Source organism: Balaenoptera musculus, chromosome 2, assembly GCF_009873245.2.
Source record: "Balaenoptera musculus isolate JJ_BM4_2016_0621 chromosome 2, mBalMus1.pri.v3, whole genome shotgun sequence".
In the NCBI taxonomy this organism is placed as follows: Eukaryota; Metazoa; Chordata; class Mammalia; order Artiodactyla; family Balaenopteridae; genus Balaenoptera; species Balaenoptera musculus.
In genome coordinates this window covers 133,462,551-133,534,639 of record NC_045786.1, presented here as the reverse complement: position 1 = coordinate 133,534,639, position 72,089 = coordinate 133,462,551, and the positions used below count along the sequence as shown (strand labels likewise).

Here is a 72,089-nt window from a genome sequence, read left to right as displayed (position 1 = left end):
TATATATATATATATATATATATATATATATATATATATAAAATATACAATGGACTACTACTCAGCCCTAAAAAAGAAAGAAATAATGCCATTTGCAGCAACATGGATGGACATAGAGATCATCATACTAAGTGAAGTAAGTCAGACAGAGAAAGACAAATACAGGATATGATATCACTCATATGTGGAATCTAAAATATGATACAAATGAACTTATTCACAAAACAGACTCACAGACATAGAAAACAAACTTATAGTTACCAAAAGGGAAAAGGGTGGGGGAGGGATAAATTAGGAGTTTGGGATTAGCAGATACAAGCTACTATATATAAAATAGATAAACAACAAGGTCTTCCTGTATAGCACAGAGAACTATATTCAATATCCTGTAATAAACCATAATGGAAAAGAATATGAAATATATATATATAGTATAATACATATATATGTGTGTATGTATAACTGAATCACTTTGCTGTACACCAGAAGCTCACACACATTGTAAATCAACTATACTTCAATAGAAATAAATAAGTAAATAAATAACATAGTTAATAAATCATCTTTAAATAATTAATGAAATCTTAAAGCAACACGTGTTTTTTATTTGGAGACCAGCAGAAGGAGTTGTTATTGTCTGAGAGATGAGCAGATCAATTTTATATTATACTTTAGGCCAAAGCAGACGACCAAAAATATCCCTAACTGAGTCAGTCAGAGACACAATGGCTGCCCCTGTCTGCTACCCATATTCAGGAACAAACCTTGGCATCTAGGTCTCATGAGAACATGGGCTGTCACTGTAACCAACACCAAACTTCTAATATTAGGAAAGAATATTCAACGGCACTGAAGTAACTTTACAATGTTTAGCAACAGCATATGTGATGGGAGATCTGGCATCCATGCAATTGCCTCCCTATTCAGAGGCAGAAAATGAGGAATAATAGGAAAATATTGGTTAAATAACTAAGGATAATAGAATCTTGGAATAAAATATCCAGTTGTCAGTAGGATATGATTACACCCATAAGTGAATTTCTTTGAGGTTACTTGCTCTTCCGAGATTAGACTGAAGCTATGTCAAAGTCTCATTTTTCATGGCTCACTCCCTGGACCCAACCCATCAGAAAGAAAATTAAAGTCAAATGGCTTTTTCACTGAACAATTTATCTCCTGTTTCTAGGTTGTTCATTTAATAAGAGTTCATTGAATGCTAACTATGGATGTAACACAATCAACACTAGGCACCTGGGGTAGCTTGTCTCCAAAGACGCCCCTCCAACCATGCCTCCTGGCATTTACTCCCCTATGTAGCTCCTCCCCTTCAAGCAGGGCTCTCACTTTTGAGGCTCTATGACTCCTTTGGATCAGCAGAATGTGGTTGAAGCAATGCTGCATGATTTCTAAGTCTACATCATAAGAAGCCTCGCAGCTTCCACCTTGATCTCTTTGCAGTATTTGCTCTGGGAGAAGCTAGCCAGACATCCAGCCCATCCTTCAGTCAAGCCTTCAGATGAGTCTAGTTTCTTCCATCTTCTGACTACAACTGCAAGAGACCTCAACCAAGAACAGCCCAGCTAACACAACACATCAAAAATACAATACATGAGTGACAGTAATAAATCGATGTTGTAAACCTCAGAGTTTTGGGGTGGTTTGTTACATAGAAATAGATAATCAAACCAATTCCAAAGAAATGTTTTGTATTTATTAAAAAGCAAAGGCCTTGCCTTTGGAGAACTTAGATTATAGATGAAGCAGCAACACACCCACAGAAAGCAACATATATACCCTACAATATAACTCATCCGCAAATATAAAACCAATCTCCTCCAACTAGGGAACAGCTTTAGGAGGCCTGGAAGTGGGTTTGCAAAGGAAGAAAGTGGCACCAGCCTTGCAAAGGAGAGTAGCCAAACTAACCCTGGCAATCAGTGAGGGGACAGCTGTCATATCTACAAAGAGAGTCAAGACAGAGCCCAGAAGCACTGAGGAAATGTAGAGCAGAAAAGTGAGCAGAGAAAAATGGCAAAACACATCGTAAAAAAATGTTCAAATGTTCACATTAAAAATATAACCAAAAGAAATACAAATTAAAGCAAGACACAGTTTTTCAACTATCAGATTGACAAAGATCTTTTTTAAATGATAATATTCAGGCTTTCAGAGTTCAGTGAAACCTATGTGCCCTTCTGGCAGGAGTATACCGTAAATGAATCTAATCTTTCTGCAGGGCAATAGGTAGAGAGGTCTTTAAAATAATCATATCGTTGCACTGTTATTGAATTTCTAGAAATTTAACCAGAGGAAATTATCAGCCATTTATTTAAAAAATATATATTGTGTAAGGTTTTTAAAAATAGATTTACTTATAATAGCATGAGTTAAATGCAACCTAAATGTCCAATGATAGGGAAAGTTAATTCTGTGATGGTATAACTATAGGTGGTATTCATAATATCTAATAACTGTTATGGCATAGGCACCAATCAATTATAATTATAACCAACACACCAACCAATCAAAACCAATAGACCAACCAATCATAACAGATTCACCAGCCACTTAGACTGAAGTTGTAAATAACCCTACCTCTAGCCACCATGTTACAGAACAGCTGGATATCAGCCTAGGGTCCCTCCATGTAACTGAAAACCATACATTGTTAAAAGTCATGTTTGTAAGTGATGTTTAATGATATCACAGTGGAAAGTTAGGTGGGAAAGAAAGAGAAAAGACCTTATATAATATATAATCTCTACACATTTACAAACATATGCATGGAAAAAAGGGAAGGAAATATATCAAAAAACAGTGGTTGTCTGGATTGGTGGAATTATCAGCGACTCATTCATTTTTCTTTCTTTGTACTTTTCTGTGTTTTCCAAATCTTCTATGATAAATATGCATTATTTTCATAAGTTATCAGAAAAAGTCACATCATATATAAGGAAGAAAATATAAGTAATCAGAGAGCTAGGGTCAGTTGAAGTGTATGAAGTTAGAGTTGGAGTGATAGCAGAGATGAAGGGAAGTTCTGTTTGGGGATGGAGTGTAGGAAACTATAGGAACGTGAAGATGAGAATGGATGAAAGAACAGGAGGAATTCTAAGTGCTTGAATAAGGACAGCACGAGAGGAAAACTGCTGGTTGAAGGTAATTCTAACTGCTAGGAGGAAACTGGTGGAGAGAGGAGAGAAGGGGTGAATAGAGAAAGGGCTTCTACAGTATTCCTGGCAGCTAAAACAACATGCACAAGCATGCACATCCATGATTTACGTTTCTTTCACCCTGTTAGCGTTTTGACTTTAGCAAAGTACATCTGCTCTTGTCATGCATCCTGAGTAATTCAACATCTATGTCATCACAAATGAGGCTTTGGCACCTTCTCCCAGTTAAGTGTCTGGGTAGAAAGAGGAAAACAGGAAAGAAGTAGCACACTAATATTTGTTCAAAGACACCAAAAAAGCAAGGTCAGAATTTTTATTTACCCCATGGCAAAAGAGTTTTGGATTAGACAAATTTTTGGATCAGACATTTAAAGGCATCCCTTCCTCTTTTTTGACTTTCTATTTGGAAATAATTTCAAACTTACAGAAAAATTGCAAGAATAAGAATAGGAAAAAGAACACTCCTATACCCTTTACCGAGATCCACCTACTATTAACATTTCACCCACTGACTTTTTTTTCCATTTACTTTTTTATCATTTGTTCTCTTTCTCTCTCTTTCCCTTACTCCCTCTCTCTTTCATATATATACATCATCTATACAATATATACATATAATTTTTAATCCCTTAAGAGTAAATTGTGTACATCATGTATATTTCCTAAAATTGTGATATTCTCTTATGTAATCACACCACTGTTGTCAACTTCAGCAATTTTAATTTTGATGCAATAATTTTGTCTAATCTATTGTTCATATTCCAATTTTGTCAGTTGACCTAATAATGTCCTTTGTAGCATTTTTCTCCTCTAATAAAGGATCAGCCTAGGATCAGGTATTACATTTAACTGTCATGTCTCTTTGGTCTCCTTTTATTTGGAACACAGAAAAAAAAAATCAAAAAAAGGCATCTATTTTAATTCAGACACCAGTTTCATTTAAATTATACATTTTCCAAATTAATTTTGCCAAGGAATCCCTGACAACCCATAGCCCCCAGATTTGCCCTCAATGGCACTCATCCTGTCTGATCCATTTTTCCAGGCAACACGATGTCTGCTTGAATGGTAGTTATAGTTATGTCCTCGCAAGGCATTTCTTTTTCTTAGCCCTAAAAGGACTCATGGCTGCAAATTTCATTCTAAACAAATATGAACTGGTAATCATTTCTTTTAAGAGATCATATGCTTCAATGCCTGACTGGTGAATGTAGAATAGACCCTTTTGTGGTGGTCAATTACCAAATCACTCCATTGTCTTAAATATTTTCTCAATCCCCTCCTCCACCTGTCTCCTTCTGAAGTACCATGACCTTTTGACAGCCAGCCTGACGGAGAGACCCCATTCCTCTTCAATTTCTCTGATAAATATAAGAGCAGAGATGGCTGTGGTTGATAGGCACAAGCTAAACAAAGGCTCCAGATGAGAACTTTTGATGGCTATAGTTTCCATCTGAGCCTAGTAGACAGGTATTAATCCATATAAATGCTGTAGTCAAACCATATGGGTGGGGGAAACTTGACTACTAGACTGAAATCACAGACACACTGCAAACTGAAAAGCTACACCTCTCCCGATGTCACAGTTTATTTGCATGCACTCCCAGCCAAATCAATATCGCCATCTTAATCAAGAGGGAATTACAGGCTTCAGCAGAGAGGTAACATTGTTAGTAATTACATCCGAGCCGTTTTCAGACACATTGCACGCTGAGCTGAAAGGTTTAAACAGAGATGCGAAGAAAAAGAAGAAAAAAATGAGAGAGCTGAGCACTGTTTGTGCCCAGAGTGGCGTCACTGTGTTCACGTCCAAACCTTAGAATAGAAGCGCCGGCCAGGAACCTAAGGGTCACGGAAAGAAAACACCGGTGGCGTTGTGGATGTGCACATCATGAGTGGAGGGGGTTTTAATCTATCCAGATTCTCCTTTTTCTGTTAATCAAATTTTCACCATCTCTTGCATCTTTTAGGGGAAAATTCCCCGTGCAGTTGCCACGTGAGACATAGTGGGTCTGCAGCTTGCCAGAGATACAGTTTGGGAAGAGGAGCGCTCTGGCTGGCTGTGAACGGGGTCGAGGAAGCCCAGGGCACTGCGCCCAGCTCAGGCCTTCCAGCAGCAAATAGAAATTAAGGGAAGTGGGGACCGAGAGAGAACACATCAAATGATATTCATTTGTGCTTAAATTTTGTAAATTCTTTTCATCCTTTTTTTTTTTTTTTTTCCTGCTTCCTAATTTGTATTCCAGTATTTGAGAAAGAGAATCTGCTTAAATTAAGAAAGTACGAAATGGTGTTCATGAATGAGGAAAAGTGATTTTCTTAATTTCAAGTTCAGGCAGCATCAAAGCAAGAAAGGTGTAGTGGAAGAGACATGGCTTTAGTTAAAGAAGAAAAATGACTTATAATTAACTCTGAGACAGCAGCTTGAGCCATGCTGGCCTCAGCCGGAAGGGGCTTTGTTTATGTGCAAATGATTTTTTCTAAAGCACTAGAAAACACTTCCTTTCCTGGAGGAAGTAAACATCTTCTTGATATTTTTGTCTGTTCTATTCACTGGCTTGTTGTTTTCCTCTTTTTTTTCCCTAATATTTCTAAAGAAAATGTCAACTTTAGCTCCTACTAGGAATAATCACAGATTCCAAATTAATCTATTTTCCCTGGTCAAATATTGCCCCACACGTATGGTTTTATCATCATAACACTTCTGCGGTGGTGCCTTATTAACGAACTCAGCCAGGGCATTGACAGGATGGCGATGCTGGGATCCTTAGAGCTGGCTTGGCTGGCAGCAGCAGTGAGGCAGAGGAGATTCCATCTCTGTCCCTGGTCCTGGACATGTCTGTGGGGACAGAGCCCGGCCCAGATGGTCACAGAGCCACCCTCAGGATGGTTGGTGCATCCTGGGCATGGTGAGGGTGTGCTCAGGGTCCCCTTGACAGAGGGTTATCTGGAAAAGGAGAGAATGCCCTCTGCCAATCACCCTCCACCCCACGAAATAGAGCCTTAGCCCACCTAGCCTAGAATGAGGAAGGTGAAATAAGGGGCTCTAATTTCTGAGGCACACCCATATGCATTTTGTATTATTTGTGTCATTATCAATTTCTGTCAGTGAAAGATGCTATTGGAATGTTGCCAACCAAACTCCCCTCCATAGGACAATTATTCTCCATCTGGCATTCATCGGCCTTTCCCTCTAGGGAACCCTCCACCACTACCTCAAATATCCAATCACCAAATACTGCCAATTTTACATCTTAAAGTTGTACATCTGCTTTGTCTGGTCCTCGCATTCCCAATATACTTGTTAATTACCTGCCCAGTCATCTGACTACTGAAAGAACTGCTTATCTGGACTTCTGGCCTCTGACCACTAACCTTCAGCACAACAGTCACGCTGCCCGGAGAGAGAGGGAAAGAGAGAGAGAGGGAGAGAAGGAGTCACACTACCCTGTGACCCAAAACCCTTCAGTGGTGTGTTAGTCCACTCGGGCAGCTATAACAAAGTACCACAGACTGGGTGGCTTAAACAACAGAAACTTATTTTCTCATAGTTCTGGAGGCTGGAAGCCCAAGATCAAGGTGTGGGCAGGTTTGGTTTCTTCTGAGGCCTCTCTCCTTGGCTTGCAGACGGCCACCTTCTTGTGTCCTCTCATGGTTGCCCCTCTGTCTATGTGTGCACATGTTTGATGTCCCTCTCTGTGTTCTAACCTCTTCTTCTTATAAGGACACTAGTCATATTGGAATAAGGCCCACCAAAATGACACAGTTTTCACTTAATTACCTCTTTAAAGACTCTGTCTCCAAATACACTTATTCTGAGGTACTAGGGATTAGGGCTTCAACATATGAATTTTGGGGGTAAGCAATTTGGTCCATAACACTGCTTGACCAATAGAATATGGTGGAAGTGATGCTGTGTCCATTTCTAGGCCCAAGCTTTAAGAAACTGGGAGCCTCCACTTCCTGTCTCAGTGACACTTGCCCTTGGAACCCAACAGTCATGCTGGGAAGAAGCCACACGGAGAGGCCATGTGTAGACGTTTGGCTGACCGCCCTGTTAAAGTCCCCTCAACACACCACATACGTGGGTGAGAAGCTTTCAAGATGACTCCAATCCCAGCCACCCTCAGGCTACAAGTGCACGAAAGACCCTGCCGGAGAACCTCTCACTGAGCACAGTCAATTCCCAGAAGAGTGCAAATTACTAAAATTATAGTTAAATTTTAAAACACTGAGCTCCCCTGGTGGCGCAGTGGTTAAGAATCCACCTGCCAATGCAGGGGACACGGGTTAGAGCCCTGGACCGGGAAGATCCCACATGCCGCAGAGCAGCTAAGCCCGTGCACCACAACTACTGAGCCTGAACTCTAGAGCCTGTGAGCCACAACTACTGAAGCCCACACGCCTAGAGCCCATGCTCCACAACAAGAGAAGCGACCACAATGAGAAGCCCACGCACAGCAATGAAGAGTAGCCCCCCGCTCGCCGCAACTAGAGAAAGCCCACGTGCAGCAACGAAGACCCAACGCAACCAAAAATAAATAAATAAATAAATCTATTTATTTTTAAAAATAAATAAATAAATAAATTTCTTTTTTAAATAAATAAATTTATTTTTAAAAATAAATAAAACACTAAGTTTGGGGACGATTTCTTACACAGTAATAGGCAAACAGAACAGGTATTTCTGTGTGAAATCCACCAACTATAGTACTGAAAATTAATATAAATTTAAACCACAAAACAAAACACTGTTTCAGCCAAATACTACACTTCTGTAGGCTGCTGGTTTGTAACATCTGTTTGCCCTAGCAATTCCCAAATACTTTGAATATCTCCTAACACCCTGCTTTTTCATATCTTCATGGCTTTGCAAATGCTGCCTCAATCCAAACATCCCAACTGCTTAGTTTTCCTCAGAGTAAGAGCTGGTTAACTTTTGTTGAATAAATGCCCAGGTGACCAGAAAATTGAGGACTAACTATACTGAAGTCACCACCTGTCTTCCTTGATTCTCCTTGGCATCCTAATCATAACCCTGCTTTCACTAGTAGGCAGATCTGGCTCTGACCTCGCCACTTGCAACACAGTGGGTGTTGACAAGTTATATACATTTTATTCTCCAGCTTCTCCCATTTGGAGGATTGGTAGTGACCTCTTTCCTGTTTCTCTAGATTGCCTTCTTATTCTCTTCTTTTATCTTTCCTCTGGCAATTCTGTTGTTTATCCATTCTTATCTTTAACGGCTTTCAATTATTCAAGGAAGCGTGTCAAGTACCAGAGTTGACCTGGCGCTGCACTCTGCAGTACAGAGGGTGCAGAGATGGACAAGCATACACTGTCCCTGAACAAACTGCCATGGCCTCCCAGCACCTTCCCAGCGCATGGGAACCTCTCGCATTTCGTACTAAAACCCACTTGCAATCCGAGATGATCTGTGGATATGCGGGTCTATCACGGTCCAGATCCAATCCTTTATTTTTTTACAAGTAGTCAATCAAAACGAAAACTTCATAGTGGTAAATTCTTGGCTACCTGACTTTTCCTTCATCCCAACTGCTCAGTGACATTTAACTTGTTTCTTTGTCCTTAGATTTAAAAAAGAAAAAAAAAATTTAATATTGTAACTAAAACTGTAACTAACTGTGTCCTAAATATTTTCCCTAGCTCTGGTCTCTCCACCACTGTGGTTCCTCCCACACAACAGTGAGAGATCAGTCTTTTTAAAATGCCATCTAAACGCAATCAGCAGAGGCTGCCCACACACCAGAAAAAGCTCCAAATGCCACAGCCTAGAACTCAAATGCATCTGAGGCCTGGCCCCAGCCTGATGTCCCAAGTCCTCTCCTGTAACACCCTATGTGAACCCTGGCTCCAGGCAAACCCACTGTCTCGTTGTCCTTCAGAATGCTGGAACGCCTCCCCCAGCTCTGGGTTTCTCCCACTCTCCTACCGCCACCTCACAACTTACCCATCCTAGGTCCTTCCCTTGCTTGAGAGGCCCCTCAATCCCTCCCTTTCGTGATGCCTTCTCTTAAGGCCCAGGGTCTCAGAAGCAGACCCTTCTCTGAACCCAGGTGACACAGCCTTCTACAGACTCAGATACACTCCCTCAGGTTGTTACGCCTCTGCAAGTAGGTTCCTCTTCTCCAGACAGACTGTGAGCCTTTCAAAGGCAGAAGTCACAAAGGCTTTGCACAACTTTATATCCCCAGGACCTAGCATGATGCTCAGCAAATGTCTGACAATCGCACTCGATTGTATGTGTATCAGTTGTTTGCTTTGGTTATTGATTAGACACAACCCAAGTGACAGTTAAACACCTCACTTTGGTTACTGACCTTGACCTTCCTTCTGACCCTGTGATAATGTGTAAAACTTAGCAGGATTTACTGGCCACTCACTAATTAAACAATTGACCAGGAGTTATACACAGTAAACACCACCTAAAGAGATGTGAAATTCTGTTTCTAAGACAAACCATGCTTACCTTTAAACCACGACACTCGATATCCCTGGGAAGTTACCGAAACAGTATCTGAGGAATGGGCTAAAGGCACCAAAAAAGGAAATCAAAATTATTTTGTTTCCTTTATCCCATAGCACCCTGGAATTAGCATCCACACTGAAACCATGTGAAAGTAGCAGATCAGCAAGTGTCTGGCTTTAAATATTCCAAAGCAAAATTAAAAAACAAGTCAATGGGTATAACTGAGAAAGCATTCATCTTGGGGGAGCTGAGCTCACGTCTCCCTTCTTCATTCTACGAATGACTGGATTCTAAAGATGCTCAGCTGAATGCCAGTGAAGGGAAAAGGGGTGTAAACTTTAAGCAAATAGAGCCAGGCTGTCAAATCTATATGCAATTAATGTAAGGATTAAGAGATAATAAGAGCCCTGGATTCTGGTTAGATACTAGGTGGTGCTTAACAAGACTATTAAGACAGAAAAACCTGACCAAGAATAGGCAAGTTGGGGCAAAGCTTTCCAAATCATTTTTAAAAAGCTAAATAGAGTGTTTTATAGTTGTTTGTGACCCAAAAAATACAGACAACACATTATGACTTTTACATAAATGTCACTGTTCAGACACATTTAATTGTTTCCATTGAAAACTCCCCATCTTACAGATGATTAAGAGTGAGGTCAGGAAGCATTAAGTGACTGACTCACAGTCATGCAGCCGTTCGAACCTAGAGGACAACAGCTTTCCATTGCACGCACTACCCCTAATTCACAATGGATAAAACCTCTGATGAGGAAGGGTCCAAAGATAAAGTGTCTGCATTAAGTGACTCTTAAATAGACAACACTAAAAGTATTTAACATACATTTATGGTTATGAAAAATTGGACTTCTTAAGTTGACCTCCTGGACCACGGATGGCACGCTGGATTCTCCTCATGAGCTAAACTGATCAATTATCTGGAGCCCCTTTTGGAGAAATGTTCCAAGGCTACCTCTGGGTTTGGTAGGAAAAAAGCAATGCAGTAGATTAGTGATGTCTGCCATGGGCAAGGAAAGGTGTGTGCTAGTAGCATGCATGTCACATATTTACCATTCCTGACTTAGACACTTAGATGTTGAGCTTACTGTGGATTTTCCCTGGCTCTGACTGGTACTTGGATTCAGTCCTCCCAATGCAAAAATAATTGCTTGGACAGGTCAGCTACCTCAGAGAGGACTGATAGGGGAGCTGTGAACACCTTGCTTCAGGTAGAACCATCCCATCAGAAAGCTGAATCAGTGTGTCCGAATTATTTGCTTTATAGCAAATATATCTCAGAGAAAATGCACAGAATATGAAGATTCCATTCTCCCTTGAAGAAAAGCACATTGTTCATCTTGTTGGTGACTGGCAACTTACAGTGAAAAGAGTGAGCATACTCTTTATAAATTGCCATATATGGGATAATATCATATTTTTAAATATTAACTGATTTTTTTCTCCCATTATTTATCCCTTTTCCTTTTTCTTTCTTTTTTTATTGGAGGGGTTGTGGGGTTTTTTGGTTTTTTTGGGGAGGAGGGCGGGTTTGGCCACACTATGCAGCTTGTGGGATCTTAGTTCCCTGACCAGGAATTGAACGCGTACCCTCGGCAGTGAAATCGCCGAGTCCTAACTACTGGACCACCAGGGAATTCCCCCTTTTCCTTTTTCTACCTCTCTCCCCCACTCCCACTTCAAACTGAAAATCTATTTTCAGTGGAGGGATTTGACAAGACAATGAAACTGAAGTCCCCTGTCACACACTTGGACATATTTTGTTTATCCATTTTGTTGAATATTTATGTTATTTCTACTTCCTATTACGAATAATGTCACTATGAACATTTGTGTACAAATTTTTGTGTAAGTATATGTTTTCATTTCTCTTAATGAAGCAACTCCTCTCTTGCTTCTGTTCTTTTTATCAGGGAATCCAAAGATTCACCAATATGCTTCCCCTTCATTTCATTGGTCAGAGTTTAGTATCATGGTCACCTCTGTCTGTGAGACTGGGAAAAAGAATGTTTCTGGTTTATTCTATCATGGGAGTTGAGAAAGGGAAGTGGGAGTTGAGAATGACTATTGGGTTATCCAACTAACCGTTCTTCCAATGGACCTGTGCCTGCTGAATATCTCCACTTGTGTCAAAGGCACCTCAAAATCATCACGTCCAGCTCTCAACCCAGCATCTCCTTCTTGCCACCAAACCTGGTCCTTCTCCACCACAGCCTGGCTTCCTGGTCTCCTTTCTTTCCCTCACCCCTGGAGCTAATCAATCTCCAAGTCCTATTTTACCTCCTAAGCACGTCTCAAATCTGTTCACTTCCTTCCATCTCCTCCACACTATTTCAGGAACCTTCATCTCCTCCCTGCACTGACACAATCGCCTCCACTCTCTCCTCCCTCCAACCCATTCTCTACACCTTGCCCAGAACCACAGCTTCCAAATGCAAATTAGTTCATGTTCCTGTGAAACTTAAAATCTTTTGAAGGCTCCTCATTGTAAAAGCGGTGATAAAGACTAACATCCATCAAGCCCCTTCATGACCTCTCCTGCTCCAGGCCTTTCCACAGGCTGCTCTTTCTGGCTTAAATGTTTCCCCCTGTTCCTTTGTCTAATTTTAATTCCTACTCATCTTTCAAAGTTCAGCTCAAACATCCTTCACTCTAAAAATCTTCCTTGATTCTTCAAACCAGGGTAAGTCCTCTGCTCTTATAACATGCATTTTGCCTTCACGCATTTAACACATCCAATTAACTCCATATGTGATTACGTGTTTAACATCTGTCTCTCCAGCATGAAAGTAAGCTCCATGGGTCAGGAAGCGTAGCCTTGCTCTCTGCTCCTTCTCCCATGCCTAGCACAATACGTCACACATGGGAGGTACTCGGATAGTTGTAGAACATAAACAAGAATAAATGAATTAGAAATAGATGGAAAGTATTCAGAGCCAATTACTACCACAAAGAAAGCCACTGAAGCAACTCTGTAGCTGGGGACCAAAGGGAGGAAGGGAAGTTTGAAGAGATTTGATTTCCTCCATGAAGTACAATATTGCTTTCCTTGTAGACAAAATCTTCAGGCAGTAGCAGCCTTTGGGTGCCTGACTACCAAAGCTTTCAATGGTATTTGCTCAGATATTATTTTCTGATCCTTTCTTGTCTCAAGTTCAAGTCTGTTGAAAGCTAGGATAGTTTCTGATAAAGTACCTGAAGAGTACTAGCATGACATTTGGTACAAGGCAGAGATATCCAATAAATACTTTGAGTTTAATTGAATCCTGATATCACTGAATTTTAGTGTCAGTGGCTTCTGGTCTCCAAAAACGTTGTAAGGGGAGAGAGAAAAGTTCTAAGTGCCTTGAGTGAGGGCAAGGACAGTATATTATTATATAATCATCCCCTTGCCTGACACATAGAGGACCTATAAATGCCCACTGCTTTTGTACCACGTATGGATCCCTCCACAGGTGCTGGCAATGAACAGCCTGTCTCACCAGCCCCACTCTCATTTTACCTCTTAAAACTCTCATGAAATCTCCACTTTACAGGAGAAAAAGTACCCCATACACTTGTCTGAGGGAGTGATCTGCTTTAGAAGAACCCTTGCTTAAAAGTCAGATACAACCTAGGGGCAGGACAGGAATAAACATGCAGACAAAGAGAATGGAATAGAGGACATGGGGAGGGGGAAGGGTAAGCTGGGACGAAGTGAGAGAGTGGCATGGACATATATACACTACCAAACGTAAAACAGATAGCTAGTGGGAAGCAGCCGCATAGCACAGGGAGATCAGCTCGGTCCTTTGTGACCACCTAGAGAGGTGGGATAGGGAGGGTGGGAGGGAGATGCAAGAGGGAGGGGATATGGGGATATATGTATATGTATAGCTGATTCACTTTGTTATAAAGCAGAAATGAACACACCATTGTAAAGCAATTATACTCCAATAAAGATGTTAAAAAAAAAAAAAGTCAGATACAGTGCCTCTAGGCCACCTCAAAAGAGATCACAACTTTCCTTCTCAATTTAAGGAAACAAAAGAAGGAGCTTTGGGGCTCAAGCCTACTCTCTTCAAAGTGACAAAAAAAGCGATTTTTCCCTCAGTTGTTCAGAGCTTACCTGGTGATTTCTTTTTCGCCAGCACAGTACGCAATTGCATAATTCAGCCCAGTTCCATTGTCGCTAAACCCTAATACTTTAGCTTTCTCTTAGAGCTAATGATCTCAGGGAAAAGAGCACTAGTGCTTAAAATGTACAAGCCTCTCCTTGAGTTCTATCCTTATTCTGCTCTGCTGCTCAGCACCAAATCATAAAGCAGGGCACCATTTCATTCTGGGTATCCCCATCACACCTACTTAACACTGAGCAGTTAAATCACCCTGCCAAGTAGGAATATGCTCATTGTGCTGTCTCAGGAATCGGCACCAGGCGATACCAACCAGCTCCCCACAAATGCTCACTGAAGAATTTCAAGGCCAGCAGAAACCTTTCCAAGAGAAACCTGGCAGCCTTTGAATCAAATTTCAAATAAATTTGCTGTCTGCAAAGACAGCAATATTATAAAGGATTTTTATTCCTTGACCTCTATCCTATAGTTTTTTGGTTTTAAAAAATATATTAAAAATTTACTCATCCAATCCTTTGCACCCAGGTATTCAAATCACTTGGCACAGGATAAAATGTCTAACCATACTTTATATTATTTTATAAACAACTTTAAAACTGGAGAAACTTGGACTTCCCTGGTGATGCAGTGGTTAAGAATCGGCCTGCCAATGCAGGGGACAGAGGTTCGAGCCCATGAGCCACAGCTACTGAGCCAGTCTTCAAGACATGGTGATTTCTTCCTCCTCATCAGACCCCCTCCTCAAAGACCTGAGCCCTGGGTGTTAACCCTCTTAGTGATCAGTTCTTTTAGTTCACATAAATAGCCACTTCCAAGTGAGCCAGCCGACCCCAGGAAGGCTGAGTGAGGATGGGCTCCAGCATCTCAGCCATCTCTCTCTCCATATCACGATACCTAATCATTCATGCATGCAACTCAGGGGGGCCACACAAGCGATTCTGCTAAAGTATAAGGAAACTGTGTTTCAGAATTAGTTTCTGTCCTTGCCTGCATATGAAGCAGCTAGCAACTTCCTCTTCCTGAAGAAAGAGGAGGGGCGGGAACACAGAACTGTAATCTCCAGCTGCAGGTTCCTCTGGAAGAGCAAGCCCACTGCACTCAGCAGAGCAGCTCTCCCCTCCCAGACCTTGTTGGCAGGGCGCCACCCATTGAACATACCATTTCTTGACAGCGCCATCGTTGTCGGTGACAGTTCACTGAGTCCTGAACAATCTTCACAGTGGCATTGCGGTCCGTAACGCTAAAACTGTTCTCCACGTTCTTTGGCAATTTAACATAGCTCACATCTCACAAAACGAGAGTGAAGCACACTTCCATTCTATGCTTTGTATTTTTTCTGTAATTGAGAGGAAAGATCTTCAACTATAGGACCTTAGCTGTTCTTCTCTTGCAGAGTGAGTTCCTTTATTTAAAGAGAGATATCTGTCCTCTGAGTCCCAGGGCTTTTTCCCTCCAGAGCAGCTGGACAAGTGCTGATAGTACGCACAACTTAAAGAAGTTGGAGAGCGTTGTAACTGCCTCTCTTACGTTACCCTTTGCTTTTGAAACTTCAGAATAAATTGCAACTTGTACAGTCGTATTTGAATCAGAATTCTTATTCCCGTTGGCAATTTTTCAACCCCCAAAGTTGAAAAAAGAAAATCAAAGACATACAGATCTTTTTAAAACATCACTCTGTGTTCTCCTCCTAACTCTATTTTTTTCCCTCTGGCCTTAAGACTGTGCATTCCCTCTGGGCGACCTCCTTAGTGAAGCCTCTGATATGATATCTGCCCTTAGGCCACTTTATCAGGATGGAACTCACCCACCATCCCTGGCCTCAATTATTTTCATACAGAACCAAAGATTCTTTCTGCCAGTTTTTCTACTCCAGAACTATCACACGGTGCCCCAGGATTTTTCTACTGTGTAAAATAGAAACTAAGTTGAAAACAATAATAGCAAAATATTTTATCCTGGTGATGAGTGATTCTTGAAGTAATTGGTAATTGCTTATAAAATTTGATTCTGTATTCAGCTCAAATTTATGTGATCTCCCCCGAAACTGAAAATTAAAAGGGATCAGTTTAACCTGTAACAACTTGCAACTTACAGATCAATTGTAATCCAATTATTGTGGAATAATTCAACAAGAGAATACAACTGCAAGAAAGCCTGTATAATTGGAAGGAAATCAGTAGATTTTTGCTCAACCTAAAAAGCGAAGATCGATATATGATTAAGGATGGAGGGGAAGATGAGTCCAACAGCTTGGAATCCTTTCTGAATTGTTAGGCACTTATAAATAAAGAAATAATGAAATCAACATGGTACTGCTGGTTCTTTTGCCATCAGGACAAACATTAACAAACATCAGTGGTATGTGAACCTGTCCAGTGATTTACTGAACCAATCACTGCCTCTTAGATGCATTATCTTATACATTCCAGTTATATGCTAGTCACTGTGTGCTGTAGTGCCTCCTCAATCGACAAGGCACTATATGACACTGTATATGGTTAGGAATATGGACTTTGGAGTTAGACTAGCTGGGTTCAAGCCCTAGCTCTGCTACTTACTGTGTGGTCTGTGCCAGATGGACCCTGCATCTCTGCCCTGTTGCTGGGCTGTATGGATGACATCAACAGGCTTCAGTAAACTTGAACTTCTGATGAAGTCTGCCTAAGTCTACCACTAAAGACTCCTGGCAGGAGCCCAGAGGGATGGAAAAGGGGTTAGGGTGTTTCTTCCCATGGTTCCTTCTCTGCAAGGCTGCCATGGGCTAACATTGCCCCTACCCCAGAGATCACTGCTCCCTGCAAGGTGCTGTTGGCTTCATGTACCTCTCTCCTCCAGAGTTTTACTGACTGTTCACTACCCTCATCCATTCAGACCTGGGATAGTAACAGCCTGCCTGCTCCTAGTTCCACCAATTCCTCCCCAAAACCCACATTTATAATTAGCCCATTTTGTAAATAAACCCTCCCAAGTTAACTATCTTTATGTGTCATCTATGCTCTGGATCCTGACTGATAAACATTGTGACTCTGGATAAATTACATAACCTCTCCACGCCTCCATCTATAAAACGTAGAAAATAACAATAACTTACTTCCTAGGCTTGTGAGGATTAAATGAGTTATTCATACATATGAAATACTTGGAGCGTTGTCTGGCATATAATAAGCATAACTAGTTTATTTTTCTTGGACCACTATTTTCATCATTGTTATCATTAGGCAACACTAATAAACAAAGGTGACATGTCCTCGAGGAGCTAACCATCTGGTTTCTAGCATGCTAAGTTGTTTGTGGAGAGCTGTAATTTAAAGAAAGGACCCAGAGAAATCTGACAATTACTACAGAAAGTAGCTTAAAGGAAAGCCAGTGGTGATTTAACAACACTGGGCAGTTAAGATCGATAGTAATTACTAGTGATCCCAAAGGATTTCTACATTCAGTTGCTTGCTCTGCTTTTTCTCAAAGCCCTTTTGATGTATCTTATCCTAGATTCATAGATGTTTAGCGCCAAAAAGTACTCTAACTAGAAACATAACCCCTCATTTAGCACTTTATTTAGAAAAGAAAACTGACTTAACCAAAATAAACTGTGGGCCATTCAGATGCAGACCCCGCATAAGAAAAATAAGTGGGAAAAAAATATTGGGTCATTTTAGTCTTGCTCAAGGGACTCTCAGCTAACCATTTGGAGAGATTTGTTTCTAACCAAAGTTTCCTAAATCCAAGAAAGAATATTATTGTATTCTCTCCCTAGAGAAGGGAAATGGATCTTAATAAAGGAAAAAGAAGAAGAAGAAGGAGGAGGAAGAGAAGGGGGAGGGGGAGGAAGGGGGAGAGGAGGAGAAAGAAGAAAGAAAACAAAGAGAAAACAGAAGTCCCCCATCCATTCTGCAGACTGATATATAATACCCATTAGGTTCAGCAGAATATGAATTGCTTTGTGTCCAAAGCATTTCACCAGGACTTATATCCAATTCCAAGGGTGATAGTAAATGGCAGGGGGTAGGAGATGGTTATTCCTCAAAAGAAGAGTGAAATTTACAGGATATTATGTGTGTCCAAGTCAAGTTGTGAGAGTCTCATTCCCTTGAGAGGATGTAGGGCTAGATCCATCGTTTTCAAAAATCAGAATCTTTGGGGGAAAAGAAACTAGATCTCAACCTTAAATATTTCATTTCATCTCTCTGAGCCTCTATTTCCTGTAAAATGAGAGGGCTGAACCAGATGGTCTCTGTGATTCCGTCTAGTCCTTTATATCTAAAATTCAGTGAATTTTAAATTGGATATTACAAATATCAAAGAATCCCCTTCCCAGCCTCAGATTCTATTACAAAGAAACAGATGAAGATTACACCTCACTTGTGAAAGGATCAAAGTTGCTTTTTGATTTTTCTTTCTCTTTCTTTCTTTCTTTCCTTCCTTCCTTCTTTCCTTCCCTCCTTTCTTTCTTTCTTTCTCTCTCTCTCTTTCCTTTTTCTTTCCTTCTTTCTTCCTTCCTTCCTTCCTTTCTTTCTCTTTCTCTCCTTTCTTTCTTTCTCTCTCTCTCTCTTTCCTTCTTTCTTTCCTTCTTTCCTCCTTCCTTCCTTCCTTCCTTTCTTTCTTCCTTTCTTTCTTTCTCTCTTTCTCTCTTTCTTTCTTTCTTTCTTTCTTTCATCTCTGAGTGGATTTCTGATCCTTGAGTCCAAAAATTCATTTTAAACTCATCTAGTTGTTTCAAACTCCTGGTGAAAAAAATTTAGTTAAAAGAAATTGATTTACAAGTAGCATGCCAAAAGCACTTCATTAATATGTCCAATTAGGAAACCCACTTGGTAGAGTGTATTGAAATGAGAAGGATGAAAAGATACTTTGAGCAAGGTTAGAAAACAAGCCATCTACTGAGAGAAGATACTTGCATCACAGATAACCAGCAAAGTGCCAGTAGGTGAAACTTGTAAAAACCTGCAAATTAACAAGAGAACAACAATCCAACAGAATAATGGGCAAGAGATTACAAACAGGAGAGAAATGGCCAATAAACATTAAAAGCCGCTCAGCCTCACTAATAATCAGGGAAATGCAGATAAAAACAACAAAAACCATTTCGCTCCTATCACTTAGGCAAAAATTTAAATGACTGATATTACCAAGGTTTGGTGAAGATGTGTAGACATAGGGACACACAAGGCTGGTAGTAGTATAAATAAAAATAAACATTTTAGAGAAAAGAGCTAATGAAGTTGAAGACATGCATATGCTGAGGCCTAGTATTCTTCCAAGTATATAATCCAGTGAAACTCTAACATAATAGTTCAAGCAGACAGCTTACAAGAACATGTTTATAACAGCAAAAATTGGGTACAGTCAAATGTCTATCAAGTAATAAAAAAATAAATAAATTTGGTGTAATCCTACAACAGGATATTATACAGCAGTTAAAATGAATGAGGTGTCGAGCCAAATGTACCAATAGGAACTTGTAAATGTCTAGTTATATATAGTCACAACATTATTTCATTCATCTAGTATTATAAAAAATGCCCCAAACTACATTATTTATGGATACACATACATGTAGTCAAGATATAAAGTCATGAATGGGAACATATACAGGGTTGATATGTCTGGCATCAGGAGAGTAAAAACATCTGATGAGGGAAACAAGGAAATTTGATTGAGAAAGTGTTCACAGGGCACAGGGGATTTCCATGATGTTTTGCTTATTTAGAAGAAGAAAAAAGAAAGATCTAGGGATGGAGTAGGGAAATGACAAGATGAGTCTGGAACACCTTGTGGTACCAGGAAGGAAGGAGGAACTCAAAAAAGATGGAGTGTGTGGAAAGTATGTAGGAGTCATCTTGAAAGAGCTATCAGTGGCTAAATCTAGGATATTGTGAATGACAAAATAATGATAGTAATGAATTATAGCTTATAAAATAAAGCAAACTCCATGAGTCCACTTTGATATAATAAAATATTAACTAAATAAATAAATGAGAGAAGTCATGATGGAAATAGAAAAATAATCACCATTTGGCAAACACCAAAGGAATCATTGTGGCAGACAAGAGCCCCCAATGGATGCTAAAGTTATGATGAAAAACAGGATATTTGCATAGTCTCAGTGTATTTCTGCATAAGATACTCATTAATACTTACTAATTGCAAAGGGGAAAAGAGTAAATTCTCTTCAGCCAAATGATCAAAGTGAACATCACCAGTAATGGAACATATCCACATTGAGAACACCCTGATGTGATGCACTGAAAAGGGCACAAAGTCACTTCTGTGGTGTTCTTGCTAAAAATGCATAACATGAATTCAAACATTAGAAAACACCAGACAAATCTAAATTGAGACACATTCCACAAAATAACTGGCCAGTATTTTTCACATGTCCAATCATAAAAGACAAAAGAATATGAGGAACTATCCTAGTGGCAACATAGGACGTTAGTGGGGAAGTTGGTGACATCTGCATAAGGTCAGTAGCTCAGTTAAGAGTACTGTATCAATGTTATTTTCCCAGTTTCAATCATTGTGCTATGGTTTTGTAAAGGGTTAACATTTGAGGACGCTAGATCAAGGGTATATGCAGACTATTATTTTTGCAATTTTTTTAAGTCTAAAATTATTTCAAGATAAAATGTTTTACAAATAGCTGCAGCAAATATGACAAAATGGCAAAGTGATTAATGGTAGTGAAGTATCTGTTATCTATACTTCTCTGTATGTTTAAAATATTTCATAGTAAGAGGAAAGAAAAATGAAGGATGTGTAAATTTAAAATGTGAGTATAAGGAGTTAGTCTAAAGAGATACTTTTATCACATAGCAGTTTTAAAACAATGAGTTACTGCGGTGTGGGTCCAGGCTTTGTATCTGCCAGTCAGGAGCCTTGATTGAAAACTAGAAATACAAACACTGGCATATTGAGAAGTCCTGATCTTCTGACTCTATTCTAAGCAAAATACATGATGTTAATTTCCTATCCCCCTGCCTGGTTTTCTCTTGAGGTTCATGCTGACTTCCCTTGGCCTACTACTACTCTAATATTCTTCCTGATTTGCTTTCCACCTAATTCCTCACTAGCCTAGCAGTCTAGGTCCAGTTCATTTTGCAGCTTTAGAAGTAATTGTCAATTTATAGGAAAAGCTATCTGAATGGCAATAGGGAAATCAAGTGTACAAACTAGCTTTGAGGAGATGATGAGTTTGACTTTGAAATGTAGAGTTTGATTGGCTTCATCACGACCTTCACGTGGAGATGCCTTGCCGATTGTTGGAAATGCGAGTCTGGAATTTGGGACTACAATGAGGATATGACGTAGTATTGGGGGACTATCCACAGAAGATGTGTGACTTGACAAAACCACCAAGGTTTGGGAACAGAACCTTGAAGAACAATTAAATTTAAGGAGCAGAAAGAAGAGAAACCAGCTTTTATTGGGAATGTAATAAACATTATTACCAATAGTGTTAAATGATGTAATAAATTCAAGAAAGATGAGAACTGAGTTAAAACTAGTGAGTTTGGTTATTAGAATGTGGTCTTCAAGGCATCAGATGCCTCAGGATTGTATGGAGGGGTGAACTGCAAGAAGCTAAGGCCAAAATGAGTGGGAAGGGAACGGGGAGGCACAGACATGTGGTGGCGAGATGAGGAGGAAGAGAGAATGAGTGTTAGCCTTGAGGGAATAGCTGCACCAAGGGAAGGATTTTAGAAAACAAAATGCAAGCACACTTGAGGGAAAGGAGAAGGAGCCAATAGAGAAGGAGAAAAATTATGCATTAGAAGGGTAGAGCAAAGTCAGGGAGGGGAGAGAACGTAGGTCACAGGCTGAGGGGTGCACCAGCATCAAGGGCTGAGCCTACCATCTTCAGTGCAGTCATGAAAGAAAGACTGAAAGTGAGGATTTCGGAGTCAGGGAAGAGAGACACTGAGGAAGCCTCTGCCTAGAGCCTCAGGTCAAACTCACCTGTTGTATGAGGAGTATTAGGGGAGAGACTGAAGGAGAGTAAGGAGGTTCAGGGGGAAATTGCAATTTTAAAATAGCATTAAGTATAAATCCACTGCTATCTTATTTTCTTAACTGACTGTGGAGCAGCCCTGGAGTGGAAAAGTATCAATGCATACAGCATTTAATAAGGCTGCTTTTGCATTTGTTTTTTTTTTTTTTTTTTTTTTTGCATTCGTTTTGTAACTTGATTCCAATAATCCTATGACATAACTGGAATGGATATTATTAACCCTGTTTTATCAACAAGGAAATCAAGGCTCAGTAGTTAAATGCCTACCAAGATCGTACATCAATCAAATCAAGATTAGAACTCAGTTCTATTCACTTCGTTCACTCAAAGCACTTTGGAAGAAAGGGCTATTTTATACAAACGATATTCAGCCAAGCAATTTTTTAAAAAGCTCCCAAGAAAAGCTGCCAACGCGTGCACTGTCAACAGAATCATGCCTAATAATCTTATTAGTGGAAAAAGAGTCTTCATTAAATTTGTTACATGGTTAGATGAGGGTTGGTAGCAGATGGTAGATATTGAAAGCAGCTCCTTACAGCTAAAAGCTGTTGGCAAGAGCATTTAGAATATACAATGATGGATGACATAGTATTCAATTTAGGGAAGGTGGCCGAGTCTAATACAGTGACCCAAGGGTCAAGCTCAGGCTTAGTGCTATTTAACATCTCTTAGGATTCTTGCAGCGTGCGTAACAACATGCTAATAGAATCTGAAGACAGTCATAACTGATGGGTGATGGAAATACTAATAAGGCAGGGGAAAGAAAATAAAAAGGAACTTGATACAGTTTAAGGTTTGAAGTGAAGAGATTTTTCACTAAAAGAGAAATGCAAATATACTGTAGTAGGGTTGAACCCCTACACTCTCGGAAGAGGATCAAGAAAAACCTAGAAGGTGATCAGAAGAGAAGTAACAGGTGATAATATAGACAGGATGATAGTGCAGCCAAAAGGTTCAACTTGAGTCTCGAGTTAAAATTGCAACTGACATGCTGTCACTTGCTTAACAAAAAAAGGGGGGGAGGAATGGATTTATGTGTTTGTGAACCTATAAAATGCACACATGCACACATACATACCCATGCAGAATATCTCTGAAAGGATACAGAAGAAAATAATAACCTTGGTGGCCTCCTGTGAAACAAACCAGTGCCCCTCAAGCTAAATCCCACCTGCAAACTGTTATATTTGGCAGCACAATTTTAAAGTTCTGAGTATCTTTAGGCTTGGTGTAAATTCTCCAGTTTAGCATAAGTCTCATCATTCTCTCATTTCCCATGTTTATGTTATCTGCCTGGCTCTTACAGGGAATTGAGTTGGCATCACCACACATGCCCAGACACACAGACACAGTCACATATGGAAATAGATAAACATAGAAAAGGGCCTATACAGATATATTTTGAAAGGTTAACAACAATGATCTCGGAGCAGTTAGATTATGGGCGACTTCTTTTATCAACATTTCTAAATGTCCTACTAAAGACAGCATATATATAAGATAAATAGTAAATGCTGGTTGATCTTAAATTCATGTTTAAATTAACATCAATTAGCAGTCTCTAGCCAAGTACAGTCATAGACCTTCCAGGAAGATGTGGTGGGACAATTGTTCTGATAGATTTTGCTTTCTGTTCCTCCTTTTATGCCTGTGCCTACATCTTTGTATGTGTCTTCAACTCAAGCCAGGGCAGGTGAATGTCTACGATGGGTTGACCACACGTAGTAACTGCATGGTATCCACATTTCAATAAAGGAAAATATTTAAAAGAATTTTTTTGTGTTTTTATTTTTATAGGTAATATTTTAATGGGTAGTGTTTAAATGATTAAATAATAGCCCACTCTCCCAATCATCCAGTTCTCTTTCACAGAGGCAACCAAAGTTACCAGTTTGTTGCGTATTATTTCAGAGGTGGTCTATGCATATAAGTAATTACAAATATATAATCTTTGGGAAAATTTTGCCCAGAGCAAGTCTATTGTTTTTATCTGGGCATTATGAAGATGACTTAGAAATGTATTTTGTCTGGTGATGTGAACAGAGGTCACTTTCAAGTATTTGTGGAACATCATGGCGTTTGCTATGACAGGTACGTGTGTCACTGCAACGGTGGCCACGGAGACCAACCGTTTTCTCACACTTCCAGCTGTAGGGAAAGCAAGAACAGCAGCCTAACCAAATATTTCAACCAAGCAAATCGACTTTGTCAGTACTTTTAACGGTATTCCTCTCATCTGATAATTATTATCCCATTTCTTCCCTGTTGCTGACAAAAAGCCTATAGAGAATAGCTAGTTTCAAAAGTGAAATGGGCTTGACTGTGAAAATATGCAACCTTATGATTTTCGTGACAATTTATCTTAGTCAGAGCTAAGCGAATTCAAATCCAGTCCATCATATCTCTACCTCCAAATCTCCTACACAATGCTGAAAAGACACAGTTGTGTCTGCTCCTCCTCAAGTCATTTATCATTTGTAAAGGGAGGGAGAAGAGAAAGTGGTTTCCTGCATAATTAAAAATCAAGAGTTCCCCACTGTGAAGGCTGGATACTAACTGAGGCAGGTGTCTTAGCTGAGGGGGTTGGAAGAGGGGCTGGGATGTGTGTGCGTGGATGACAGCCCAGGTGAGATAAACATCCCTTCTTTAATAACCCATGCAAACGCCACACTCAAGGGATTAGGGAGAGGCCTCCACTTATCATCAGGATGTTTCCACATGACAGGTGACCTCTGTGACCTGGTCCTGATGGAGAGAAGAGAGTGTTTAGGAAACAGGGGCCAGCTCTCTTCTCTCTCCTGCCTCTCCCCTCCTGCAATCTAAATGGTGTGATTGAGGCGTGCTGAAAGGTGAACCTGTCACACAAATCTCCTCTCCAACAGCCTGCCAGAATGTGGAGATGTGACAGGAAAGGTCACGACACCCAAACAGAAGGCTCCCTTGTGATTTTCAGCTGTCACTATACAGGGTAGCAAGGCTGTCTTCTCCTTACTCCAGAGCCTGGAGTAGAGACTTTCCTAGGATGCTCTTCTGGCAAATGCTTTCTCCCCAGCTCCAAATCAGGAGCACATGCTGTCAGCTACTTAGAACAAGAGGCCCTGCGGTTCTAAGAATCGGTCGGGCAGCAGGGGTCAATCCTCACAACCCTCGGTAATTCATTTTGCTTTGCCCTGGGCTGGCTGCTTCAACCCTCACTTGCGCACACGTGGCCCCAAGTCCACTGCCCTTACCTTTAGGAACAAATCCTTAGCTTTCCTGAAGCCGTCTGACCCCATCCCCCTAACACCTTTTAACAAGACGCTCTCTCCACCACTGTTCCCGTTCTCAAAGCTCAGCCATCTATCTTTAGCAAATCTAAAAACAGACGTCAGGAAGAGATTAAAGTTAAGCGTATCTGCTTCAGGATTTTGCCAATCATCTTCCACTCACCCACCCCCATTCCTATCCCACTCTGTGCCCAAAGGGCTCAAAGCCCCCAGAGCTGACAAGAGACAGGAATAGCCCAGCACAGTTCAGTGGTGGGACTTGGGCACTGTCTACTCTCTGAGGAAAAGTGCTATTTCTACTTGTTGCAAAAATGTCTACAAAGTAGATTAATCATCTTAGGGAGTTCTACTTTTAACCAGTTAGGGGAATAAATGCCATCTACAGTGTCATGTGGTGAGCCAGCTTTGTCTAAGTGAAACTGTATGCTTTTCCCTCACTGAATGTGGACTCATAACCCAGTGTTGCTTTAAAAAGACCCTTACGCTTAGATGTGGGACGCCCACCCAACTGAAAGCAGAGCCTAAGCACGATTAAGGGGAGGGAGAGTGTCTAGGCTGGCCTTGCACCCAAGGGCTGCAGGGCTGGACAAACAATGGAGGAGGGGCACTCAGTCTTTGCCTTGGGCTATTTACTGAAATAACATCTCTCTGGGATAAAGAATGTTATCATAAAAAAAAAGAAAAAAAAAAGAGAGAAACCTAATGGTTTCAAGACTAGTGCCTGTGAGAATTAGGATGAAACACCCTGTCTAATGAGAACAGCAACATTTCTAAAAGGACTTCAGGGAAAACTGGGGTGAAGGCCTTCGGGTGGACATTGCTTCTGCAGTAGCCAGGTCTCCAACACCCATATCAGTCATTCATCAAAAAAATGTCTGAATTCCACTCTGCCGGCCTCACCAGGCCCTTGGCTCTTTCTCTGGCCTCTCACTGCCTGCCCCACCTCAAAGAGAAGCCACCTCTAAACACCCTGGGTTCCCACAAGCCCTCTGCAGCAGCCCCTGCCTGTAAGCCTCCCCTGCCCCCTGTCATCTGACCCTGTTAGCAGCTATGGTTCAGGCCGCACTCTCTTCAAAGATACCTCACACCTGAGTGATGGGGGCTGTGGAAGGCTAGCATATCCCTCAACCCAGTTCTTTGTAATTTCGCCCAAACTTGACAGAGAAATAAAACAAAACCATACTAAATATAACATTTGGGGCCGTAATAACTTAAGATCGATATGAAATTTCTATCATTAGGGACTATAATATTAGGAAAGTTGGTAATATATGGGAGAAGGCATTATAGGGTGACTGAAATTGACATCCATCTGGAAGCAAAACACTCTATTACTGTCAAAATGTGTGCTGCATACAAATTCTGTGTGGAATTATCAAATACAGAAATAGTTGATTGTTATTCCAAGGCCTTATTTTTTGTGATAGCTTCGTATTATTAGAAAAGAGTCCTGTTCACCACTAAAACCACTTCCAGCTGGTCAGAGATACCACCAACCTAGAGAGGGACTTGCAATTGAGGGCTGAATGCACCCGGGAAAGGAATCAAAATGTGAGGGTGAGTTTTATTCTAATGATTTTCTAGGCACTAAAAAACCCATAACAACACTCTTCCTCTTGTTATAATTTTTCTGTGCATTTAGCTGGGAAACGTCTGAAGCCATTTTCCTGATAAACGAAAGTTTCAATTGACTTTTTGCCATCATCTGGAGGTTTTTGTTTAACATGTAAAACAGCCAACGTTTAAAGCTGGTTTTAAGGATTTCATTACAAAATGTTACTCCCCCCTCTGCTCTCGCACTGTGAGCTGAGCAGCTTTCAATTACTTGAATCACGTGTACCTGAATGAGGTAACGGTTGAGTTTAAAGCAGTTAAGTGGAAAAAATAGTAATTATTTTTCTTTTGCAGTTGAAGGGCACATATTATTTTTATTTGAAAAATCAAATCATGTGATTGAAAACAAAATAAGCAGTTCAGGCTCATATCTGTGAAATAGCCACTGGATGCTTTGAAGGCAAAAAGCAGCTTAGACATCATATTATTTAATCATTTTCTAAATAACCAGCGATAAATATGTCCCCAAACTGCAAATCTAACATAAATGCACTTTGTCAGCTAGACAAACCTGCAAATCTAACATAAATGCATTTTTCTAAACAACCAGCAACAAATATGTCCCAAACCTGCAAATCTAACATAAATGCACTTTGTCAACTTGAGACTAATGAACACAAGATAGAAGATTATTTAATGGCACAATATGATTGAAAACCTGAGACAATACCAACGTGCATAAGAAGTCCCTTCAGACACTGATTTGCCAGAAAAAAATCGGTGCTTCTCTGACCCAACCAAATATCTGCCCCCCAGATTAAGAATGGCTGGCCATTACCTGGTGGTGCAGTGGTTAAGAATCCACCTGCCAACACAGGGGACACGGGTTCGATCCCTGGTCCAGGAAGATCCCACATGGCGCTGAGCAACTAAGCCCATGCACCACAACTACTGAGCCTGCGCTCTAGAGCCCGCGAGCCACAACTACTGAAGCCTGTGTGCCTAGAGCCCGTGCTCTGCAACAAGAGAAGCCACCACAATGAGAAGCCTGCGCACCACAACGAAGAGTAGCCCCCACTCGCCGCAACTAGAGAAAAGCCCACGCGTGGCAACAAAGACCCAATGCAGCCAAAAATAAAATAAACAAAACAAAACAAAAAAAGAATGGTTGGCCAGCCCATCCAGGTCATCACACAGCCTGAAGCCAGAACAAACATCATTCCAGAGAGACAAGAATCACCTGTTTCTCAAAGCAGCTACAGGAGAGGTCTCAGCTTTCCCCTGAAAGCCATCAAGATGCCTCCAGTCTCCACTGCCATCACCCCCTATCATTCATCCAGCCTGAATCCTCTTTGCTGTGATTGGAGTCTATCCCCTCTTGGTTTATCCTTAGTGAAGACAAAGAACATCGGTCACCGTCTTCTTCCACCAATAATCTGTCATATCCTTATGATTGCATTATGCCCAACAGCAGACTTTTTCTTGATGAATTATCCCTAGTCCTTTAGCATCTCCCCTCAGGGCTAAATTTTTTTAGCTCTTTAATCATTCCTATGGCTCTCCTTTGAACAGTCTTCATGTCCCCCCTCAGGATGTAAAGTCCAGGCCAGGATACCGTATTCCAGCTGTGCACTGACGGTGCTGATGTGAATAAGGTTATGCCTAACAGACCAAGCAGAGACGCAGAGAGGAGCAAAGACTAGAGATGGAAAGTCCCAGCAGCCTTCCAGTCTTTGCTTTGAGTCTGTTACTAAGGTTCCAAGCACCCCTGTCTCCTAATAATCACTTCCCTTTTTTTGCTTAGTTGGCTCCACTGTTTTCTGATACTTACAAACTTTTTCTTACAAATACAACATCTGTGTTTAACAGTTGCTCCCAAATATAGCTGCTTTAAGACTGACAAGGCTCAGGTACAGAGCAAGGCAGAAAGAAGCCCTTAACAGCAAAATGCCAAAGCTTGGCCATTTGACCCTGTCTGGAGACTGTGTCCTAGAAACTCGCTCTGCCACATTTGACCCACCACCACTTAAGCCTCATGACTCCTGCCTAGAAGACCAATTCACTATAATCTTAGATAACAACCCTCAACTCAACCTTCCCAACTGCACAGCCCCAGCCCCCTTTCCAACACTCACTAGGGTCACAACCATCTATTCCAACACCATCATTTCACAGATGTGGAAACAGAGGCTGAGACAGACATAACGTGACAGTATCTAAATGTATAGCGCTGAAACATCCTTTCATTTGACTCCTGCCAATCAATCCATGACTTGCCCCAGAGGCACTGAACTCCTTAGCATTGTCTAAATGATGAGGGAATTTGTTATGTCAACTTTCAGCAATGTGATGTCCAGCAAAGTGTTTTATGGTTCTCTGGCTCTGTTTCCCCATCTGTTTCTCAGGGTATTTTGTTTCTCTGAACACCAACTCCCATGGACACACAGCCCAATGCCAATGGCCTTGACTACCAAATCACAAGGTTCCTTTTGTCTCTGACCTCAGTTTCCCTTTAAAAAAAAAGCTACTTATTTTAACTCTATGACCATTACCAGGAAGAATAATTTCCGGGCAACGTACCTCAAAAAGATTATCCCCTAGCAACATGAGGCATCTTTCTCACTATCTTTCCATTTCCCCTTATCAAAAAGAGTAAAAATGATCTTTTTAATATGCAGAATCCTACTTATTAATATGTGAATTCTTTTCAAACACCTGCTCTCCTAGCTGCCAAACCCTTGTTTAGCATTATGAAATATTTTTATTTCCAGATAGAGATTATATTTGCCATTATTTCCCTTCCTTCCTTGCTTTTTTCTTTCCTTCCTTCCTTCCTTCCTCTCCCATCCTCCTTCCCTCCTTTCTCTCTCCCTTCCTTTTTCTGTCTTTCTTTCTTTCTCTTCCTCAGGTTCACATCTCTGCATTCATCCCTTCTGAATTCTTCTATTTTCATCTCTACTTACTTCCCCAGTTTCCTGCTTGTTATCTAGCCTGAGTCTCTGCTATTCGGGCTACTTTTACCCTTTCCAAATTCCAGATTTAGGGTCCTCTAAGAACTTAGTTAGATTTTATTTTCGTTTAATTTCCCATCAATCATTAACACTGCTCCTGAGCATTTACCTTGTATTTTGTATTTTAATAATTGGTCATATCAGAGGAGAGCTAACTGGACTTTCTTGTGCAATTTTGTTGTACATATATTGAGTCCTATTCCATTTCTAGTCTCCTCTCTGGAGTCTACTCACATTTGCTGGGACATTATACATAATCCATTATCCAGAAAATGGAAATATAATACTAAGTGGCTTACTGTAGCCTCCATTCCTTTCATAATGTCATAAAAATTTATAACACTTAAAAGCCAGTGATCCCCAAGGTCATTTATCCTCAAAAAAGAACAAGTTTATTCTTATGGAGCAGAATCTATATCAAATGTAGTTCTCACATTATAAGAAATGCACCTTTAATGCACAACAGCAGGGCAGCCTGCAAGTGCCCAGCATCCATTCAGTGTCCTGATGGTGCAAAGCCAATTAGACGGAGGCAGGTGGGCTCTTACCATTCAGAGGTAAGGACCGGTATTTCAGAAATTCACTTCAGCCTCCATATCAGATGTGGCTTCACAGAGAGATAATGATCCCCTTCAAACAATAGGAAATAACTGAGAAAAGTCATTATGTCACGGTTAAAAAATGTACACGATTATCCTGCCCTAGCAGTTACCTAATCTGAGTTTTATTTCAAAAGGCTCCTGAGTGGGAAGGCTTATGCGCACATACCTAGCTCATGAAGTAATTGCTTTCCATAGCCATCAGATAGTGGTATCGGAATTTGAGCGACTGCAGAATGAGGGGTGAGGTAACAGGAATGAGGTATCAGCTAAAGAAGTTCTAAAGCTACACCCAGTTACACAGAGCTCTTTCTAACACCAGTTGAAGAAAAGGCAAGGTCCTCATCCGGCAGATGAGCGCTTTCTGAACACCAGCTGGCCTGAGGTGACTTCTCCAGAGCCATCTGCCTCCAAAGAGGCCCTCACCTGGGCTCCAGGCCGCTTCCTGGGGGAGCCCCAGGCTACGAGCGACACTGATCCCCGCTGACAGTCACCTCTCCAGACAGCGCCCTTCGGGAGACACCAGTTGTCCAGGTATTAGATTCAGTCTCTCAGCCCCGGGCAACTGTGCGACTAACCTTTCCTGGTGACCTTCTTTCAAGCCTTCTGTTCCCACTCAGCTCCTGTGAGTTAGCAGTTCTCCTAAATTCCTGATGAAAAGGAGCACAGCACACAGGCTTTTCATATCACTGAAAATTGGTCCTTCCACATCCTCCCAATTAAATATTAGGCAGCCATTTGAAATGATGATGCCGTTACATCTACTGACCAAAAAAAGTCCACACTAGATTATTAAATTTTCAATTTAATAATGAAGATTACAAAACATTAATCTGACAAGTTTTTTTAAAAATAAATGTTTATGTGAATATATTTTTTAAAGGGGTTAAAATGTCTGTTAGGGCTTACCATCAAAATATGAACTGTGCAGAGAAAGACAAATATTAAAAGATATCACATATAAATGGAATCTAAAAAATAATAGAAATGAATTTAGTTATAAAAGAGAAACAGACCCACAGACATAGAAAACAAATTTAGGACTACCAAAAAGGAAAGGGGTGGGGAGGGATAAATTAGGAGTATGGGATTAACAGATACACACTACTATATATAAAATAGATAAACAACAAGGACCTACTATATAGCACAGGGAACTATATTCAGTATCTTGTAATAACCTACAATGGAAAAGAATCTGAAATATATATATATATAACTGAATCAATTTGTTGTACACCTGAAACTAACACAATATTGTAAATCAACTATACTTCAATTTTTTTTAAAAAATGAACTGTGGCCAACTCTGAAGAGTGGAAATTGCAGATTATTTTTTTCTTTTTGCTCACCCCTGTTTTCTAATTCTTCGGTGAATGTGCACTATATCTGTGATTTTTTAAAAAAAATAACAAGTTAAGAGAAGGAAATTCAGCCTGTAAATACATGGGGAAATTTTTTGTTCCATTTTTTATATTGGGGACTTAGGAGACAGCAGTTGTTGAACTGGGCCAGGTTGGGGGGTTGGGAGCAAAGGATTACGGTGCCTGACTCTGGGAGAAATCTCCACTGGCCACAAGGATTCCTTGAGTGCTCTGTGCCCCATAAAGGAACAGAAGAGCCTTATAAAGAAAATTGAGGCCTTGGAGAACCACTGATTAAACACAGAAGAACCACAGGAGACTCGAAGGGGGAAGTCCAAGTAACATGGCTTTAAAGATTTGCTTAAAGGAAGTAAAAGTACCCCTTAAATAAAATATTGATTTTGAAACTGTATTACTATGACCTTTTCTTGATGATCAAAAGTAGATAGAATTTTATTCATCACCATCATGATTTTATTTTTATATTTTTACCACCTCTACTTAATATAAAACATCTGCTGCCCTTGAACTAGCTTCCAATTCTCCCTACCACCCTCTGTGTATCCAGTCCCACCCCTCAGCTATGATGCCATTCTTAACTATATTCTTTCAGTTGGTCTCTCTGTGCTTCATATCATTTGTACGACTTGTTTGGTTTCAATAATATAAAAGCTTTATGTGGTAAATTAAAATTTAATGTGTGTATAGCATCACCTCTTAAGAAGATTTAAGTTCACTACCAGAGATCCTGCTAGTTGTCCGCTAAATACATTCTTTCCCTCTTCCAGAGTAATAGAGCCCCTGATTTTACCTGGGGCACATAGCCACCCAAAACAAAGCCCACATTCCCTAGCCTCCTTGCCCTAGAACTGACAATGTGACTAAGTTCTGGCCAGTGTGACATAAGTAAAAGGGCTGTGTGAAATTTACAGGAAGGGCCTTTAAAGAGAGGGAGCGTGCTCTTCTTTTCTCCTTTTTCTTGGAAATGTTGATGTGATGGTTGGAGCTCAAGCAGTGAGTTGGGACCCTGAAGTAAAGCTCACATGCCAAGGAATACAGAGCAACAAGACACAAGTAAACTGGGCCCTGATATTATGAACCTTCCTTAAACAGCCTGGACTGCTTTTCTCTAGATTTATTTTATGTAAGAAATAAACTTCTATCTGGCTTAAGCCACTGTTGTTTTGGGGTTTCTGTCACTCACTGATGAACCAAATCCTAACTGATAAAAACAGTGACTGTATTTTCATTCATTCTGTAAACATTTCCTGAGCACCTACTGTGTGTCAGGCACTGAACATCCTGGCTCTGGAAATACAGCAATGACCAAAGCAGGCAGAGTCCCTCTCCTGTCCTCCCATCATGGAGCCTACATTCTAGCTCAGCCTCCACACAGCAAGGCGTCTAGTAGGTGCTGAAATATTTGGTGAACAAGTCAACAAAGAGCCCTCCTGTTTATCTTTTGGTTTAAAACGGATTTTGTGTTCATGTCTGAGGATATTTGCACAAATAATGCTCAAGAAAAAAATCACAGCTGCTTTTTAAAAGAAATAAAATTACTTAACAAACCTTTTCTGTTGCCATCCCTACTCCCCCAAATTAGGTAAAGACATTAACAAAGCCTATGGTTGCCTTTTAAATTATAGTAAACAATGATGATGCCACGACGATAGCTCAAAATAATGCACTGTCGAGTTACACATACCCCTCTATGCCTCCATAATGGGGATATGTATAAGACCGGTGTGAGAATTAAATGAGGTAATGTCTCAGAAACAGTTATTAAATATTAGCTATATTCAGTTGGCAATAAATATTAACAGCTTTAAAAATAGTCATAATTTTAAATTCAGTAAATCCATTTCTGGGATTCTATCCTAAGAAAATAATCCTAAGTATGAGGGGAAATTTTATGAAAAAAATGCTCATCCCAGAGTCATTTATAATAGGCACAAACCAGAGATTCAGTGACCTTACCCTGCCACCCTGACTCGCATCCAATGGTGAGCTGAGGCCAAGCACTCTGGCCCAGGCCGAGAGCTATAAACCCGGGACTAGCTGGGAAGATGCAGACGGGGTTGGGAAGAGGCAGAGAAGAACGCAGAACTTGAGTCCAACTTCCTGGCAAGGCAGACTTACAAGAAAGAAGAGTTCAAAATATCAAGTCCATCAGGGTAGAGCAGAGAGAGAAAGCCAAAATGAGGCTTGACCCCTGAGATCAGGCTCCTTGAGGGAACATTCTAGAATGTGGATCTTGGAGAGATGCCCTGAGATCGGGAGGGGAACGGGAGGAAGAACCCTCCACAGAGCATCTCAGGCGCAGTTGGTGGGTGGGCCAGGAAACACTGGGTCCTGAATAGGAATAAAATATATTTCCATCATGAGTGGAAGGGCTAAATAAATGATTGAATACCAGAATAAGATATTATGTAACCATTACCAAATGCTGATTAGAAAGACTGTAGTAATCAGAGAAAAATGCTCAACTATTGCTAAGTATATACGTTTATGTACGTATAGTATATATCATGTATATGTATATATTTATATGCATATATAAAAATATATCTAAGTATTTACTATATGTATATGAAACTATATATATATATACTTACACATATATGCATGGTATGTACTTATATATAAGTATATATGTATATATGTATATACGTATGTATACACGTATATGATAGCAGCTATGGCATATGCATAGAAAAAATATTTGGAGGAACCATATCAAAATGCTAATAATTGAGTAGGAAGGTAATGATGATTTGCCTTTTTTCTCTATTTGTTAAATTTTATTTAATGTGCAGGTTTTAAACTTTTATGTTTAAAAACTTGGATGTGAGGACAAAAAGAAAATTAGGCACAAGAAAATTAGGCACATTTATCTAAATGTTATAGTGCTACTCTTCCAGAAATTTGTTTCTTAAGAATAAAATATGTGTGTCTTAGGCAGCGAGCCATATTTTCAGCCTCCTAAATCCTTTCCTCTAAATATCAACTGATGAGATTCCAGAGAAAGAATGTTCCTTCCTTGGACTACTTTTGGCTCTTTGGGAATAATTGTAACTCTTTCCTGACATGGGATATCATTTAGGGGACAAAACTCAAAAACCTTGTTTACGGAATACACTCTAATGGTCAGCAATTACCTGGGTCCTTTCCAAAGGTTCTCACTTGTTCCCAAGGTAAACCTAACAAATGCATCATATAAAGCAATACAAAAGAAAGGGAAATGCTACAAATATAAGTACTATTATACTTCTCACATTATATATTTTCTCATTTTTATTAGGAACTTCTTGACAGAATGGGAGTCATTTTAGTTCCTCAATTCACCAGAGCACAAGTTGATCTTTGGTTTTGGAAATTCTAGAGCTATGATCAGAATCAATTAATATATATGCCAAATTGACCACATGATCATCAATACCAACTATCAGGCCTGCCAAAGACTTCCCATGAATTCTCTGAATCCAATCAATTCAGGCAAATATTTAGAATAACATCCTTAGTAATCAAAGATTGATTTTGAATTTAATTTAAAAAATTTTTTTAAGTTCCTCTAAACAGTTGGGGAAATATGAATGTGAACTAGGTATTAGATAAGATGAAAATGCATTTATTGTACATGGAAAAGTGGAGATCCTTGACTTTAAAAATCAAGTGGCAAAATAGCAAGTAAGGTATAATCTCATTATAGGGACAAAAATATATATAAGCATAATTAGAAGGGGATCCGAAAGGATATACAATGATGGGTTGGCAGGAATCATCTCTGGATAATAAAAATAGTGTTTTTATATTCTTATTTTTTGCTTATTTGTATTTTTTATTTTTTAGGCCACGCCGCACAGCATGTGGAATCTTAGTTCCCAGACCAGGGATCCATCCCTCGCCCCCTGCATTGGGAGTGCAGAGTGGACTGGACTGCCAGGGAAGTTCCCTTATTTGTATTTAAAATTTTTTCTATAATACACATACACTGTGTTTGTAATAATAAAAGAATATTTTCAATTAAAAAAAAGCTCCCTTCTGTTTTAAAAATAGACCTCTGCATTTCCTGGTTCTGGCTACGTACAATATTCAGAATAAAATGTCAGACCCATAGAAAGCCAGAAATGTGGGAAGCATCCTCTTAAGTAAAGAACATAAATTTTAAAAAAAAATCTCGGACTTCCCTGGTGGCGCAGTGGTTGAGAATCTGCCTGACAATGCAGGGAACACGGGTTCGAGCCCTGGTCTGGGAAGATCCCACATGCCGCGGAGCAACTGGGCCCGCGAGCCACAACTACTGAGCCTGCGCGTCTGGAGCCTGTGCTCCGCAACAAGAGAGGCCGCGATAGTGAGAGGCCCGCGCACCGCGATGAAGAGTGGCCCCCGCTCGCCGCAACTAGAGGAAGCCCTCGCACAGAAACGAAGACACAACACAGCCAAAATAAATAAATAAATAAATAATAATTAAAGGTGCTAATAATTTTTTTTTAAAAAAAGAAAATCTCATGGGAAAAAGTTGCTTTTGCGAGATTACCTGCCCAAGTTTGCCAGTTCAAAGCTTTAACACATTTTGCATAATTTTTTGATAAATAAATAGATTTTAGGGTGATTTACCAAAACCAGGTTCATACTCTGATCATTTTGATGTTACCCATCATTAGTCACACTCTCCCAACAAAATTCTCCAGGCTGCACCTCTACATCCTAGTATCTGTGTATAGCATTCCCTTTAAAATATAACAGCTAGATGAACTAGTGATATTTAAGACATTTTTTTATATTTTGGTAACCTTGAAATATTCATCTGTTATAGTTAAAAATAAAGGTAAATTATTCATTGACCACTTCAGCTGTAATGATTCCAAAGCAGCTGTTATTTATCTGGGCAACGGTCCTCAAATTAAAATAATTCTCTGAATCAGCTCTGGGCTTCATGCTGCTACTCCTTATGTTTCACAGATAGGTTGTAGCAGCTCCAAAAAACCACTGTGGGCCAATGAGTAAATAACCATTTTCAAAAGTGTAATTATATGCTGTATTTATATTATAGTCAGAGATATGATGATCAGGTAAATAATTGAAAGTGACAGGTCTGAAACTAAACAAAATGACTCTCAAGGAAACAAAAGGCACTTTTATACTACCTTTCAAGCAGTATACCTATGTGTAGAGAATGTTACCCTTTTTTCTTAGCCCCAAAAGAATCAAAGAAATAAATAATTATATAGCTCCCCTCTATCCTCCAAATTAAAGGTCTACACCTAGAAAAAATTGAAATAAAATTGACTGTACCAATCCTAAATACCCCTTCTTGCACATTGATAAAGGATTTCCTTGCTTTTAATGCCTCTTATTGTTTTATGAGATTTAAAAACCAGAACACAGAAAGCCTTGCGTGTTTTTCAGAGTGGGGTGGGGAATTTTGGGGAAGCACACGATGGCTTTCCTTCAGGACTCTGCCGCGTCTTTGAATTCTATCCATATTAAAAATAAATGGGTCAGTGGATTCTGGATCTGCCGTGGCAGCCTATTCCTCCTACTAATTACAGCTAAAAACTCTGACAAAAATATGCGGAGAAAAAACTACCTGAGGACTGTGAAAGTAAACAAAAGCAGATGGATTTGGGGGGATGGGTGTATTGTCCATTTTTTTCTTTTCTCATGCAGCTTTATCCTAAGAACAGATCCCAGCTTCAAAGCAGTGCGTGCCATAGGCAGCTAAAATTCCAATAGAAAACATGTCTTTCTAGCCAGAGGGACAAGGTAATGATCACTCTGTGGGGTGGAGTGAGTGGGAGAAATCCCAGAGGGGAAAAAACTAGAGAGAGGGGTCCCCTAATTCTGTGTACGAACCCTTGGTTCAATCTAACATCTGAGCCAAGCATGCAAGGTACAGACTCAAACCAACACAGCAAAGGCATTGAGAGTTTAAATGAGATATGAACCACCTACCTAAGTGTCAGACTAACCCCTGAACTATGCAGGTACAGGACAGACCCAAAGCAGTACAACAAAGGCTTATATGATTGAACTCAGAGTTAAACCACTGCCCACAAAGGTGAGAAGAACCTAGGGTCAGAGCCTAACCAGACTGATAGTCTGCTAAAGCAAAAACATCAACATTCTCCTGAGGATTATGAAAGGACTCAGAACATATGCAGTATTACATTGATATGTTCAGGATACAATCTGAAATTACTTGACAACCAAAGAAACAGGAAAATGTGACCCGTTCTCAAGGGAAAAACAATCAACAGATGCCAACCTCAAGATGACCTACATGTTGAAACTATCAAACAAAGACTTAAAGCAGCTACTATAACTATGCTCCATAAGGAAAACACATTTGAAGTGAATGAACAGATAGAAATTCTCAGTAGAGAAATAGAAACTATACACACACACACACACACACACACACACACACACACCCCAAAACAAAAACAAGCAAACAAAAAAAATCCAGCTGGAAACTTTAAGACTGAAAAATATAATACCTGAAATTTTTTAAACAACTCACTAGATGGGCTCAATAGTAGAACATAGACAGCAAAGGAAAATGAAGATAGAGCAATAGAAATTATCTAAAGTGAAGAGAAGAGAGAAAATATTGGAAAAAAGGTTTCCAGATCTTTAGGACAATATCAAAAACTCTAGGATTGGAATTCTACAAAACAATTACTAAAACTAATAAATGAATTTACCAGAGTTTAAGGTTAATATACAATATCAACTGTATTCTTATATACCACTAGCAGACAACTAGAAAATAAGATTTTCAAAACTTCTATTTAGAGTATCACCAAAAATCAAAAAATACATAGAATAAATCTAACAAAAAATGACCAAGACCTTTACACTAAAAACTATAAAACATTGCTGAAGAAAATTAAAGAATACCTAAATAAATGGAAAGATACGGCATACTCATGGATTGAAAGACATTATTTTTAAGATGGCAGTATCTCTATAGTGAACTATACTCCATGTGATACAAATAAAAGTTTCAGCAGGGTTTTGTTTTGTTTTGTTTTGTTGTTTTGTAGAAATTGATAAGTTGATTCTAAAATTTACATAATAATGCAAAGGATCAAGAATAATCAAAGGAGTTAAGATGAAGGAGAATGAGAAAGCAAAGTTGGAGGACTTGCCCTACCCGATTTCAATAATTACTGTAAAGCTACAAAAATCAAGGCAGTTGGTATTGGTGAAAAAATAGGCATATAGATAAATGAAAAAGAATAGAATCCAGAGGGGCTTCCCTGGTGGCGCAGTGTTGGGGCTTCCCTGGTGGCACAGTGGTTAAGAATCTGCCTCCCAATGCAGGGGACATGGGTTCAAGCCCTGGTCCAGGAAGATCCCACATGCCGCGGAGCAACAAAGCCCGTGCACCACAACAACTGAACCTGCACTCTACAGCCTGCAAGCCACAACTACTGAGCCTGAGTGCCACAACTACTGAAGCCCGTGTGCCACAACTACTGAAGCCCGCGTGCCTAGAGCCCGTGCTCCGCAACAAGAGAAGCCACCGCAATGAGAAGCCCGCGCACCGCAATGAAGAGTAGCCCCCGCTCGCTGCAACTAGAGAAAGCCTGTGCACAGCAACGAAGACCCAACACAGCCAAAAAATAAATAAATAAATAAATTTATTTAAAAAGAGGAATAGAATCCAGAAATATATATATAGTTTGTATATATAATAAATATATATATATTCTATATGTATTTATATATTTATAAATATATATATTCATAAATATATATATATTTATATATATATATATTTCAATTTTTTTTTTTTTTTTTTTACAAAGGTGCCAATTCAGAAGTGAAAGTCATTTCAGTGAATAGTGCTAGACCAACTGAATATCTGTTTGGAAAAACTGAACATCTGTCCTTACTTCTCATCATACCCCAAAATTAAGTCAAAATAGGTCATTGACCTACATGTAAACCTAAAACCATAATACTTCTAGAAGAAAGCACAGGAGAAGATCTTTGCAACCTTGGATTAGGCAAAAGTTTCTTAGATGGGACATCAAAATCACAAACTGTAAATGAAAAAATAGAAAACTGGACTTGATCAAAATTAAAAATGCTTGTTCTTCATAAGGCACCATTAAGAAAGTGAAAAGGCAAGCTACAGACTAGGAGAAAATACTCACAATATATATCAGAGGACTTTTACATGAAATTTTTAAAAAAAACATAAAACTCTTACAACGTAATACTAAGAAGCCCAACAACCCATGGACAAACTATGTGAACAGATACTTCACCAAAGAAGATAGACAGATGGCCAACAAGCACATGAAAAGATGTTCAACGTCATTAGTCATCAAGGAAATTCAAATTAAAACCACAACAGGATACCATTATACGTCCATTAAATTGGCTAAAACTAAAAAGACTGAGCATGCCAAATGATAGTGAGGATATGGAGCAACCAAAACTCTCACATGTTACTTGTAAAAATGTAAAATAGTACAACCCGTTTGGAATATATCTTTGCAGTTAAACATACGCCTACCATAAGATCAACGCATTCCATTTACCCAAGGGAAACAAAGACATCTGTCCACACAAAGACCTGTGCATGAATGTTCTTCACTGTTTTATTTGTAATAGCCCCAAACTGGAAAAAACCCGAATGTCCATCAACAAGTAAATGGGATAAACAAATCATTATTTATCTGTACAGAAGAATACAACTCAGCAATAAAAAAGGAATGAACTATTGAGACATGAAGCAACATAGACAAACCTAAAAATCATTATGCAGAATGAAAAATTCAGGCAAAAAAGAGTACACACTGTTTAATTCCATTTATATAGAATTCTATAAAATACATAATAATCTATAGTGACAGAAAGCAGATCAGTGGTTTTCTGGGGAAAGGGGTGGAGGCAGAGATGGAGTACAAAGATCTCAAGGAAAGTTTTGAGAATGATGGAAATGTTCGTTATTATTGATTGTGGTGATTACACGGGTATATAAGTATATCAAAACTGATCTAGTTGTGAAGTTCAAGTATGTGCATTTTATCGTACTTCAGTTGTACCTCAATAATATTGTACCAAAAATTAGAGGGGGAAAGGAGAATCCAACTTATTGGCAAAGGCAATGGGTAGCTCTATGGTTCCTGTTTCCAGCCTTTTGATGGATAGACAACCTAATCATTTCACTGTAAAACACTTGGAAATGATGGGTAAACTATTAACAAACATCCTCGTTAAGTGTATCTTGACTTCACTAGAAATGAACCCAAGTTTGGTCTACCTTTTTGGAGAGTAGAGGGAGAAGTTTCTGGTCCCTAAAGCAAGGCACACAAGGACAAGGACTTGGCTCTCCGAGGGTAGGATTTGGGACTGAGACTTCCCCATATTCCTACAGGCACAGAAGCACTATACCCTCAATGAAGAGTTGGTCCAAGAAAAAAAAATCCACTTCTTGGCCCAGGATGAAAATAAGGAATCTCTTCCACCTTGGGAAAGGTCTCCTCTGAGAACATGTAACTTCCATGTGGATTTAGGATTTGAATTTATACTACCTCTGTAGTCAGGTAACCTCAAAGCAGAGAAATGAACTTAAAAGTGGTCCAGCCTGGAAATGTCCCTGAGGCACCTGCCAGAAAAAAAGACAAAGCTCCTCGGTATGGTAAAAGCCTTAATCAAGACTCATAGGATTCCCACAATAATACCCCACTGAAGTGACCTCACAATACAAAATAACAAAATACATGAGAAAACTAGAAAGGCAATATGTGTGCAAAAGTATAGCACTCAGGTAACACTTTTGCTGCTAAATATTAGAATTTTTCTAAGCAGAGCAAAAAAGTAGCCCCATAAAATCTGGTGCCTTTTTCCTCTGGTGCCTATTTTCCAAGAACATACTTGGAATCCCATTACAAAGAGAGAATTATATTCACGAAATGAAGGAAGCAAGCTACAGAATGATACATATAAACTGAGACTTGGTTTTGAAGAAAAAATATAAAGGTTATATATTTGTGCATATAACAGAGTATGGAAATATATACACCAACGTTACTGAAGAGTAGGGTTTGAGGAGGATTGAGAGAGAAGAGTGTAAACACCTGTGTATATATCTGGTTTCTTTTTCTTTTCTGACAATGAGTATTTGTAATTTATTTAAATAAAGGAAAATACTTTAAAGAGCCATTTTGTTTGAAACAACAATAGCAGGTATTTTGTCATTGAAAATAATGGACAAAACCCAATTTTCCAAGTGCAGTACAACTGCTAGCTACAGGGAAGTCAAGCAATAGACAGAGGTGGACAAACGCAAAGTTCTTTGAAAAATCCTGTTTTTCATGCTTCTCTTCCTTTGGCATTCTGTCACCTAACATGTAATTATTCAGAAGCTAGTTTTCAGGAAGCATCCCCTTCTGAGAATAATGCTTATTGAGAACAACTTGGACATGATTCAACAACTGACTGCAGGTCCCAGTTGCCTTACACAATAAACTTTATAACTTGCCCCCAAAGAGATTGGATCACACCATTAGAAAACATGGTGAGATCATCCCCTTGTTTGTGCTTGGCTTAGATTTAATCAGGTAACCAAAGAAATTCTAGTCAAAGAAGAATGACTGCATATAAAAACATATGAATACGAAAAGACTAGCAACTCTACATTTTCAAAAATTGTCTAAGATGTTAAAAAAAAGATGTCTTGTTGAAAAAAAAGTCTTATCTTTATAAAGATAAGATACAGTTTTATAGGAGAAATAATTTGCTATAGTTTCAAAGTTAAAAGCCTTCTTAGAGATAAGAGGGATATAAAATATAGGAAAAGAGATCATTTCCAAGACAGAATAAAAAAATGGATAGTTAAGGGATTTTTGTTGCATTGCACTTTAGCATGTGAAAAAATCATTTTAATGGAGTACATCTCATAATAAATATATGAATTATGAGACTGAGCTGATTCCAGAGTCTCCTTTTAATGAAATGTATCCTCCCACTGGCCAAATCTGGGACATGTGGAGCATCAAAAAGAACAATAACCGTAAGTGATTGTAAAGAATCAAATGAATAAAAATCCACGAATCCATCATGATATTTTAAAAAGAGAAAGGGAAAAAAAACAAGGAAAGCTCTTTTTTGTAGAATGTCAGCTAGTAAAAGAAGAAAAGATACTTAGAAAACCATTTTGCATCCCCAAGGCAATAACTGATTCAGGCAAGGATCAGCAAAGTAAACTAAAGCCATTAAGTGGAAGGTTATGAAGAACAGGATATCCACACACACTACCAAAGAGTCACCCACAAACACTAACCATTTGCAAAGAGGAAAAACAAAACCTTTATAGTGGAGAAAATTCTGCTCACCGACTTGACTCTTAAAGGGATCACTCTTAAATTCAGTAATAGTAGGGCAACCTGATCTTCTGTTTCTTGATGTGAAGCAATAAAAGTACGCACGATCAGTAGTGAAATCTTCTTGCCAAGAATGTTTAACCTGAATCCAATCAAGCCTTCACAGTTTACAGGAAATACAGGAACTAGAAGATGTTAGAAGACAACATAAAGAAACAACCAAATTCAGAATGTGGGCCCTTCTACAAGACAACTGCTCTGACTTTAAAAACCCAATGTCATTTGAAAAAAATATGGAGAGGCTATTCCAGACTTAAAAGACTAGGGATCTATAACCAAATGCAACGTATAGCATTGACTGAATCCTGGTTGGGAGGAGCAGGGAAGCTGCTACTAAGAAATTCTTGAAACAAATTGGAAAATTTGAATAGAGATTAAATTTTTGACGATAATAAGAATTATTGTCAATTTTCCTTGGGTGTGATCATGGTGTTGTGATTATATAGGAGAATCTCCTTGTTCTTAGGAAATACATACTTAAATTTTTAGAGATGAAATATCATGATGCCTGAAATTTACTTTAAAATAATGTAGTAGCGTGGTGGGGAGAGGGAGGATCGCCAAAATCTGTCTTTGACCCACAAAACCAGCAATATGGTTTAATCTAATATATATCAATACATAAAGAGTGTTAAAGCAAGCATGGCAAAATGTTAACAATTGTTGAATCTAGGTGATGGCTGTACAGGTGTTTATTGTACTATCCTTTCAACTTTTCCATGTTGAAAATTTTTCATACTTAGACGTTGAGGGAGAGAGGGGAAGTCTTCTCAGAAATATTTTCCTTAGAAGAGACCTATCAAATGTACCTTAAATTTTAAAGAAGCACCTTAACCATTCTAAAGAAGTAGCTTGCTTTTCCTCATTTGTTTACTCACCATCCATTCCAACACTCCTAAAATCTGCCTTAATTATTATTGCAAATAATATTCTAATGCTAGAATAGGCCTAATATAAATCCCACAATAATCAGTACAAGATTTATAGGTGTAAACATCTGGTTTTATACCCAAATAACAAACTTAACAGCAGTAAAACAAATCGTTTATTACAGCATATAATGCGTTATATTAAATTTACACAAAGATATATAAAAACACATACTGTTTATATCATACAGTCATTTAACATCAACAGGAATATCAAAACAAATACTACTCATGCACAAAACATGCATATACTGGTATAAAAAAAGGAATTTTACACAATACTGTTTACCAAAAAAAAAAATTTTTTTTTTAAAAGCCCTTCTAAACAGGGTCAGTGGTCCAATCTGGACTGGATTGCACTAATACGTTTGGGCTAATGCTTAGGTGGCACAGTGCTACGCGAGCAGTTCTGAGCTTGGAGTCGTACCCAAGGGTTACTTCACTAGGAGTGAATCTCTCTGTACCCGATGACCAAAATGTTCTCCCAAAGGCAAGTCTCCAAGGGAGGAATGGTTGGATCTGCTGCAAATCAGGGAGGAGGAGAAAGGCATCAACGTTGGGTAAATGGCCCTAGAAGGGGTTACTGTAACCAGGGCCTAGGCACCAAGTGTAGCAAAGGTTTTAGTGAATCCTTTTAAGGTATTACCAGCCTCCCTATCCAGGTCACCTCTCTGGATGTAGGGTCTGGTCTTCAAGTTCTGAGTCCAGTAAACCAAAGAGTTCTGAGGAGAATACAGAATGGGGATACATCCGAGAAAAGAAGAGTATATAGAAAACTACAGAAAACCATGACTGCCCCTTGTATCTACCTCACACAATTGTATGTGATACCCCCAACAGGAAAACCCTCATGGAGACGCTGCCCTAAAGAACCAAAGAAGCAAATGTATGTCCTAAAATTCCATCCACCTGACCTCCAGATCAAAAGGTCTCATCCCATTAACACTTGAACATCAAAACCTGTGCCTTCACAGATGCTCACAAAATGTCAAATAAAAACCATCTGATACCACAAAAGTCACTATCACCACCATCTGAAACTCAATATTCACTTCTAACCAGCAAAGACATTCTTTACCTTCCACTAAAGGCACTAGCGTCCATACTTGACGAAGATGAGACATAATTCACCTCGGTTTTATCTAAACCAAAGGAAAGCATTCCATGGGATCATTACGCACAAAACAGTAAGACGCCGCCGTTTCTTCGGGAACTAGAAAAACCCCACTTTCTACACCAAGGATGTTACTCAAACGGTCGTCATCAGCTTCAAAGAGCCAGACCGAAAGCGCAGGATCTTCTTCTTGAGGTTGTGTGAAGCCTTTATTTTGACGAAGGTTTTGGTGGGGTTGTGGCGAAGGTCCGGGGCCGGGACCGGCTGCAGAGGGAGAGTCTGGACAAACTGGGACCAAATCAAGCCTCCACTCTCCTCGGAGTCGCTGGTGCTGGTGCTGTCGCCCACGAACTCGCCCTCGCTCACGCTGGACTCGCTGTCGCCGAAGCAGTTCGTGGTGTAGTTGCTGCGCTCGTCCTCGCTCGTGTCCAGCACGGTGGAGTGGAACAGAGACTCGCACTCGGCCGAGTACTCGGAGTCGCTGGCCGCGTACGCGTAGGGGCTGGCGTAGGGCAGCGGCCCGGCCGCGAACAGCCCCGCGGGCTCCCGGCGGCCCCGCCGCGCGCGCCGCAGCGCCTCCTCGTAGGACACCTCGGCGGCCGACCTCCACCGCCGCGAGTCGGTGCGCTTGTGCTTGGGCTTGGCCACCACCGCCTCCCGGCCGTGGCCGTGGCCGTGGCCGCGGCTCCCCGCCCGGTGGCCCGTCCCCAGCGGCCGGCTGGGCGGTCCCGCGTCGGGCTGGCCGCCCCCGCCCCGCCGCCCCTTGGCCGGGGCTCTCCGGAGTTTCTTATTTGTATCCGCGTCATCGGGGAACCGACACTTCTTGCCGGCCGCCCGGCCTTTCTCCCTCACGGCGGGCAGCGCAGTCTCCGGCCCGTGGACGGCCGGGGCCCGGGGCTTCAGGGCGGAGCCCCTCGGGGCGGCCGCGGGCCGCGTACCCCGGGGCGGCCTGACGCCGGGCGGCTGCGCCAGGACCGGCGGCGCCTTCCCCAGAGGCCCTTCCTCCAGGCTCTGAGAAGAAGAGCCCTCGCTTCTGAAATCCAGGGCAGGCCGCTCTTCCACCGGGAAAGCGGGAGACAGCAGAGCCGAAGCGGCGGGAGGGGGCGCCGCCGTAGGGAGAGCCGGCGGGCTGTTTTTCTGTGGCACCTTTTTCAGTGGCTGGACCACCTTGTTCTCTTGCAGCGAGGCGGGGACCCTCCCGGGGCTCTCTTTTGGGGAGGCAGCTGGGATCTGCCCGCTTTCCTTAGGAGACTCCCCTGCCCCAGCTGGGGGACACCTGGCAAGTTCCTGGGAGGCTGGCTTGGCATTTTTGGGCAGATGCTTACCTGGAAGTTCAGTGGCAGCGCCTGGGGAGATGCCCTCAGGCGTGGGCAACCTCTTGCTTTCCAGTGGTTCTGGCTTTGATTCTTTTGACCACTGTTTCAGTGGAGACAACGTCCCATTGTCCAAAGAGGGGATCCCGCCAGAGGGCAAAGGCACCTGTTTAGAATTCTTAAGGTTCCCACCGTTGCCCTGTGAGACGGCCGCAGTCACTCTGACACAAACGCTCCCATTCCTCAGAAGCCCCTTGGTGGGGTCAGCGTTCACACTGGTTCTCGGCTTGTTGGTCCTTACAGGGTGTGTTTTTTTCTGGACCAGGCTCAGAATGTAACCATCCATTTTCTTACTCGATGAAGGATGGGGAGCAGACCACAGACTGCTTGGAGAGGGTAAGGAAGTGTCCGTCTTGACGGCATCCAGCTCAGATCCGACACAAATGTCGTTGGCATGGCTACCGAGCCTCTCGTCTTCCCTCAGGGGATTGCCGGTCAGGCAAAGGAGAAACATTGGGCTCTGCACGGCCACAGCATGAAGCGGACTGGGGTAGCGATACACATCATTCCCGTTTTTAGACACCAGATCACACTGGTACTTGGGATTCACATCTGCAATGACACCAAGGGAATTAGACTGTGATGTGGAGGGGGAACGGCCAACTGCCCCTGAGGCCTGGTCTTCACAGTGGCCTTCTTTATATTCCAACCATCCTATGAGATCTGAAAAACATTTAAAGGTACACTCTGAAGAAATGAATTGGTGTCAGCACCATCTCGACTCTGGCCAGTTTCTACGAAGACAAATTCACGGGTAGAGGGAGAATGCCAAAGAATCAACAAATACTCCACAAGCTATTCTACTATTTCACATACAGTTCACACTACTGGGTGATGGAAAAAATAATTAACAAAGGAATTTTTAACAAGCTATAACTCTGAAGGAAAAATATTCAGTCCTTAAAAATGCTTTCAAACTATTGAATAATATGGGGAAAACACTTTAAAGTGGAGTGAAAATCATAATACCAGACTATTGATTATAGTTTTATTAAGACTGGATATATTCAAAGAAAAAAGTCTGAAATGAAGCACACCAAGATGCTAATGAAGCACGAGCATCTCAATGTGGTGGGAAAGCAAGTAATGTTTACTTTCTTCATTTTCTATTTTCTAAATTTTCAGTAAATATGTACTGCATTATACATATATTGCAGTATATTGCAATATTTCCAGTATATTATATTACTGGAAAAATAAATGTTTTTTGAGTCGTTCTTTCTCTAGGCCACTCTCCTTTCTGTGTTCTATTCCTGGTTTCCCTTTAAAATACTTCAGATAAACTATACTCTCTATGGGCTTCCTCCTCATTTTTTTTTTTTTTTTTTAGACCTAATTCTTAATGACATGTGTTCTTATATAACTGTCAATTGAAAGGTCAGGGTAACTAATCAAATTTCAATAGAGACTAATTAAATTTAAATAATAATCACCCTATGTTTTCAATAGTGACACTAAAAAATAAAGTACAATATTTTAGGAGGGAATTCTTGATGATGTTTTAAAAGATTGAGTAGTAGTATTAATGAATAAATTTCCCACATCTCAAAAATGTAGATGCCAAAATACAATGACATCAAGCTTTCTTGCTTAATTAAATGATTCTGCTCTCTTGTCTTGGCATACATTATAAATATCAAATCCCTTGAATGACCTTTAGTTAGAGAAAATCAAAGTTTTTGTCACTATTTAATTTGTTGTCCATTATAATTATATTTATTCACTCAAATATTGAAAACCCACTACATGCTAGGTTGTATGTTAATTGTTAATTTAAGGGAAAGCTCCATGAATTCCAATGATAATTAGCAGTTGGGGGGGGGGCGGGGAAGGGGGGGAATACAGCTTAGACCCAGAAATTATATGATTCATTTGTAAACAAAAGATTATTGTAAAATAAAAGTGCCATGTCCCCAATCCCACCTCCACTGCCAATAAATAGCTTGTTTTAAGAAGGGGAAACCTCTCTAGCTAATATCCTTGCCCATCCCTCCTCACTACCCCAAGGCCTATCCTTGTCTTACTTTAAGCCACATTTACCTACACGACATCTTTCATCTCTTTTTCCTCCATAAAGTTAAGGAACAAGACAGGCATCCCAGCCGACAAGGGCCAGCCCAACTGTCTCAATTATGTGAAGATGTGGCATTTGGGATAGCAGGAGTCTGTCTTTTAGGAAAACCTATACCAAAGTACCTTTAATAGGTTTATAAAATTTCCCTCTGAAACCAGATCTGCAGAGTGAAAGGGAGCAATTACCAATGAACTTGAGGCCCAGATACTCTAGATAACACAGATTTGTGCTTCGCCAAACGTTTGCTGCTAACAACACACATTGTACAAAGACACCAGCCAATTAGCAGCCTCAGTTGTTTAGTGTTATGTTTGCATTGCCTGGACCTCAGAAATTCAACCTTTTACCCAAGTGGACAACACATACAAACCAAGGGTGCGGTGACTTGTGCCGGAACCCACAGCTCCTCTAACTTCCATATTTTCTCTGATCTTCTGAGGAATCGTACTAAAGCAGAACTAAGGAAGGCGTCCCGAGTTTCAGCAACAACTCTGCCATTCAGCAAATGAGAAGCCTCTGACAAAGGCATATAAAACCAAATTCCTCCTCTGTTCGTTGAGAAGGTTGAACACAACAATTTCTGGATTCCCTTGGTGTGGTGGAAACACATGGACCTGGCAGATAGTCCTGAGCTTGAACCCTGCCTCTGTCACTTACTCTCTATATAACCTTAAGCAACTTACCTAACCTAACCTCACCAGGCCTCATTTTTCTGATACGTAGAATGGAGCTAACAACCCTTGCACCCTGCAGAATTGTCGGGAGGATTCAAAGCAGATAAACGTACACAGAGCACACAGCAGTGTGTGACACACAGTGGAAATGCAGAAACTCTTCCTGTACCAACAATGGCATGATTCTCTCTAGAGGTCACTGCAAGAATAGCCCAAAATGGGGAACATGGTCTAGGGGATCTCACCCTATCCACCTGCTAAAAGAAGAGAGATGCCATCATGCAAGGCATTCTGGAGAACAGGGAGGGGCCACTGCTACCAGAAGTGCCAAGCAGCTCTTAGCCAGGCTGACAGATATATTTAACTTAATGTAAGCTTTAGCTTTAAATGATTAAAAGAAGAAGAAAACAGATCCAAAGTAATCCTGAAAAGAAAACGCAAACAACTGAACAGCAAAAGCTCAAAAACAGAGCTCAAGACCTATAATATTGGGACAGGATTTCTAAAAATAAGCTGTCTTGCTATCATCAGAATATAAAGCCAGGTGATACCCAAAGAGGACTGGAATAGTGGTAATCTTGATTCTAGATGCAACGATGGCACTAAATGCAGAAAGCTGATGAAATTCTCTGAGCCTTTGTTTTTCATCAGTAGAAGCTAGACAACCTTTAAAGACCTTTGACCCCTTCCAATTAAAAATGTCTATCAATTGTAAAAAGTCTTACCTGCAGATTTGGGGCAACCATCTGAGATAGTCAAGGTTGCTTCCAAGGGGCTGCAAAAACAGGTGCTGGAATGACAACTGGATAAACACTCACTAAAGACGGAGTTCGAGGAATTGGAAAGGGATCCCGAAGCCCCATCACTCAGTTCATAAAACCCTACAAATAAAAAACACCATTTGGGGTTAAGATCATATCAAGCAATAACACACATTTGTGCCTAAAAGGAAAAGGGGTAATCATGTAGGAAAGGGAGAGTATGAGAGGGAGGGGCACCAATTTTGGTTCACGAGATTTAGTGTCCTGACTTTATGGTTTCATTTCCAGCAATCTTTGGAAAAAGGCAAAGAGCCCATAACTATGGGTATGTTTCAAAGCTGAGAGTACCCTCACTCTCAAACTGACCTTACTCCTAGACCCCACCTTTAAAGATGTGCAAAGAAAGAGACTTAGATCTGTCAAACTTCAACTTTTTCACGAACATTTCAGAAAGAATAACTTGAAGAGAAAAACAAATCTATTTAAGTAGCCAAATGGTTTAAAAGAAAAAAAGAACAAACTTTTGAAGTGGTCTCAGGAAGCTGAAGTGTGACTAATTTTCTAGCCCAGTTCTGACTTTCTCAAGTTTCAAAGGAGAAGCATTCTTCCAGAAATCTGAATAGAAGCTTTTATTTTTAAACTCAGGAGACTTCAGTCAGATCAATCTCATTATTAAAAATTTTGTTGTCTAACGAACTTATCTACAAAACAGAAACAGCCTCACAGACATAGAGAACGGACTTGTGGTTGCCAAGGGGGAGGGGGTGGGGGGAGGGATGGATTGGGAATTTGTGATTAGCAAATGCTAACTATTATATAGAGAATGGATAAACAATAAGGTCCTACTGTATAGCACAGGGAACTATATTCAATATCCTGTGATAAACCCTAATGGAAAAGAATATGAAAAAGAATGTATATATACATATTACTGAATCACTTTGCTGTACAGTAGAAATTAAGACAACATTGTAAATCAACTATACTTCAACAAAACAAATTTTTTAAAAAATTTGTTTTCTGATTTTGTTTCCCTCTTATGCAACTGAATGGCAGACTTCTCTTGTTTTGTTTTGTTTTATTCTCTCTGCACTGGAAACAAACTCCACTGCCATTTGCAGGTCTGGGAACGCTAAGCACAGGGGGCCAAGGCACAACTCATGACCGCAGAATTCCTGCTTGTGCTCCCACACTCACCTGAGCTGGGGCGGCTGTCTGTCTCCAGGTGCTCTTCAGATGTCTTTTCCACATCCAGTCTCAGGTCACTTATCTGCTTGTCGAGTTCCTGCAACTGGTTCAACAAACCAGCATCTCTTCTCCTCAAACAATTCTGATTAGGAAGAAAGGGAGAAAGGAAAAACAAACACATTTTGGTGACAAAGAACCAGAAAGTCTGCTCTAAGTATTCCAATTACCATCTGAAGAGTTCCCTAAATCTTCCAAAACCAAAATTTTTACTGGATGACCTGAAATAAAGAAAAACTTCAAGAATATGTCCTACCTTGAATTCCACTTTCTCACACTTTGTGGCGATATAGTTTCTTCATAAAAACAAGACTTGCTTTTAGTTTCAACTAATATATATATATATATATATATATATATAAAAACTTACTTTTTATAGGTGAGAAAAACCCACTGAGATTTTTCAAAAAACCTCTGTGTACAGCCAATTTTTTACAGAACAGTACTTCACTGTAGACTCTTTAATTTGAAGTCAGAGTATAACAGATTTCCTACAATACACTATAATCTTACTTAGGTGAGATTTTCTGGCCAAATATCCTGCAGACTTTTGTTTTCTATTAGTTGCTTTGTGGGGTTTAATCAGTCTTAGGGCCTTTTAAAGTGAGAAACTAATACTAATAGCCAGTGCCAAGTATAATGTGAGCTGGCAGAATCCAAAACCCTCAAGGGAAGGTCCATCAAGATTTGAACTCAGCTCGGGTTTCCAAAGGTGACAGACCGTAGTGCTAACTCACACCGCCACCTAGTGCTTCCTATTGCTGGGGAAGCAAAAAAACAAAACTCGAAAGGCATCTGGTTCAAATCACAAATGCCAAGTCTACAAATGAAAACAGTACCACAAACACTGAGTGGACGGGAATTCTCCTGACATGCTGCCTTGCTCCCCTCCAGGGGTCAACAGGAATGCACCACTCACAGTTGTGAGATTCATGAAGACAAGAAGGTGCTATTGTATAAGACAATGCACACAATGTCAATGACAGGCATAACCAGCAAGAATTGGCTCAGATCAGTGTCTGCTACCAAAAAACACAGCAAAATGCCAAAACAGAGGTATTGCACAAACCACCAGATACATATTGTACATCCTTACAAAACAGATGCATATGGATCTACCCCTCCTGTCTGTTCTTTGACTTAAAAAGCTTGGAGACATAACACGCTTGTTTGTTAGAATGAGTTCAGAAAAAATGAACCAAACAAGTCAAATCACTTTGATGCTCAAAAAAAGAGACAAATTCTCTGAAAAGAGGTAATACAAGAAAACACTTGACAAATAACCACACAGCATCACTCTGTTGGTAATCGTAGGAGGGACATTATCTAGCATGCGTCTAGTTTCAGATAGTATCACATGGTCAGATAAGGATTTTTTTTTTTCTCCTGTTTTCAAAACTACATTTTTGAGGTCACCGAAACAAAGCTGCCGCCATTACTCTGAGGCTGGGTCAAAAGCTGTTCATCAATACATTAAGCGCCGAAGTTCTTTTTCTTCCCCATTAATAAAGACGGCAGAGAATGTCTGAGACGCTGACACAAATCCAATGATAAATGCTCCCTGAGAGCAGGTTTTTCTCTTCGCCCACCTCCACCTCAAGTCACAGCGAGCAGTACATATAAAATATGAGGGGAGGGGGCACTTTCTCCAGGCAAATTTCCATCATTTGCATCGGTTTTAGCCGCCTTATACAAAAGGGCTTCTATCTTAAATTAAGCAGCAGCCCCGGCAAAAGCTGGCAGGCTGGGGAAAGCCTTGGGAGGGGCAGGTTCCCCGCGGCCGCCTCCGTGTAATCGTAAAATTCGGCATTGGACGGTCAACCGCGCCACAAGCCCCCTCCTCGGCTTTTGTCCCCTCTCGGCGGGAGGACATGAAGCCAAGAAGCTCCCCAAAGAAATGCTATTTTAAATGAGGCTTTGCAAACCTTCGGGGAGAGGGCACGCTTTCGTCTAACTGGAGAGTTTGAAGGTAACAACCAGGAGACTCCAAGAATTCCAAAGGCGGAGCAGGAGGGGAGAGCGGCCACCCCGGCCCGGCCGTCCGCGCGGGGCTGCCAGCCCCTTACCTGACACAAAGCGGGCACACGCCGGGATCGCGTGGGCGCCGGCAGCCCACGCGCCGCGGGCGCCCTCGGGAACCCGGGTCAGGGGGGCACCGGGCGGGGGTCCCGGGAAGCCAAAGGATTTCCCCAGTCAGAGGCACCCCAGCGCCCACCGCAGGCCACCTGCCCGACCCCCGGCCCGTCTGCAGGGACAGCCGTGCCCCACCTCCGGGCACGACCTACCAATTGCTTCCGCAGCAGCAAGATGTTCTCCTCCAAGAACTTCTCCTCCAGGCGGCTGCGCTGCGCCGCCTCCCCCGGCAGCTCCCCGGCGCGGGCTGCAGCTGCCCCCGCGCCCCCAGAGCTGCGCAGGGCGCCCCGAACCAGCAGCTCCTGGCGCTGGCGCAGGTACTCCAGCTCCGCCAGCCCGGCCAGCGTGGCCTCCTGCCGCTCGCGGGTGCGCTGCCGCTCCGTGTCCGCCTCGCCCTTCTCCCGCCAGCGCCCCTCGGGCTCCGCCGTGCGCTGCTCGCCCCGGACCGGCGCCGGCGGCTCCAGCTCCCTCGCTGTCCCGGCCGGACTCGGTTTCATGGCCCCCAACCCTGCAGCGCGCACCCGTCCCCGCAACCGGGCCGCCCGGGCGGAGGAGCGGGCGCTAGGGCTGCGGCCGCGGACTCATGCCTCCCGGCGGCCGGGGAGCGGCGGCAGGGGCGGAGACCCGGAGTGCTCGGAACCCGCGCGCGCGCGGCCGCGGGCTGCGGCCGTCCGGGACCGGGCGGCGCCGTCCGCTGTCGCCACGCGTCCCTCGCCGCGGCCCCGCAGCTGATAACGCCCTGCCCGGCGCTACGTCACGCGCGGCGGCCCGGCGAACCCCCGCCCGGCGCCCGCCTCCCCGCGCCGGCCCCTCGGCTGCGAGGCCCGCTCCCCCCCGGCTTCCCCCTCTAGTGTCAGGGGCGCCGCTCGCGCTCGGCGCCGGCCTCCTCCTCGCTGGGCCCTCCCCGCTCCTCCCTCTCTCCTCCCCCGCTCTTTCCGCGGGCCTCCTCGCCCCCTTTTCGGGTTTACAGCACCCAGTTTTTGCCTCGCTCCTTATTGGTTCTTTTCCCTCGCACAAAGCAAGGGGCGAGCACCTCGAGCCCCAGCATCCTGTTACAGTCGGCCTCGCAGGCAGGGTCCGCGAAGGGACGCGGCAGTTGGGCTCCCCAGAGAACTTTCTGAAACTCGACCGAGTTGAAGCACACAACGTTAACCCTTTCCCCACCCGTCCACTGTTCGTACCCACTCAGGATGATTTAGGTTTCTTTCACCTTACCCAGCAAGGTACTGCGAATGTATTCAAAGACCATTTCTTGGGTTTGGCTTTTTGGACTCCAAGTTGTAAAGGCAGGCCCTACAAGGCACAGTGCAACGTTGTCCTAAAACTGTTTCACTCTTAGTTTTGCTGGTGTTGTTTTAATCTTTTCACGGAAGGCATTTATCAATAAAATTAGGCAGGAGGATGTCGCTCTATAGCAAGAGGTTGCATCAGTTCTTTTGCAAGCGCGGGGTTTAGTGAGTCCGCGCGCCTGCGCGCTTTGGTTTTTGTTTGAGTTTTTTATTGTTATTTAGTCTGCGAGCACAAGAGCTCTGACTCTGAAACCAGACTGCCTGAAATTGAATCCCCTTTCCAGCCAAGACTAGCTGTGCAGGCAAGTAACTTCACCTCTCTGTGCCTCCGTTTCCCCAACGGTAAAATGGAGCTACTAACAGAAGAAGCCTGTTGTAAGAATTATAATAATATACAGTATATAATATATATGGGAGTAGGGGTGTTTACAACGTGGCAGGCACATAGATGGTAAAGGTTATATGAGTTGTATCTTTTTTTTTCCTCCAGAGGGACTAATAAACTTTTCCTCTGCAGTAGCATTTGTGGTATGGTCATCTCTGCTTGGGACACTGGTCACAGGGAATTTCAGTGGGATAGGGGTCTGGAAATGCCACTAGCTGGCTTGTCTAGGGAAAAGTACCATATCTCTTTTAAACAGCAGTACATACAAGAGCCTCAGAAATCGAATCCAGCAAGTCACGATTTGCTGAAGTTCAGGCAAAGTGTTGTGTGAAGGAGTGCATCCTATATCATTATTTCAGACTCTTAACACCTTTACCCAGCTGCTTAGCCCTGCTAAGAATTCTCCATTTCTCCCCTCTGTGTAGTCCAACCTTCTTCCCTCCAAGATCATTTCAGTTCTCTCCTCTGAACTCCTGTTAACTGCATGAATATTTTATTCTTACCAAATGCTATTTGTATGGTTATTTATATCGGTATGTACACTTACATCTATGTACGTAGGTGTTTATGTGTATCCCTTCTCTCCAATTGCATTATTAAAGTTCCCTGAAGGCAGTGATTGTTTTAATATCCTCTTAGTATTACTGTACTCAGGACAATGCCTTTGCAACCATTCAAGAAACTGCAGGTTGGTTGTAAATTGTTTTTTCATTAACATACTTTCCAACTAACTTAATAGTACCCATTTAATCTCTGCAACAAATAGAGTCAAGTTGACATGTACCAAAAAACAAAAACAAGAGTTCTCTTGCCACCCTCCATTGACTTCCCCATTGCTGCCCCTCACAGACTAACTGGAACTACAACTACATCCATGATTCATAATTAACCAGATTGTATATTAGATCTAAAAATGGAATTATGCTTAGGTGCTCATCAACATACAAAATTAATTCCATTCAGTTCACCTATGCTTTATGCCTACTGTGTGCCAAACACCATACTTGATAATACAGGAACTAAATTTTCCTCCCTAATTTTAGTAAGGTACTAAAGAATAATGACTAATCCTGTCTACCAAATGCCACTCACCCATGTCCTCTGTCATTGTCTCATGTTATTCATTTCTAGGCAAGCTTCTTGCTTTCTAGTTCTGAATTAGATTCCTTCTGGCTGGGTGGAATCTCTTATTGTGGCCTGTGTTATGTCACACAGCGACAGCTATATTTATATAGTTGAGGGGGGAAAAAAAGCTGAAACATGTTTTTACACACTACTAATAAATCTTGTTAAAGCAGACAGACAAGTCGCTGTGTCTCCAAACCTCCCCACCTCCCAAGCCCCCTCCCCACCAAATGCCACTTTGAGCTGGCTCATTAGTCCAAAGCCAACCATTTGCCATAACAGCTTGTACATCTCCATGAAAAAGTGTTCCCAGCAAGTTTCAATATTAAAAGTAATGTATTCAAATGGTTCCGCCAATAAAATGGTCGCAAATAGGAAAAAAGGTCATGCTTTCTAAAGTGTCCATTACACATTAATAAATAATGCTGCTCATTCACGCGCCAATTAAAACAAACTCAGGCTGTCAAGTGAAGTTAGAAGCAAGGAGCTCAATGCTGTAATTGTTTTTCCAGGAAAACTCCCAATGTCGTCAGATTAAGTGTGCCTGGTTGGGTTGCCCCTCTTCTCTTCTTAACCCAACAGCCAATTTTTCTCCTCTCCAATTTACTCCTCTGGCTTTCTTTCCTCTTTGATTCTTTGTTTTGGTTGCAGGTATTTGGGACGCAGTTGAAGGTAATCACCCACTGTTCACTGCTCCCTCCTGTCAGAGACAGGATCTCACTTCCTCCTATTGTTTTTTTTTTTTAATTTTTAATATTTATTTTTTTTTTAATTTATTTTTGGCTGCGTTGGGTCTTCATTGCTGCGCGCAGGCTTTCTCTAGTTGCGGCGAGCGGGGGCTACTCTTCGTTGCAGCGCGCAGGCTTCTCATTGCGGTGGCTTCTCTTGTTGCGGAGCACGGGCTCTAGGCGCGTGGGCTTCAGTAGTTGTGGCTCGCAGACTCTAGAGCTCAGGCTCAGTAGTTGTGGCGCAGGGGCTTAGTTGCTCTGCGGCATGTGGGATCTTCCTGGACCAGGGATTGAACCCGTGTCCCCTGCATTGGCAGGCGGATCCTTAACCACTGCGCCACCAGGTAAGTGTCCCCCCACCCCCACCCCGACCCCGACCCCGACCCCGACCCCGATTTGATTTTTCTTTCTCTTTCTTTTTTTTTTTTTTAATATTTATATTGCACTACCCTAGAGGGTTTAGTCATCAATTCACTTAATTCTTTTTTTTTTTTAATTTATTTATTTATTTATTTTTGCTGTGTTGGGTCTTCGTTTCTGTGCGAGGGCTTCCTCTAGCTGCGGCGAGCAGGGGCCACTCTTCATCGCGGTGCGCGGGCCTCTCACTATCGCGGCCTCTCTTGTTGCGGAGCACAGGCTCCAGACACGCAGGCTCAGCAGCTGTGGCTCACGGGCCCAGTTGCTCCGCGGCATGTGGGATCCTCCCAGACCAGGGCTCGAACCCGTGTCCCCTGCATTGGCAGGCAGATTCCCAACCACTGCGCCACCAGGGAAGCCCCCCTTTCTTTTTAAAGCATGTGCTGGTGCTTCTTCCTCCTCTAATGCCACTTCATCTTCTTTGTAGTATCGCTCAGCTCTCCTTAGTTCTTTTGCTATCCCTGGAGGCCTCTGTCTTCTCAGACAAGCTGCTAATCGACGCTCAGAAAGTGTGACATTAAAGACGGGGTGGATCTGCTGCCGGGAAGATCTGGAGAGTAAGATAAAGTCGCCAGCATGAAAAAGTCTCGACTGAATATATCACAGTCGTGTAGCTTATGCTTAAAGATATTTCCTGGGCAGAGTCAGAAAGGGTCCCTCAGATCACACAGTCTGACGCTTTGCCCTTGGGCAGAACAACTCCCAACAGCACCCTCACAAAGTCCGAGCATCACTGTACAAATGCCTTATCCAGCAGCGAACATTCTTTTGCAGCCAAGCAAAGTAAGGAGCATCAACTGCATGTTTTGCTATAGAGCAAAGCAACAAAATGATGCCTTGCAGCTTTTATGGCCAAACACAAATGATGTAATTGGGAAAGGCTGTCTCCGAATAGGAGGGAAAAAAATAAAGGGCAGTCCTTTGAGTTGGGGTGATGACCACCATTTGAGGGACTGGGATCAAAGCTCCAGCCAGACATCAAAGCCCATCTGAGTCTAATGCCAGAAGAGCCACAGTGAATTAAACTTCATATATAAACTAATTATAGCCTGACCCCACAATCAGGCTTCAGTGAGCACGTAGGGGAAAGAAAGCAGACATTGAAACAAAAGATCAAGAGAAAAGAAGGTTGGTAGCAAAACTGGGCAACATCATGGCCCTGACCACTCTACAAATCTTTTGAGGGCAGAGGGGAATTGGGGAATGGCAGCGGAAACAAACTTTTGACAATGCTGGTCTTGTCTGCAAGGCTATGAAACAGCTTCTTCCACCCTCACTGACTCGTGCACAACCAGAGGCATCCTTATTCCTGGAAGAAAAGGTTATCTTTTAGCTCTTTCTCAGCACTGTGAAAGAAGTTCCCCGGCACCAGATCTCTGTTGAAGGAGCGAGCGCAAGGTGATTCCATGAAGTTCGGGGGTGGATCCCCAGCACATCTGTCTGGCAGTGCCTGGGGCTCCCCACACTCTCAATCACTGATGTCTCCACCAGCTTTGGACTTCAGTCCCTTAGCTCTGCTGTTTCAGCTGGTTATCTTTACAGACGGAAAGTGCAGCATAGCAACCGTGCAAATAGCCTAGAACTACCTGCTCTGGTAACAACACCATGAAATAAGACTACTTCATCCCTAGGCAAAATTTAAAAGTGTTTCAATTACAAGTGGCCTCTTTAAACAATTATATTCAGTGGATTTTTGCCCTTACTCTGATTTATTGGGACCAGTCACCAATTATTTGAAAGTTTCAATCCCATGAACTGGCAAACCATTGCACATCTGATTTGACAATCCAAAGAACATTTTCAGTCATATTTTTTTGTAGATAAGCGTTAGTGATTTCTTAAAATCACAAAGTCCAAGTGTATAACCTGAGTCTCTTAATTAAGAGAAAAAAATTTAAAGCAGGCATTCTTATAAGATAAAATCAAATACATACCATCATCATTACATTGCACCTCTCTGAGTGATTATTCATGTATTCAACAGATATTTGAGTACCTAATACATGTCTGGCTCTGGGGACAAAATGGTAAACAAATCAGACATAGTCCCTACCTTCATGGAGCTTAAGGTCTAGGAGGTAAACTGACACTAATTAAATAATTACACACATCTGTAAGAGATATATATATAGATATATAGATATATAGATATATTTCCAAATTGTGAAACTACCACAATTTGCAAAATAATATAGTGGGATGTGTAAATAATTTCATATTTTAAGAACAGAGAGAAAGGCATCAATATAAATTATCCTTGGAGGCTAATATTTCTTTTAATCCTGTCTAATTGTGTCATCTTAACAAGTAAATATAATTATTGATATTGTATTAAAAAATGGCACCCACACTTCATTTTTCTTTTTTAAAATAATATTTTCAAAGCAGATATATTCTATGATTCTATCCAAAGAGTAATACTCAAGTGAAATCACACACACCCCTCAAAATTATTGACCTTTATAAAAGTTTTTTTACAGAGAAGGGGATCTTATATTTAACTTTTTATTATCTTTTTAAAAAATATTTACTCTCCTTAGAGCTACATTTGAAATGTCTATAGGGAGATACTTGATCTATAGCAAAATAACAAAATTTTCATCTAAATATCATTCATTAAAAGGTAGTAACTAATATATGTAAGTAAACTTTAAGATAACTAATTTCCTTACAGATCTGTTTATTACCTTTTCCTCAGAATAATCTCAGAAAGGAGAAAGCTTCGCTCCAATGCATGGTACTTTGAGCGATTTCCAGTGTGGTTTCCCGATCATCATTTCTACACCAGCAAAGGGAAATGACCAGGTGATGCTTTGCTGGAGAGCTCTGGTTATTCAGGTGAAAGCAGAGGTTTCTGCTTTAGGATTTAGACAGTAGGTCCAGTTCTTTCATTTCCTTTGCTCCTATGAACCTAGACTCTCTGAGGCCAGGGAGAAACGGAACCAGAACTCATAACGAGCTCCCACCCTGAGTTCTGGGCCGGTGTTTGCCTCCAAGACCCACAAAGCCACTTTAATTAAGATCCCTCGGGGGCCTCAGGACCCCTGTGGAAAAGTCCAGAATGCCATTATCGCCCCGAGAGCGGCTGAAAGCGCCGGCTGCCGCCTGAGGCTTAGGTGGCCTCGCCCCGCAGGGAGCCGCTTCCTCTAATCCCGCTGCACCTCCGCGGCAGCGCCCGCCGTGTGAAGAGTAGCACGTCCACTTCAAACAGAAATCGGGCCTTGGGTCTGTTTGGGCGGAGGGGAAGGCAGGGGGTGGCGAAGCGCCGCAGATTCAAAGACAAGTCAGCTGGGATGAGAGGCAGCGGCTCCAGCCCCGGAGACTGAAGCGGCTGACGGGAGGCCGAGGGGCTCCGCTTCCATCTCCCTCTGCGCCCCGGGGGTCTCTCCCTCCGGGGCCGCGACTCTTTGAAGTCAGGGAGGATGCTTTTGACAACAGATGGGACAATTCGCTTCTGTTCAGTTTGGTCCGCGCAGACTAAATCCAAACAGAGTGGGGGGAGTTTTGCCTCGTGATAAAGAAACGCTGCCATTTTGTCACACCCAACTCTTCCCCCTCCCAGGCCCCATGGAGGAATTTGGTTGACCCTCTCTAACCTTTAATACATGCTGTTTCCACGGAAGAAAGAATCCGATTCTAACATAGCACTCACTGTTGTGGTGAGAGGATGTACGCTGAGGGTCAGGCCAGGCTGGATTTGAACGCCAGCTGCGCCCCACTCCATGGCTCGGCAATGCCCACCATACACTGGTGTTGCCAACTTGGACCTCTCTCAGCCTCGTTTTACTCATCTGTGAAATGGGCCTTATACCTAACCTTAAAGAGAGGTTGTGAAATGTCTGGAAATAAATGTTGGTTACCCCAAAGTCCCCAATGTTATACGTGCTTGTGCCCTCCCACACAGAGAATGGACATTTAAGGACATTCCTCTCAGATACAAATTATCATTAACCATTGCTTTGCCAGTTTTCATATATTGCTTTGAAATTTTTCCTAAAGCATACATGTCATATTGTTTTCAAAACATTTTATCTGGTTTTGAACTGTGATTTCACCCACTGGCACTTGAGGCTGCCAAGATGAAACACAGGGATCCTGCCCTTAGAAACTATATGGACCTGGAGAGCAATATGGTGTATTGGAAAGAGCATACATAAGCTTTGGCCAGCGTTCAACTCCTTAAAAAAGTCCTTTAATCTCTCTGAGCCTCAGTTGCCTCATTTGTAAAATGGGATCACAGTTAAGTCACAGACAGTATATGAAGGATCTGGCACATTATAAATGCTGAAGAACGGTTGACTTCTTTCTTCGCCTTCATCGTTTATCTGAGGTATTATTTAGGTTAATGAAGTTTATTTGGCCCCTTCCTTTTTTTTGCATGGCCTCTGATTATGGAAAATTTCAAAACACAAAAGTAGAGAGCATGGTATGATGAATTCCCATGAAACCATCACCCAGGTTAACAATTAAAAACAGATTATGAACAGGGCACATTTAGAAATAAATATTTTGATAGTTTGGGGCTCAACGGATATAAAATAGAGTTACAGATTAAAGCCGTATTCCCATCTTTAGTTTAATGCCAGGCATATAATAAGCATTCAATAAATGCTAGATATTATTATCATTGTTATCACTTATTTTTTTCTAAACGTATCCAAAGACCTTTTACAGACCTTATATAATACACCTTTCATCCAAAGGGGGCAAAGCATTTCCCACAATCCTTAGAGTACATCATGATGTGGGGAGATGAAGTTACCCTGAAGAAAAAGCAGTGGAGTGATTCTCACAGCCTCTCAGGACAAGACCCCAGTTACTGGTCCCGTGGTTCTTGTTCTTGTGCACCAATGACTTTTTCCCTCGTGCTCTGTCTCACCTGCTGAGCTTGGCAGTGAGCTCCTTGAGAACTGGATTCATGCCTGATGCAGCTTTACCTCTCCAGGGAAAGTGGCTGGGTGAGTGCTTAATGTTCAAAGTCATAGAGTCTGGAACAAAGTACTATTAGGAAAAGAACTAATTAAGCCAAATTAGCTTGAAAATTAGTTAAAGCATCCCCAGTGTCTAGACTGAGTTTCCTTCATTTGGGTCAGAGAGGCCTTTTTCATGAACAACTAAACCTACTATGATACATAGATTAAAACTACTGGACCCTTGTGGCCATTATACATAGAAACACTGAAGCCAAGAATGCGAATTCAAAAACTCATAAGTAAATTCTTGGCTTAATTAGCGTTGCCTCTTATTCAATTTGATTTTAAACTCCTCAAGGGCAGGGACAAATCCTACTTCCTCTCTAACTCCCTCAGAACAAAGCCAGATACAAAGCAGATACTCACCAAATGCTAGTTTAATTCAATCGCCTTTCAAGGTAGATTGAGATGGAATCCCCTGTCCCTGACGGACTGGCTTTGGAAAATTCTACAAATAGATATTTAGAAACAAAATTGGGTACTTTTCCAGTCGGCTCCACTTTCAGAGACAACTTTTGTAAGTTTGTGTCTTTTAGGAAAATATTGAGGAAGCAGGAAAAAAGAGGAACCATTCCATTTCTGAAAAGATAAGAATAAAGTCTGATAAAGACAAAAGGCATTTGGGGTCAGTAGAGTTAAAACAAACTCAGACTGCCCAGCCTGTTTGAAGTTGACAAGAAACAGAGAATGACCCACTGGTCCATTATGGAGCCCAAAGCAACTTCATCAGCATTTCATCAATGAGACGACACCATGGGGTAGCCCAGCCAGGCCAACTGGCACTGCGTAAAAAGCTGTGGGTATTTTTATCCAAAGAGCATTTCTACCTGAGCACATCTGTGTGTGTTTGTGTGTGTGCTGCATATAAGGATGAGGAATGGCAGGGGGTATCACTGATGTGGGATCCATGCTTTCTCATTGCTTCCCATAATGGAATTCCTATGAAGATTCTTTAAAAAATGGTTTCATTTTCTTTTGTCATTAATTCAAGTTTACTCCTTCCTGATAGTTTGTAGCACCTCACAGAGTCCTAAGCACCTACTAGGAGTTTAATAAAATGCTTGTTGAATTGGGTAGGTACAAGGGGTAGAAATCACTAATGTAAGATTAAACAAATGCGTTTCCACTGAAGACATACTTTGGTGAGGGCTCTTCTAACTGAAAATGTTTCCTTTCCTATGCTATCGCTTATATGTGGAACCTAAAAAAATGATACAAATGAACTTATTTACAAAATGGAAATAGACTCCCAGATAAAGAAAACAAACTTATGGTTACCAAAGGGGGGGGGGGGCTGGATAAATTAGGAGTTTGGGATTAAAATATACACACTACTATATATAAAATAGATAACCACAAGGACCTACTATAGAGAACAGGGAACTATACTCAATATCTTGTAATAACCGTTAATGTAAAAAAAGTATATATATATATATATATATATATAAAACTGAATCACTTTGATGTACACCTGAAACTAACACAACATTGTAAATCAAATATATTTCAATAAAATTTTTTTTAAAAAATGGTTCATTTCCAAAGATGGATGCATGTGAGCCCACTTCTCTGAGCGCAGAAAGTTTTACATTAAAAACTGTTCCAACCTCAAGCCCCTCTTCCTAGTCAACCTGCACCTGGAAAAGACCCAAATGTACTCTGACTGACGCTGGGTTCTTCTCAGGATTTTTCCAGGAAGCCAGGATCTTACCTTGCCAACTGCTGTGGCTGCAGCTGCTTCAGTCAGCTACAAAGGGAGGGAAATCTGGGGCTGCTGCATGACCCGTGTCCCTTCAAGCGTCAGGCTGCCCTTTGCACCTGGGGGATTTCACTGGCTTAGGAAAAGCAGCACAGAAAAAAAAGCCCAGAGCTTACAAGTATACCTTTTCCTTCCCCTTTTAGCTCATTTCCACATCAAAGAATTAAGCTTCTCTATTTTCAATAGAGCTGAGGCCATTTTAGAATTCCAACGCATATACCACTCTCTTAATCTGGACCAACTGTGTCTCCTGACACTGTCCAAACCACGTCACCCTCTCTTTCCTCCCTCCTTCCTTTTTAAATATCCCCTCTCCTCTGAGGACCCTAAATAAGCATCTTGGCAATGGAAGGCAGTAGAAATTAAAGTGGATCTTTTGCATATCATATCCTGTTGAAGAAACAGAAAACTGAGAGCTGTTTAGCGTGTGACCCAAGCGGGGACTTTGACCCTTAATAATCCAGGAAGGGAAGCATGCAGATATGTTGCTATGCATCACTAGGTAATTGCTTGAATTCTCGGTCTTTACAAAAAGTTTGTCATCCTGTCCAACTTGTCTTCTAAGAAAGAATGAAATTAGCTCTTTACCTTTCCCCCATCATCACAAAGAACAAAACCCCAAAGCTAGGTGATTATGTTTCAGGCCCCTGTATATCCCTTCTGCCCCATATGTTCTGACTGGGAGCCTATCAGAAGAATGTGAATAATGAGGCTACGTTTTCTTTTGACCCAGCTGTTTACAAACAAAGCTCTTCCTTCTAGGAAAGGCAACCACATTTAAATTGCTGAAAATTATCAGCCTCAACTCATCAAAATTTCATTGCAGTGCTACTCATTCAGGAAATGGGAACCATGAGAAGTTTCCCTTTTTTTAAATTGCCACCAGATGTGGCATACAAAGAATCTTTATTAAAATATCACACAGTAGCCAATGCCCTACAATTTTTTCTTCTGACACTTTGGTCAGAAAATGAATAACAAACCACTGATCAGAGAAAAAGAGCTCTAGATGTTATCTGGGAAATTGCAAAGGCCTTCACCTGCCCCTAGAGCCTCCAGCCACCTTGCCCTGCCTTACCTTGTCTTTTTTCCATAGCACTTAACACATTATTACACTATATACTTATTTATTATGTTCATTATTTATTGCCTGTCTCTCTTGCTAGAATGCATGTTCCATAAAAGCAGGGATCTTTGTTTTGCTCACTGATATATCCCAAGGGCCTAGAACTGTGCCTGGCACACTATGCCTGCTCAAATATTTGTTGAGTGAATGAATCAATGAGTCAGTTTGTCCATTCTTATTTTTTTTTAATTTTGAAGTTTTTATTGGAGTATAGTTGATTTACAATGTTGTGTTTGTCAATTCCTATTGGGTCAAAATCTCTAGGCCTCACCTCGAAAGTGGCACTAATGCCACATATCCTATTCCACACAGGTATCATCAGAAGGATAATTCCAATCTTAATTCCAGATACACTTTGTCTCACTCCCTTTACCCTGCTTCTCTTCCGAGAGTATCTATTTTTGTCAATGACAACACCATCTACTAGTCCTAACACTAAAATTCTTATTCTGTTACACTTCCCTCTTCCTCATCCCTCAGATCACTAAGTCATCAAATTCCTGAAGATGCTTCCTTTCAAATGTCTCTCCGATTTGTCCCTTCCTCTCTATTCTCATTGCCCTTGTCTACACAATTATCACCTCAAATAGATTCCTAATTGATCCCTTAGCCTCTAGTCTCTCCCCCCTACAGGTTCTTTTGCATATCATAAGCATCGTTTTGAACACATCGGTCCTCTTCCAAAGCCAGCTGTGATCTGGCCCACCTAGCAAACCTGACCTTCCTGAGTGGTCAAATGGTCAGGAGTTAAGTCTTGAAAAAATAGAAAGTGTTGCATAGGCAAATGAGTTATGATACGTAGGGGGAAGGGACAGGATCGCAACTCTCAGGCTAAGGAGCTTGAACTCCATCCTGGAGACTGACTGGAGACAGAATTCATGTTCTATTCCAAGATATTTCTGACTATTAATTCAACAGTTATCTACTGTGTACCCACTATATCTCTGGCAGTGCTGAAGGTGCTGGGGATACAGGAGGGAATAGTTTTTCTTGGGATTCTGGGACAGGTAGAGAGAAAACAGCAAAGACCAATAACAAGCCACCCACAGCCTCTGTCCTTGTGCTCACGTGTCCCCTTCTACTGGCCCCAGACACTCTCAGATTTAAAATAAGCCCAGTTAGCCAGACTAGTCATCACTTCATCTATTCTCTTGCTCAAAGCTGCTGCTGCTGAAGACTTGGGCCACAGGTTAGTTAGGAAAAAGAAAAGAAATGTTTCGTATAAGTCATGAGTCCACAAACTTTTTCTGTGAACAGCCAGACAGGAAATATTTTAGGCTGTGGACCTTACACTGACTATCACAATGACTCAACTGTAACACAAAAGCAGCCACAGATAACCCTTAGACAAGTGGGCATGGCTGTGTTCCAATAAAACTTTATTTACAAAATCAGGTAGTGGGCAGATTTGGTCAGTTAGTTCACTGACCTCTGCTCTAATATATGAGGATATTTCAAATCTAATGCTTTGTTTTGATTAGGGAAGGTAGCATGGAGGAATGTAAAGATAATGAGTTTTGGAGCTCAGAAAACTGGAATAGAATTCCAACTTTACAACAAAACCTGGGGCATTAGGAAAATAAACTACAGCTTCCTCACATATAAAATGAGAAGCAGCATAGCATGGTGGCCTGTAGAGTCAGTCTGCCTGGGTTCAAATCCCAGCTCTTCCACTTTCTTCTTTTGTGATTTGGGGCAAGTTTCTTAATCACTCTGAGCTTCAGTCTCTTCAGCTGTTTTCAGGGGGATGAAAAATTAAACCCTCTTCATTTTGAGGATTAAGTGAGATCATGCATATTAAGCGTCTGGAACAGAGTAAGCACTTGATAGCTGTTAGCTATTATTATTGTTATTATTACTGTAATATTACTGTGACTTTCCTAAGGAGTGGCTATTGAGCCATTACCAATACAAGTATTTGTTTTCTTCTTTCAGAGACTAAAAACAGACAGGAGTTGTCCTGTTCTTACACTTTGAACATTTTTCACACAACTACAGGAAGCTGAAGTCACCTTGTAAAGCAGCCCCTGCTTTTTCAAATGTTTGCCTATAAGTGGATTTCAAAGTCTGAAGATTATCATGCATAATATATTATGCTTATGTCAGCATTAAAATTTTTCCACTGATTTTTCTCTTGCCTCCATCAAGGGTTTTGTTGGACAGGACTTTGTCTCAAGGGGAGGCTGCTTTTGCTTATTCTGAATTGTGAGCACAAAGAATTTCTTTCAGGCTTAGTGTCTTTAAATCAACTTATGTGGTATTTGTCTCCAATTACAACCAAGTTAAAATTCTCCAATACACACTTAACGTCCCTTCCCAGGTTAGACAGACGTAAGACTGTCCCAATCCATTCGACACCATCAGGAGAAAACAGGACTGGATTTTGGGTGTCTCCACCCAGAGCACCCTCTCCTCCTGGCAACTGGTACCAAAACTGAGGAAAGAAAGTAGATTCATGACTCTAAGGAAATCTTTTACTCCAGGGTGCTATAGCCAGAGTTTAATCATAATGGACGAGTAACCTTTCAAAGCACACACAGAAAAATAGATATTATCTTTCACACTGTATAGCACACGTCAAGAATAATACTGCTCCAAAGTACATTAAAGCAAAGATGGTCTTATTTGAGTGAGAATCTGTAGGATCACTTTTGTTGTCTGTTATGCTTTATAAAATGCATCTCAGAAATCTTAAGGGCTCTTCACATAAAGATCCCTTGAGCCAGGAGTGTGGACTGTTCCCTTCTGGTCATGTCACCACTAGTAAGCACAGCCTTCTCCTAGCCTGCTCAGAGAGTGGCGGGCTGCATTTCAGGTTGTCTCAGACAATCCAAGCCGCTGTATACGTCTGCTCTTTGTTAGAAGTAATCAGCCACAGGAGCAGAGGTGGTAAACAGTAATTAATATGCAAATTTGCAAGTAACTTGCCTCATGGTGCTGAGGCTTCTTTGTTTGTTTGCACAGTCGTGGACAAACTGGGATTTGTCTTTGCCGTAATTAGCAGGATAAATATAAAATTATGACATTAATTGTTAGCTGGCTTTTTAAAAATGGTGGTATACCCCTGCTGTGCCTGAGATGCTGCAGCTCGGTAGGGGGTTCCTTCAAAAATGAATTTTAAAATGCCGAAGTACCCATTTTAATTAAAAGGCAAACACTGAAATGAGTTTGTCACTTCAAAAATCATAGTTACCGGGCAACAAATCATCAATGCATATATTAACAATTGGTATTTGTACATCAGTTGACCTTATCTCAATGCAAAAAAAAAAAAATCACTCTTTTATAATAATAATGAAGAGTAATATTTATTGAGTGCTCTGCACCAGGCACTGTGTTACGCACTTTTCTTGCATTATTTCAATGACTCCTAGTAGCAGACAGACTGGGTGGTGCTAGTAATACCCGCATACGTGGAAGCCAATGCTTTAAGATAGGTTTTTCTGGGTCTGCTCTCTAACTGTTGTGTCTTCAAGATTATGTGTGCAGCTCTCCTTTCTTTTCTTTTCGGGTTCTCTCTTCTCTGAGAAGTTTTTAACATCTGGCTGCTTTCAGCTAATGTTTCGCAGCATACTGATGATGGCCTAAACCTTATCTCTAGCTCCAACTTGTCTCCACTACATTTTTTTTTTTTTTTTTTTAAAGAAATTCACGTTCTTTTATTTATTTATTTATTTATTTATGACTGTGTTGAGTCTTCGTTTCTGTGCAAGGGCTTTCTCTAGTTGCGGCAAGTGGGGACCACTCTTCATCGCGGTGCGCGGGCCTCTCACCATCACGGCCTCTCTTGTTGCGGAGCACAGGCTCCAGACGCGCAGGCTCAGTAATTGTGGCTCACGGGCCCAGTTGCTCCGTGGCATGTGGGATCTTCCCAGACCAGGGCTCGAACCCGTGTCCCCTGCATTGGCAGGCAGATTCTCAACCACTGCGCCACCAGGGAAGCCCCTCCACTACATTTTAGTCCTCATCAGATTCTTGCATCTGCTACCAAGTAAGGCCCACATTCCTTAGCCTGATATTGAAGGCTCTCCCCAATCTGGCTGGCTAATTTCCATCTATCATTTCCCATTTTATTCTTTCATTGTTCAACTCAGCTCCCATTATTTAGTGCTAATTGGCAAAGTCATTATATTTGTTCCTGGGGGTGAGATGGGATGGGAAAGAGGGGAAAGTGAAATTTTAAAAAGCACCGGTTCTCAAAGAGGTTCTGGCGAGAATTCAAAGGAAGCAATGATCAACTTCTAAACTAAGACTTTTGATTGCCCTGATTATAGAGAAGTAGGAATAGGAACCCAGTGCCTCTCTCTTTTGGTAACACAGCCCAGTGCCTTAGATATGGCATGTGGCGTGATGCCACAAAGCCCTTGGCGGTGGTTTTCTTCCAACTTGATGTACATGTCCCTGAAGTTCTTCCTTTCCTTCCAAGTCTCAGCTCTAGGTTGCCTCGCTCGGAAAGCCTTCCCTGCTGCTTCTCCAAAGCACATGAGGTATCCTTCTGTCCTATTCCCACTACAGCCTTCCTTTGACAATTACAATACGATATCACACCACGGTGTAATTTCGTGTTTACCTGGCTGTCTCCCCACTAAACTGTGAGCACCTGGAGGTTAGAAAAAGGATTTTTTCCCCTTTATGTCTCCCATGCCTAGAAGAGTGCTGGCACCTTATTGGCACTAGTTGCTCTTTGCAAGCAGCCAGACAGTGTCAGACCTGCTAACAAAGTCAGACAGGGCCTTCAGACAGGAAATTAACAATTCAAAGCAGAGGCCAGTGAAAAGGAACCTGGAAGAGTAGCTGGGGAAAAGCTACCTCCAGGCTGGCCAGGGCAAGTGATCTCCAAACCTCCAGCTGATTACTGAGGGCTGGGAATGGGAGTGGCTGCAAAAGAAAGGCTTAGCAAAATGACTTTATAAACTGCTCCATTCCAGGACTTTCTGAAACAAAATACCCCAGGAACTGCCCTTTGAATCTTTGAATCTGGCAACTTTGGGCAGGTTCTTTGGGAAGAGTAGGGGTAATGTTTATTCTACTCTTTCAAGAGATGGTGAAATAATGGTGCCACTAGAAGGCAATTGCCTCGATACTGCCACAGTAGCCATTAGAAGTCTGTAAAACTTGACCTCAGTGGATGTTCAAAGGGATACACACCATCAGCCCGAGAGCTGTGAGGCCTCTTTCTGGCACTGTCTGTGGCTCCATCATGCAGGGCCAGAGACAGTCAAGGCAGGAGGCAAAAGAAGGAATGATGAGAAGAAGAAAAGCATCCCCGGGTTTTCAATGTACCTTCAACCTCCCACTCTTCCCCTTATAAGACCCTCTGCCATCAGTCACAGAAAAGCACCACAGCATCAGTTATTCTCAAAGGATGGGAGAGAGCCCCCCAAACACACACTGTCAGGGTACAGACTGAAAATTCCTGAGTTATTCTGCTGGCACTAATACTACAACGCCTCTAACCTCCCAGGGCTGACCCAGACATGTCTGTCATCCCATTTTCTGTACATCCACTCCAGCTCTTTCTAAAGCCTTGGTGCAGGGGGTCAGGTCTAACAGGGTGGGAACCGAGGAGGGGCAGAGGCTCTCTGGAAGCAGGCATCTATTGATCAGCTCCTGCCATCCAGCGAGAACAATCTGAATTCCCCACCTTCTCCATTCTCTTCATCCAGAACAGGGCCACTTTTACTATTTTATTTTTTGGTACTCCACATGGAAGATCATTTCCAAAAAGAGGGAGGCTTCCGCTGCTTACAGGAAAAAAAAGGAAGAAAGAAAGAAAACCACGGCTCTAACCTCACTCATGAATCAGGCAGTCAAGTGTAGTGGTTCAGAGCAGGAATTCAGAGCCAAGTAGCTAGGGCTGGATCCTAGACTGGTTATTTACTTGCTGCATGACCTTGAGCAAGTTTCTTAATTTTTATTCCCTGTTCCTTAGTTTCTTTACCTGCAACATGTGATTAACAATCGTACCGACCTCAAAGGGTCATTGTGAGGATTCAATGAGTTAATATTTGTACAGCGTTGAGGACAGGACTGGGACACAGTTAGGACTGTGCGTTTCCTTTTACTTCTGCTACAGCGTGGCCTCCACGAGGATGAGGAATTTTGCAATTTTGTTCATTTCTGTTTCCCAAGTGCCTAAACCAGTCCCCGGCACATAGAAAGTACTTGATGAATAATCACTGAATGGATCGAATGAATACATCTGGCTGCCATCACTCCTCGCAGCTTTGAATGCCGCAAAGTAATATCACTTTTAACTGTCCCCTGGCCTCTCTCCTAACAATTGGTCCCTGGTCTTCTGGTGTCCTGCGGCCTGTAAAGGTGGTGCACGGCCTGGGAGAAGTGGCACTGCAATGAGAAGGATGAGGCACGTTCTGGGACCAGCTCTGTCCCTCCTATACCTGTGGCCTCCGCTTCTCTGAACTCTAAAATGCGAGGGTTGGAACCAGAAGATCTGCGTGTATGTCTCAGCCAGGAGACTGACCGTGAAGACAACTGACCACAGACTACAAGTGAAACTGGGTGGCTTAGTTGGTAGAAGTAGGTAGGCTCCCAGAGCCCTGCTCCCAGGACATAAGCGTTCAACCATAAAAATGTTCCAGGGCTTCCCTGGTGGCGCAGTGGTTAAGAATCCACCTGCCAATGCAGAGGACACGGGTTCGAGCCCCCTGGTCTGGGAAGATCCCACATGCCGCGGAGCAACTAAGCCTGTGCGCCACGACTACTGAGCCTGCGCGTGTAGAGCCCGTGCTCCGCAACAAGAGAAGCCACGACAATGAGAAGCCCGCGCACCGCGATGAAGAGTAGCCCCCGCTCGCCGCAACTAGAGAAAGCCCTTGCACAGAAACGAAGACCCAACACAGCCAAAAAAAAAAAAAAAATGTTCCAAAGCACCATCAAATATTATTCTAAAAATCTGTAATTCTTCTCTCAAACTACAGTATGCTGCTTCTCCATTACAACCCGTTGTATGCTTTCTTA

General features: G+C 41.5%; 1 protein-coding gene across 2 annotated transcripts; it reads right to left on the bottom strand.

Moving 5' to 3' along the window:
• Nucleotides 1-43,485: 43,485 nt before the first annotated feature.
• Nucleotides 43,486-53,973, bottom strand: DACT1 (dishevelled binding antagonist of beta catenin 1). Of its 2 annotated transcripts, none has more exons than XM_036844113.1 (4): nucleotides 53,456-53,973; nucleotides 51,123-51,255; nucleotides 49,890-50,045; nucleotides 43,486-47,079 (listed from the first exon to the last, which is right to left on the bottom strand). In XM_036844113.1, exons 1-4 carry the CDS (start codon nucleotides 53,798-53,800, stop codon nucleotides 45,179-45,181), a joined length of 2,535 nt encoding a protein of 844 aa, XP_036700008.1. In that variant the 5' UTR covers nucleotides 53,801-53,973; the 3' UTR covers nucleotides 43,486-45,178. The 2 variants fall into 2 exon arrangements, with proteins under 2 accessions (XP_036700008.1, XP_036700009.1); XM_036844114.1 differs by having other exon boundaries at nucleotides 43,495-46,968; nucleotides 53,456-53,971.
• Between the last annotated feature and the right edge of the window lie 18,116 nt (nucleotides 53,974-72,089).

Coding starts and splice junctions, on each gene's coding strand:
- DACT1 (XM_036844113.1), bottom strand. CDS start 53,800: ATGAAACCGAGTCCGGCCGGGACAGCGAGGGAGCTGGAGCCGCCGGCG. Junction 50,046..51,122: donor AGACAGCCGCCCCAGCTCAG/GTGAGTGTGGGA, acceptor TTTTATTTGTAG/GGTTTTATGAACTGAGTGAT. Junction 47,080..49,889: donor TGGTTGCCCCAAATCTGCAG/GTAAGACTTTTT, acceptor AATGTTTTTCAG/ATCTCATAGGATGGTTGGAA.